The following is a 70,270-nucleotide window of genomic DNA, read 5'->3' as shown; positions in this document are numbered from 1 at the left end:
CAAAGCTAAAATATTCAGTTTCATTCGTGAGAGAGTTTGGAATAAACTCAAAGGCTGGAAATCCATTTTTTTTCCTCGGCCGAGAAAGAAATCTTGATTAAAGTTGTGGTGCAGGTGATTCCCAACTACGTTATGAGTTGTTTTAGGCTCCCAAAATGCCTAATCTCGCAGATCACCAACTTCCCACCAATTTCTATTGGGGAAGCACAACCGAGAAGAAGAAAATTCATTGGGGCTCTTGGGACAAGCTCTTTGCGCAAAAATCTTTGGGTAGTCTCTGCTTTTGCAACCTGGAGTGGTTCAACAAGGCGTTATTCACTAAATGTGGTTGGCGTATCCTTCGATGGCCCAACGTTTTAGCTTCTTCGATTAAGGTAGAGAGCTATTTCTCGAGCTCTATTTTCCTACATGCATTCGGAAATCAAGCTTCCTCGAGTCTATGGAATCAACTGTTGTGGGGCCAGAAAATCATATTACAGGGCTCTCGATGGCGTGTCGGAGCAGGATCTATTATTGACGCTCGTCGAGACTGATGGCTTGCTCGACCTCCGGCCTTCCGCGTCCACAACCAGGCTCGTATTTTTTATGGCACCACGTGGGCTAATCTGAAACTCCCCAGCGGAGAATGAAAGATGGAGCTTCTCCATGCTTACGTTGATGATGACGAGGTCCTTGACGTTCTAAAAATGTTGTGCTTCTCTATTCACTTTCGGGACAATTTATGTTAACATTATACTTCAGTTGGCAAATATACAATTATAGAGTTGAATTTGGTACAACTCAAAATATGGGTTCGTCCAACCACCACCACACCGCTCGATGGTGGGATCTATTTGGCGCCTTTATTTCCCACCCAAAATAAAATATTTTCTCTGAAAACTTTGTCATAAGGGATTTCAATGGCCAAAAATCTTGCCCCTAAGGGCATGGAGATCGATCCCCAGTGCCAATGATGCGCTAAGGATAAAGAGAGAATTTTTCATGCCATTTTGGGGTGCCCCTTTAGCAAGGCAGTGTGGAAACTAACTGCCTAGTGGAATATGATAAAGTCCACCAATCACGGAGATCTCATCAACTTTCTTTCCGACATTAAAGAAGCTCTCATAAACACCGAGTTTGAAAACTTCATCGGAATTGTATGGAATTGTTGGAATCTTCGCAACGACTTCCTCTTCAACGCCATGAACCGATTTTTTATAAAAATTTTCAATCGGGCACTTAACTTCATCGCGGAGTTCTGCTACATCAACCCTCGAGCCCATCATCTTCACACGCCAAGGACGGTCGAGCACTGCTGGTCCCTGTCAGCGTAGAATCACATTGCCTTGAATGTCGATGATGTGATGAATAGTTACGGGCTTTGTTGTGGTTTTGGAGCGGTCCTTAGGCCTCATGAAGGCTTGGTTGTGAGTTCCTTCATCGATTCTTAACCTCATCTTCTAAGGCCCATTCTCGCGGAGGCCTTGGCTATTCCCAGAGGCTTGATGCACTATAGAGATTTGGGATTGAACAAGATTCAAATCCAGTCCGACTGCGAAACCCTCATCAAGCTTCTCCACGATCACTGCCACCATTGAACCGAGCTAGGCCTCATAATGAATGATATCCATTTCCTCTCTCTGGATTTTATTTATTTTGAAATATTTTTTATCATCGTTCTTGAAACGTTGTAGCGCACAAACTCGCTAAAATGCCTTTAAGGTTTCATAGTTTTGTTTACTGGAACTCTATCGTACCTCCTGACCCATGGGAGGAAATTTTGGAATCTAAGTCCTTCTGACATTTTCCCTTAAAAAAATAAGAACTCATTACATATGTTAAGTGGAATAACCCAATTCTTGACACTCATTTGTGTATTACTAGCGTAAGCGGCCGGGCACAAGCGTGAATGAAAAAAACATGTATATGGGAAAGAATTTCACATGGAACAAGGACTAAGGAGGTGAGCTCCGTATATATGTTCAAACGGATAACTATTATTAAATGCTATGGAGTTTAGAGAGTTCCACTTGTCATTCTCTCACATGTTGCTTGCGCAAATAAGTGCGACGTTAGGGTCGGACTCGGGCGTAGAGACTCTTGTGGCTCTTTGTAGGCACACTTAGGCACTTCAGCACGTAAACACATTTCATGCGTGATTCAAATCATCAAAAGCGTGTAAGCCGTTTTTAATCTTTTGACAAGATTTGCAGAAAAACCTATAAGAAGAAGAATAAAATAAAGACATTGGTGTCTAAAGTTGATGACTTAAGTGTAGAAAAAGAAAAAGTTTCCTCTCTTAGGTTTATTGAGTTCTTGATTTTAATATTGCAAAAATAAATTATCAGTAACATCATAGGGTAGGGAGAAAACATAAAAGGGATAGTTCCAAAACTCTGGCCATTTAAAAACGTATAGACCAACTTCTCATAAGAGAGATAAATTTTGGTACAAAAATACCCCTTTTTAGAGGTTAGGTTCACTTTAGCTCTATATATTTATTTATTCTTCATGTTGATTTCGTACTTCATTTTTGTTAATGTTTAGAGTTTAGGGCTTTACATTAAATATATATTTTATGCAAAATTAAGTGGTATGTGAAGTTAAAAATTTGTTTTTGATGTGTTTTTTTTTCAAATATGGAAATTTTTTGTCTTTGAAGATTTATTGACACGTTTGTTAAAATTTATTAACATGTTTTTCAATAAATTTCTAGATGTCAATAAACTTTCAAAAATCTGCAAACGTATTCAAATGATTTATTGACATGTTTGCAAATAAATTTTTGTATGTTAATAAATCTTCAAAGTATCTTGGATTTTTCTTTGAAAATATTGACGTGTTTGTCAATAAATTTATGGATGTCAATAAATATGTTTGTTTTTGTAATTTTTTATTAATTAAAATCTGTAGAAAAAATAATAATTTCATATGTGAAATTTAACTACTAAACATCCCGAATTTATTTTTTAAAAACATCGGTTTTGATTCAATGAAGAGCGAGGTTAATGGGCAGAGAGAAAAGAAAATTAAAGTTAAAAACGTTATTCCACAATATGAATAATAGTTTTAGAATTAAATGAAATTAAGATTTTGGTCCAGTTTTTTTTAAATGGTTATAGTTTTTGGTCTAGAGAAAACTGGGAATAATATATAAATATCTTGATAACTAAGTACTTTCATATTCCACGTCGTTTATGGCAATAACAAACGAAACGTCGTTCATTCAATTCCAGTTTTTCTACGTTTCAAAAAAAAAAAAAAAATTCCAGTTTTTCCATTTAAAATTATCTACGCTGTATATAGACTTTGATCACCTGAACAATATGAAGCTAGCTAGCTTAGCTATTTTCGCTAGAGCCGTACTACTTTTTTTGCATCTCTTTCTTTTCCATTCAAGACTAGAAGACACTTTATTGCCAGTGAGTTAGTATATTTTTCAACTGAAAATGGGCAAACGCGTCCAAATCCAAAGAGTTGATATATATTTCAACGAAAATAAAGCACGAATATATTATTTAATATCTATATATTCGGTATATAACATACCGTAATGTTTACGTGAAAGCTGGATTCACAAAATATTCTACTTTGCCAGTAAACGTATCTCACCGGATCCCAAAACAAAAATGCATGCAGAGAGATTGACAACAGAAGATTTATTGAATTTCATTTTTAATTAAAAAGGTAAACAAACAAACAATATTGTCAAACTAACTAGCTGTTATTTTGTTATATTTTGGTGATATCGAATTATTGATCAAGCTGGTTCCAAGAATGTTATATTTTGGTGATATCGAATTATTGATCAAGCTGGTTCCAAGAATGAGCATAAATAAATTTTGGTACCATATTATCTTCATAAACTTATTTATAACATCATTTGATGAATTCAGAAATCTATACATACCCTAAAAGAGTGAATGTTAAAGGATATAAAACGTTTCGTTATCCCTCCCCTGCTTGTCACGTTTCGTCATCTCTCCCTGCTTGCCACGTTGCCTTTTCTTTTTGCTTATCACGTGACCTTTTTGCTTGGAGCCTTTTCTTTTCCGGTAGTGCAGCAAAATATTCAAAATGAAAGTATGAAATATGTTTTTAGCCTACGTTTCACAATTTTTAGAAAAATAACCAACAAGTTTTTGTAGCAATAATTAAGATCTGATTTGCCCTTATTTATTAACAAATTCGTCATTTTCCCTCTCCTACTTTTTTTACTACATTTTTTTACATAAAAATTTCATGAAAAAACCATATCTATCTCATATGAACTCGAAATTGAGTGATTCCAAATCCTACAGATTCGTGACGCTGAGATCTTCAAAAATAGATCCATTGTGTTTGTAGAAAAATCACGATATTACCTTAAATATGAAAATAACTGAAATTTTTTGAAATTATCAAAAAAATAGATGGAAACGTAAATATGATGCATTAAACATATTTTTTCATCAGTCTATTTTTGAAGATCTCGACGCCACAAATTTGTAGGATCTGAAATCACTCAATTTCGAGTTTGTATGAGAAATATATGAATTTTTGAAGTTTTGATGCAAAAAAAAATTATTTGAAAAAAAATAGGAGAGAGAAAGTGACGAATTTGTTAATAAATAAGGGTAAATCAGACCTTAATTATTGTCACATAACCCATTTGGCTATATCTCTAAAAATTGTCAAACGTAGGTTAGATCCAAAATCACATGTTTAAAGTGGACTAATTAGTTACAAATCTATTTTCTTAATCACTAGCAATCTATAATAAAAAAAATCTCTCTCTAAGCATTATATCCATCATTAATAATTTTTTAAATTGTTTTTCTATAATTATGTTTCTCTCTCTCATGATTCAATCTTACTACCACTCCCAAATATTTATTTTTCTTTCTATCTCTAAAAAAAACATAAATAATTTTTTTATAACGATATCATTAATATATAAAGTTAGATAATCATAGATATATATATATTTATATATATATATATATATATATATATATATTCAGTTAATACATGTGTTTCTATTTTTCTCATTTTTTTATTATTATTTAAATATAAATACCTATTACTTATGTAAATATTTAAGCATGTTTCATTAATACTGTCTATTTCTAATATCTTATTTATTGGATACTTATTTTCTCTTAGTGTATTCATTACTTAGTAACTCATTTCAATTATCTTTTTTAAGTATTTCTTCATGAGAACTATAGAAAACTAGCCAAATTGAAACATTACAATTTTAATTTAGCCAATTGTTCATAAGTTTTGGTCAAATAACCATTTGTTGATGTGACATAAATTTTAACATGTAAAAAAGTCGATTTTGTCCTTGTCTAAAAAATTCCCATTTTAATTTATTAATTGTCAAAAATTAAAAAAAAAATAATCCAAAAAAATATGTAACTGCCTCCCTACAACCAATTTTAATTTCTAAAAAAATAATATTGAAGAAGTAAAATCGATAAACACAAAAAAAAAAAAATACCCAGATCTTCTCGCACGACGCTCGACGGAGGCGAAGAGCTTCGTCGCCATCGGAGCCAAGATACGGAGGAATTTCACAGCAGTAAAAAAAACTTTTCATCCGTCACAATTGGTATATTCTTGAAGCTCTCGTCGTCACATCTTTATAGGACTTGGAATCACTCAATTTCGAGTTCGTATGAGGAAGATATGAATTTTTGAAGAAAAAAAACGAAAAAATTGAGAGAGAGGGAGAGATGGATCTGATGAGAATGAGAGAGAAAAAAAGGGAACATGATTAAACAAGATGAATGAGAGAGAGAATGGAGGATCCTACCAATTAGAGATTTGAAATGGATATTTTTTTATTTCAAAAAATAAAATCTAATTAATTAAATAAATAAGCGTAATAGAAGGTATGAAAAAAAATAGGACACGTCACCGATTGACTATTTGTTTAACATTTTTTAAATCATAGCTAGATTGAAATTCTAAAAATTTGAAGTAATCTAATCGTTGATAAAACTCTTAGTTCATAGACAAGAGAAAACTCATGTTTTTCTTTTTCATAAATGTTATACTTTAAAATGCATGAAAATATAATTTTACAGCATTTTGCTCTCTTTAAGTTGTAATATATAATATAGTTATAATTATATTTTTCCATATTATCTTTCATTATAGTAATTTTGCTCTATGTTTTTTTTTCTATAGTTTGGCAAAACTTTTATCTTTATTTGGAGTTTTTTTTTCGTTCTCTCTTAATAAATAATGGTCACTTGATGGACCTAAGACTTTATTTTACAGTTTTAAAAAAGTTTGAGTCATAGTATATACAACATAAATTAGTTACTCTGAGGCAGAGTATAAAACGTAAATTGGCTTAGTAGTTGGCGTTGTTATATCAAATATGTACAATCATGAATATATTTGAAAAAAAAAATCAGATAAGACATAATATAACCTATAATACTTATATATACAAGATAATCCTATCACGTTACTTTTGATTAAATATCAATACATATAATTTAATATAATCACATTGGTTTCAATAAATTTATTTTGAAAAAAATATTATTATCTCAATGTCAATTATAATTTAGTTTTTAGAATGTGATATACAATGGTAAGTCTAGACATATACGTCAATGGCATAATACTATTAGACAACTTCTCTCATCTGGAGTCATTAGTATTGACTATGTGAGGTCTAAAGAGAATATTACGGATCCGTTAACCAAAAGATTAAACAGGGACCAAATATAGAAGACATCTAAAGGAATGAAGCTAAAGACCAGCAAATAAAGCCAATGCAAAGGAAACTCAACCATGCTACTCGAGATCCCAAGATCTTGAATCAAAGGGACAACCTAATTGTCAAGGGTGAATGAGGTCACTGTGGGGGAAGAACTCCGGTCTTATTCTTATGATATAACGGTGACACTCGTACGAGGTTAAACTTTGAGCTTTTAATAATTCTGGGAAATTGGAACTAAGAGATTCTGAATGAGAAATGCGGGATTACTATTAGGTAAAAGAATTACATATGTAAGAGAGAAGTTGGACCGCTTCGAAAGATAATTAATTGAACATAACTATGAGAACATAACTTGTGTCAGTGGGGAATATATTTATCGTTTATACATAATGACTAACAAGTCAATGACATCGTGTCTACTGAGTAGTCTGTAAAGATGACATATATTTTCGAGGAAAGGTTCAAACGCTCTGTCTACCTATCATATATTGGTATTGACCGTAACATCTATCACCACATCGTGTCGTGTTTGTTGGTGATTATTGCACCTTGATAACCATATTAAGTGCGAAAATAATTAATTACACTAAAAGACCTAATTAATATTATGGTTATCTAATAAGATCTAGATTTGCTTATTAATTATTCCTGAAATCAATGTCAAGCAACCAATAAGAGCAAGGTTCAAAGATTCAGTAATACTTACATGATTCGGATCAGCTACTGAATCTTTAAGCTTTAACTCCTCCGTCTTCAGTCTTAAAAGACTATCTTCAAGCTTTAGCGCATCGACGCTTGAACTCGTCAGTGATGACACTGTAATCTTCCGAGACGTAATCTCCGAGATGAATAAGAAAGATGAGTGGGCACAATCTTTATATCACTACGATCTACAACGAGGTGTTTAGTGTTGGAATAGATCTAGGATTAAAAAAAGATTTATCGCTTCTTGCAAGCGGCGGAATATAAAAAATTTCTTTAAAAACTCGTAAAACGATTTTACAACCTAGACAAAGTGCATGAACATATAATTTAAAATTTTAAAACAACATTTAGTTTTTACTCGGTACCAACCTTGAATGGAGCTTGAACGTTAAGAAGCCTTAGGAAGGTTGAAACGCTCGTCTCCCCACGCAGCTCGCCTCTCCCGCTAGTCTCTTTGAACATGTGATTAACCACGAAAGTTTCTACCACTAGAGTCTTTGAGTATGGTTAGGATTTAGTGTGTGGGCACTTTTAAACACTATGACTCAAGAACAAGTCTTTGAGCCAAAGAGCTAAAACAAAACACTAGGTCTAATGAGGACCTAGGTGCCAAAACAAAAAAGGACAAGAAGGGATAGAGAGAGAGAGGGTGGGCGGCTAACAAGGTTAGAGAGAGAAGCTCTCAATCTCTAAAATTATGTGTTGTGAATTGTGAATGAGGTGGTGTATTTATAGGAGGAGGATTACCTTCAAAAGGTAGTTTCCTCTTTTCTATTGAATATCACATATTCATGAGCAAATCATATATCATCTTTTCCCTTGCTTTACACGTCCAACATGCCTCATTAAGGCATTGGATTTGTTTCTTCATTTGTTTTCTTCTCTCCCTTGGCCGCCCAAATGGTTTCCTTCTAGAGAAAATTTGTTTCTTCTTTTTCTTTTGGAAAGTATCTTCATACATCAATGCACAAAATAATCTCTTTTATCTCTCTTGTTTGGACGGTTTCTATGGCTTCTAGAACATGCTTCTAGATGTTTCTTTATTTGTTAATGACAACATAAGAAAAGCCCATTAAGAATTTTCACATAAAATTCCATGAAATGAAATTCAATCCTCAAGGCTCAATATTGCATCATGGCCGTGTGACTTAGAACTCATTGTCATCATATGACAATGTAAAAAAAACTTATTTATTGACATTCATACCATCCCATGTCCAAAAGGATAAAAGTACAATTTCGACAATTTTCGTAAAACTTGTCTAGTTCAACATTTGAACTTGTTTTGACTTAGCTTCCATGTTTAGCTAATCCTACTCTAAAGACTTGTGGTAGTGACATCATGGATACAAATGAACAAAGCTTGAGCTAGCATACTTCGACTCAAAAGTTCATAAACTTTTTCCAAGTTCTAGCTTAATGTCAACTGATTCCACTAAAGAGCTGACACTGAAATCTCTCGGTTCAAATGAATAGATTTTCTACTCAAGAATTCTACTTAATTGTAATGAGTGGATCCATTGAATATTATCTATGTTTACCCTTCATGAATATCATCAACTAGATGGAATTTATAAAATTACCATTTTACCCTTCTAATTGTTATTTCCTCAACTCATTTGTCGCTTGTAAATAAGTTAGAAACAATGTAATGACGAGGAGCTAGCAAGTCACATTGATTCATCCAAAAGAGTCATGACTCAATTTGGACACTGGCCAGTTCATTTATTCACATTCCAAGGAACAAAGCATGAGGTTGTATACATTGCATTTCAGCAATCTTGTACATGAATTTCATATCTATGAGATCTTCAGAAAGTTACTCATGACATCTTCATAACTTAGTACTTCATACTTCACCAATAGGTTTTGTCTATATCACATAGTGAGTCTAGAACTCTGACTTTCTCAAATGAGAATACGTAAGCTATGAAATGACATGTCTCATTTCAGGATTAAGGTAAGCATGATGCAATTCATACATAGTGACTCCGAGACACAAGAGGTTCAATGGTTTGTTCTTATTCTGTCTCTAGAAGTGCACCGGTCAATTCAGTACCTTCAGAAGATACCTAGGAAGAACTATAGAGTCTCCAACTCTCAATGCCTTATAACCAGACATCATAGATTCTCCTAACAATCATACTGAGATCAATAGCCCTTTGATCCTTAGATTGTGAATATACTGTTTTAAGCAAACCATAAAGAGTTTGTTCATGCAAATCTATATTTGACTCTTCATTTGTTGTTAGGTTTGTTTAAGGACTAAAGACTATAGTTTATCATAAAGCTTCAAATAGACAACGAAGAATGAATGAACGTTTCAACTTTTATTAATGATTCAGCAGTTACAAGCAAGAGTTTTCGTGAGACTTTATTACATCAAATGTACATAAGTAAAGACTACTACTCTTCTTGTGGGCACTATTGACAACATTTAGATCGCACCATGTTTATGGGATTGGAATCACGGAGTTCCAAGAGGGGGAGAGGGGCGTCGGCCAAGAGAGAGAGAGAGAGAGGGAGAGCTCTTGGTCGAATTTTTTGAAGCACAAAAAAGTGTATATATTGTCTTCTCATGAACCCCTATTTATAGTAGTGGAAATGATATATTCTTGCTAGTTTCTAAAATATATTATTTTCTTTTATTGTGTTCACACTAGTGAATCAAAGCTTAGCCATTGGATCTCATCTCATGAATCATACTTGCTCTCTTAGCCATCAGATCAATATCTATTAGATTTTATTTTCTGTTCAAATAGAAAATATTTATTAATGAGAGAATAAAGGGAATATCTTATTTCCTTTTATATATTATTCTCCCATAATATTCATGAGAGAGAATAAATGACAATATATTATTTCTTTGTAAATATTATTCTCTCATAATATTCATGAGAGAGAATAAAAGACAATATCTTATTTCATTTTAAATATTTTTCTCTATCCTTCATTTAAACAACTAAAGAGAAAAATATTGGTAAGTACTAATTATGGCATAAACGAAATTGGCACAAATCTTGTGCCCGAATCCTTAAAAATTCGTCCACCTCATTATGTGCAAGGCTCAATTGCTTAAAGCTCAATTAATTATTTATTTACTTGGTCCAACAATAAACAAATAAGTAATTGATTAAATATGTACTTGATCAAACAATAAATAATTAATACTACCATAAATAATTATTTAATTATGCAAATACCCATATTTCAGAATTGATGCTGTCAATCACAATTACAGCTAGTGAGATTACAATAATGAAAACATTATTATTCGAAAGTTCTTATCCGCCTTTATCAGTGCCGAATCGGGGACTATGGACCTAGTATTAGAAGCTTAACAAATTCGATGAAAAGACGAAAAAGTCTTTTCTCATTTCTACATCGATTTGTCTAATCTTGGTCAGACTCCACCTTGCAAGCCAAGACTGAATCCTCCTTCGTAATAGAATTATATTCACTCATCATGACGAGTGTCCACTGATAGATTCAGCTCGTGATCAAGATCTTCTAGGTTCATCCCGTGTCGAGAAAAGTCAATTATTCCGTTATATTTTGCTTGACACCTACAAGCCCTAAGCATTGTTGCTTCTCCAGCAAAAGATTCTTCCGAATGTACAAACTTCGGAAGTGCGCACAATCAATCGGTTCTGGAATCAACCCTTAGGTGAGATAACATTTAGCTTCTTTCAGGAAGGTTGGATTCCATATCTGTAAAATCACTTCCCACTCGAACCATGTTCCGCAACTCCCAAGACATAAGTTGTGATTAGCATGACAGTAGCCAGGCATGAACCAATCATCGACCAGTTTTAGTTCACCGCCCAAGCGCAGATTTCGTGCATGTGACTCAGTACGATACAGAGACTATGGGTTGATGAATGTTTGATAAATCTTAATATATAAGAAATAACGCTTTCGATTCGAATAACTTATAAATGTCAAAAATTTATTTTATTAATATTTCAGCGAGAATTTACAAAAGCATCTTCTCGTGGGCAAGAATTCCTAACAATGTCGTGTCATGTCTTTTTGTTGTCATTACTCAATCTCATTGATGTGGGGGTTGTTGGAAATTTTTGGTAATAAAGAGTATTTACTACCTTGTAAGTGGCTAATTTGTGGCCAAAGTTTGAGTGAGCTCCACTCATTGAAATTGATTAATTCTAGCGTATTTCTATTCCTCGTTGCGACAGGTACAAGATTGAATATTTATTTGCCAAAATCAAAGCTATATTGAATGAAAAATTTGATGCTCTAAGTGTATTGGAAAATACCAATCATTATGAAAGAATCGTGAAAGTGTTGTGGTTGAGTGTGCTCTTACAAGAGTCTCATATGAAAGATATATGTGGACATTGTGTGAGAGGAGCAAGGGCTTTGGGAAGCCTAAGTCCACCACATGCGCGCGCGCCACCGCCGCCGTCCGTCCGTCCGGTTGGGCTGGGCTTGAGCATTCCATCTAATTTTTTCCTTCTGGATTTATTTTATTTTAAATGAAATAAAATAAATTTTTTTTATTAATTTGGTATTAAATGACATGGTTAAAGGTGTAACTGTGCATTAATCTGAAGCTTTCATGGCTGGTTTTGAATGTCCATAACCGTGCATTTACCGGGGACGTTTTATAACCGAGCATTAATGGGAAACGGTTGTAACCTTGCTTGGCCCGTCCTATAAAAGGCAGACTTGAGTTCTCATTCAGAACACACCAACACAATCCGAAATCAAGTCTTCTTGCTCTCTTCTCTACCTCAAAAAATTGTAATGTCTTTCTTTTATAGTTCGGTGGTAGTATTCATACCACGGTTATAGTTCGCCGAAACCGAGCGAGTGGTGCTAAGCTCGTTTAGTTGTCGTTGTATCATGAGAATCTTTCACTCACGTAATCCATCACCCGTAGAGGGCAATAAAAAACTTCAAGAAAACCGTTCGATGGGCCTCGACGCTTTCTCTTTCTGATTCTCTTTCTTGTGTTCATACTAATTAAAATTAAAAATATTGGCTACATAAGCCACCTAAACTATAGGAATTGTAAATTAGCCAACCTTTAGTAAATACTTTGTAAATAGCCAACTTGCATACGTGGCAGTCTATTAACTACCTTTTTTACATGTTTGACTGGATTAAATAAATCTTTTATTAATCTGTTAATAAGTTAATTTGGTTATTTACAAGAAATTAACGAAAGGTTGGCTATATCACAATTCACTATAACCGTGTGGCTATATAACTTAATAACCCATTAAAATTTATCCCGTTTTAATTTTATCGTTTTGTTATTTTGTTTACATATTGTTTTATTAGTTTATCTCATTCAATTAATATTTTTTTCGCAAATTGTCTTTATATTTCCGTTAATATTTTATTAGTATTGCTAACACAAATTTTGGGTTGAATCGAGATATCTTTGGGCTGATTATGTATCTCAATTTATTTTGTTTTATTATTTTGTTTTTTTAATGCCATTATTTCTATATATAAATACTTGGAAAAAAGATTACGTAAACTCATTCCATTGGGACAAAGTTAGAAAAGGAAAAGAAATACACTGAGACTAGTCCTCTAATTGTTCTTTTTTTTTTACCAAATAATGCAAAAAAATTTGTTACTTTTGAAATAATATAAGAAACAATGTCATTCTTATATATCATTTTCTTTACATTAAATACTGCATTTAAAATAACAGCAATATTTTGGAGAAGAATATTCTGCTTTGAGCTTAAAACAATAATCAATGTGAAAGCCTACTATCTGAGAGTCTTCTAGTCTTGACCAACATAATAGACATTTATCCGGATTATCCATTCTAAATAATAAAACCGACCTATTTATGGGTCGGTTTAAAAGGCCCAAAGCTCCCACGTAGCCAATCATATACCACGTGTCATTCCACCGGTAGTTTTTCGCCATAAAAGTCAACAAAAGTCCCATCCACTTTATGGCTTATATGTGCCGAGTTTCTTGGGGCATCATTATTTTGTGCCACGTCCCAATTCACGTGGATTAAAAATCTTGTTTAGGGTGTGTAATCACACTTAGTCCCAGAACTAATTTTGCCGTTGATAGTTATATTATGATAATAATAAAAATGATCATGATTATGAATGTGAGAGAGTATGCATTTAAAATAATTTGTAAAGAGAGAGTTGGCTTTGTTGTGATCTAGACTTTTGCGATAGAGACCACCTTTTATTAGCTAATAAAATGAAGCTTCAAAAAAAAAAAAAAAAGCTAATAAATTGAATAATGAAAAATAACATTTTTATTATCAACGGAAACTCTCTTTTGAAATGAAGATTTTCAAAGGCTAGTTGGTAAGAATACTAAACAAAAGTCCACAAAACAACAACAATGAGATTTGATAGTCTTTGTAAGCTTATAATTAGACCCACTAAGTTATAGAAAATTACTTTGTTTTGCTTGGCTGTCTTTTGTACTATTATCACAATGACACACCAACAAATATTTCAGCTCCGAGAGACTAATTTTATATAACAACGAAACCAGTTTCACATCAACAAACCGATTTGCCGGTGAGAAACAATTAAAAAAACTGCGAATTATATTTCAAAATGGGTCGCTATAGAAAATCAAATTAATTAAGTAGGCAAAAAAAAAAAAATCAGAGCTATATATAGAGAGAGTTGAAGAATATGGCACAAAAGTTTGGCACCGTGGTTTCGGGGACCTGGAAAACAAAAGAAAAATCTACCAGAGAGCTTTGGTAATCCGTACTCACAATTATTCAAAGGTACGATTTATATTTACTACAAAGCACAGTACACATTCAAAGTATGCCTTGATTCCTTGAAATACCCCATTTATGATCCAGATAGTTACACTACTGTTTTCCTGAGTTTGTAATCATAAAAAATTTCAAGTATTACGTCTAACTTATTAGAGCAAAAATAGAATTGTGTTCTCTTGTGTGTGTTTGCTTGTAATCATACTTTATATATTTATTGTTTTGCATGCAGGTTTGGATTAGGAGTGAAGTTCCTTTCAAAATAGTTGGGTTTGTTAGTTTTCCTTTTCAATGGACATACAATCGATCAAAGCTTTATCTGAAATGGTATGCTCTCTGGTTACTGTATTTACACGAAGCTTTAGATCTCAATGCATGGGGTTTATTTTTTTTTTTTCCCCTAGTTGAATCACACATGTGAAAGCTATAAACCCGAATATCGAATTATTCTGGCGCAGGGAATTTTCGAGGACCCGGGTTTGATAAACCAGTGGCAAATGAACTGTGTGAATGAGCAAGAGCTAGGCATGTTCCCATTGCTGGGAGAGAATTTGCAACACCCTTATCACTACTCTCACTCAAGCTTTAAGCCAAGCGCTTGGAACTCGAGCAATCAGGCTGTCCTCGATCCAGCTCAGCAAGCGCCGGGCTCGTTTGCGGGCCCACACTACACGGGCCAAGTCGGGCTCGTGAAGCCCAAAGAAGAGGCGAGCCACGAGTACGGTGTGAGAGGAAGCCAAAAGCGGACGATGAGCAACAAGCTGTCTCACGCGAAAGATCACATCATGGCCGAGAGGAAGCGCAGAGAGAAGCTGAGTCAGAGGTTCATCGCCTTATCTGCTATTGTCCCTGGCCTTAAGAAGGTACTAAATTTATATTACAACTCTTTTTTACCTACTAAATTCATATCCATTTTTATTCAAATTACTCTTTCAGCTTTTAACCCCTCTTTAGCTTTTTTTTTCATCAATAGGTTGAGCCAATGTTTTTTTTTTATAAATAAATTAGACAATCGTTAGGTGTGTAATTTCAATAATTTATAGTATAATGATTATAAATGATTAATGTTGGTACATTATTATTCAAATTAGTATATGAGCTATTACTCTAATTTTTTTAGTTTGTTTCTTGAGTCAAGGCCTAAAAACTTATCATGTTTTCATTGTTTAATTTTTTTTTTCTCTCTATAAATAAATTAGACGACCGTTACGTGTGTAATTTATATATTGGCTTAAAAAATGAAATTATAGTGATCCCAAAAATTCAGCGATGAAAAACCCGAGTCATTTATGTTTGGAACGCAGATGGACAAAGCTTCGGTTCTCAGCGATGCCATAAAGTACATGAAGCAACTCCAAGAGAAAGTGAGGACTCTAGAGGAACATGCTGCGGCAAAGAAGAGCAACGAATCAGTCCTGATCGTGAAGAAATCCCGGCTCTACTTCTCTTCCTCCGGAGAGATCAATGAAAGCGACGCGTTCGAAGAGGCTTTGCCCGAGATCGAAGCCAGGCTGTGCGACGAAAACGTGCTCATAAGGATTCACTGCGAGAAGAGAAAAGGGGTTCTTGAGAAGACAATCTCCGAGCTCGAGAGGCTTCACTTGACAGTCCTCAATACTAGTTGCTTCACTTTTGGTGTCTCTGCTCTAGATTTGACCATCATAGCTCAGGTACTAATTCGTAATAGTTTATTTTGTGGATAACTACTTTATCGTGTAGCTTAATGGTTCTTGTTGTTGGGCAGATGAACTTGGAATTCTCTTTCACAATGAAGGATCTTGTCGAGAATCTCCGCTCGGTTTTTGCTTCATTTGTCTGAAACGAAAGGATAGTACAAAGTTTTCGATCTTTATAGTACTTATTTTAGAGTGCTTTCTTTCTTATAGTTTCATGGCCTTTAGTTCTTCACTAGGATACACCAATGACTTCAAGCTTGTTTTCTGTGAGTTTTTTTACCATATTTTTTGCCTGGTCTATTAGTTTGTTGACCATGTTTTTAATTCACAGCTTTTCTGAGCTTTTTTTAGGGCGTGTTGTTGCAAACGAATACAACTAACCCTTTGATATTTGGTGTTTTTTAATATTATTATTTGGGGTAGAGAATTACAAGGCCATTGTTTTCATAAGTTTCTTTGTCCAATGTTTAGAGAAAATTTGAACTCTCTCTGTATCATCCACTTTCTTCTTATTTGAAGTTACACCACTTGTTATGTAATAAATTCAACTTGTTATGCGTTTGTGTTTCTTTCCCTAATGAAAGTCAATTGTCTTTGGAATATGCATTAACTGGTAGGTGATATAACAGATGGTTATGAATAATAAGTATGTATATATATATATATATATATATATATATGTTAAGTAGTTGGTTTTTTAAGATTCTAAGATCTTATTTTTGGTTGGTTATATTATCCTTACATTGTTTAAATGTTGCCATGATTTTATGAATTAATTTTACATGTGAAATCATCAATTCTTTTTTTTTCCAAGTGGGGACGAGTATAATTGAGCTGATAATTGAGATTGAGAAGCTTTAAAAGAAGGATACTCAACAAATCAATTATAATGTGTATTTGTGTATATATCTCTATTTTCCGTGGAGAGAGACACTAAAAAAAAGGGAAGTTTTGTCCTTATCAGAGAGCTTATCTTAACAATGGATCCTCCATGTTTATATTAATGGATGAAGATTGTCCTAATTTACACGTCATATCACAAATCCGATATTATGATCTTGTCGGTGACTCTTTCAATCTCTCTTCTTACTAATTTATTGATTGTGTATTTTTATAAGGAATCAAAACGTTGTCTTTATAAATGCTTACTAATCAACAGGGGAGTTAAAATGATGAAAAAAAAAACCCATTGGTCTCCCATGATTTTTTTTTCTTCACGAATTTGGTGAAAAAAAAAATGTGTTCAGCCTATAATAGCAAAATCATTGTTTACAAATGTCATTTACTTATTAGTTTGTAGCTAATTATGAACAATGAATGATGTGTCAAATTATGATAGATTGTTAAAAAAAATTACAAGGATTAGTATCTTGCCATGTACTTTATGTGGCAATATGAATTTGGTCATAGTTTGTACAATCACATACCATGTTGTTAATCAATTTTAGACTTATAGTGTAGAGAAAAGCAGCGGACATCGACTCTATCCAATGTTGTCTTAATCTCTATGCGAGAGCCTCGGGCCAATATATAAACTTCCATAAGTCAGCCATGTGATATAGTTCTAATGTCACTCCTCTCCGGAGCGAATTGAGAACTATTCTAAGAACGGCTATCACGGACACACACACCAAATATCTTGGGCTTCCGCATATGATCGGTCGAGCTGAATGAGAGGTTTTCCAGTCGGTTGAGGTCCACATTGACACTCCCTTGAAGTTGGAAGGGTTCGCCGATTCTGTGCATATGTTGCTCATAGAATTCCGCAAGGCTAAGGTGGCAAATCAGCCGTCCACAATGAGACGAGTGCCTTACATGAGTGTGTTATTGTCGAGAGAATACTTCTCTATTTATAGTCATTTCAAATGTCGTTAGGCATCCTTTGACCCATGAATAATGAAGGCAATATTGACACCTGATCCGACTCTCATCTCTCTTGTATCACATGCCCAAAGTTCAGTCTAAGTGAATGGAAGTCAATCAATGCGATTAAAGCATGTATTTAAGCCTTTTTTTAAGCAAGAATAATCATTTTAATTAATTATGCGAAAAATTCGCTAAAATAACATTTTCGATACATGAAGGACATTCGAGAATCCAACAGACGTTGGTACTACTAGAAAAGGCTTGACGAGCTAGGATGTGAGCCGCCTTATTCCCATCGACAGGATAAAACGGAACCTACAAGCCCCTAAATCTGAGAGCAAGCCAAATCCACAACAATCGTCTCAAACAGACCGGAGGAGCCATATCACCAACCGCCTAGACTACTAGGAACAATCACTCTCCACTATGTCAACCGTAAGGTCGTGAGTTTTGGAAAACAACAGACCTTCTCGTATGGCTAAGCACTCTGCGAAAAAAAAAGAGAGTAGGATATTGTCATGGTGCTAGTGAAAGCGCCAACCACCTCTCCTAAAGAGCTCATGATTACCCCTCCAAACCCCGTCGCCATAGCCTCATTGAAAATCGCACGTACACATTTAATAGCTGAAATTATATATCACTAACTATATATCATATACGTAATACATATATTTATAGATACGTATTTATAAGAAATTATATATACGTAGATATCCATATACATATATATTAATAATTGACTGTATATATTATATAGGTAATATATATTTATAGGTACGTATTATATATTTATTTACATGTTTTTAAAAAATAAATATACTTGTCAATAAATTATTAATTATATATTAAATTAGGCAATATATATACATACATTATTAGACGTAGTCGCTCTCCCAAAAAAAAACCCTAGCTCCCGTCTCTCCCAAAAATTAAAGCTTGGGTTTTTAATCTTCGGTGTCGCCTCCTCCTCTGTGATAAGAAGACTTCGATGGTTTCGATCAATGGAGGATTCACGATCTAGGAGAAGGTAATTTTTATTTAGTATTTTCTTTTTTCATTTTTTTACTTTATGTTTTGATTATGTTTCAATAATCCAGACTTATAAGATCTGGCTTTTGTACCGCCCAATCTTTAATCGGAGTGGTTTTGAATTTTTCATCATATCTGCAAAATCTCGGGCAAAATCTCTAAAACCGCGATTTGCAACAAACGACTGGCGTTTTCGCTCGTGATTCGAGTAGTAATCTGATAATGACTGATTATCTGCATAGACGGATAATCCACAAGTTATTTTATTGTATTTATGATTGTTTGCGGTCCACATTTCATCTTCTTCGTGTAGAAATTTTTTTAATTTTCTTTGCGCTAATTTTGTAATCTAAGCTTTTGGCTTTTATCAATATATTCTTTTGAGGAGCCCTTTATCAAAAATAAAATAAAAATATATATATATATATATATACACACACACACATACATTATAAATTATATGTTATAATTTTTTTTCTCACCATAAAAGTTCCCTTTCAAAATAATTAAGGTTGTTTTTCACATATTTAACTTTTATTTCAAATTTTATTTTTGTCTATTTTATAAGACCTCTTTTATAAAGTATTATAAGAATATATTCGACTTATTTTTTTTATTAGACATTATGCTATCTTATCATATTAAATACAATAATGTAACATTCACATGAATTTATTTAAAAAATTATATTTTACAACCAAACATTGTAATCCTACATTCATGTGAATCTGGTTACCTTAATGAGATTTCCAAAAATGTGATTACATTCTCTTGCCTCCAACTAAACACACCTTAATAATAAGATTCTCATGAATGTGATTACATCCGATTACCTCTAACCGAACATACCCTTATTTTAACAAAAGAAAATTATACTTTAAATTCAAATTCATCTAAACTTATAAAAGAGCTACTTTAATGCCTTTCATTTGAAAAATAATTAAAAATTGTAGATTAAACAAAATCATTGCTTCATTGTTGTGCACTTTAAAATAAAAAGATTTAGCCCCTGAGTTAGACTCTTAGCTTTGTCATTGGACACGACTGGTTTTTTTTTTTTGGTAGTTGTCTTTTTTTTTTTTTTTTTTTATATATAAGGGTATTGACACTAATATTAGTAGTTAGCTGCCACTTACTAAAACTCAACCCAAAATCAAAATTGACGGATCTCACTCTGGTTCGTTCTCTCTCGCAGCCTTGGCCTTCTGCAAGTAAAGTGTATTATTTTCTCACAAAATGTCATCGCCAATTTGCTTCTACAAGCTAGGGTTTCTTCAAAGCCTCACGACCGCGAAGGCCACAAATGGTTTCCTCGGCAAGATTCAGAGGCTTATAAAAAATTTCCCAATATAACATATCTCTCTATTTCTGAGCGAAATTGAATGTTTTTTTTATCTTTCAATTCAACTCCAATGGTGCCTCTTACCCGTCTATCGAAGCACACTCTAGCCGTCGTCGGTATTCTCGGCGGCTTCGCTCATTCTCTTCTTCACCGGCGGCTAAGAGTCCTAATAGCAACCTCCCGCGCCAAGATCCGTCAGAGAGGAACGTCCAATGGGTTTTTCTCAGCGTATCAGACGGTGAAAAAGGAATGGATGGTGATCAAGTCTGATTGCTTTGTGTGTTGTTTAACTTGTCCCTCAAAAGCAGGTGTTGGGTTTTGCAAGGAAGGTTCACGGCTAAGATTTGTGCCAGCCTGAATTTATGGTCTACTATGTGTAGGTGGATACCGAGACATTGTAACGACGCTACTAATTGTGTGGCATGTCGAAGTTTATCTTTTTCTTTGTGTGAGCGATGGTTGGCTTGCTATCATGTGTGGCTCTCTGGTAGTATTTCCTTGGACCGTAAGTTGCTTATTTTTGGTTTAATGAAGGTAACTAGAAGTTACATAAGAAAAAGTTTGTTTAGATCTTGTTATTTATAAATAAATAAAAAATATCACGCATATTCTCTGATCATAGTTTGATTGAAAAAGGGTCGTCGTTGCTATTTTTCTTAGCATAAAATTTAACACTGACTCAAAAAAGGGCGTTGTTGTTATTTTTTTCAAAAATTCATGATTGATTCGTCAAATTCTCCAATTTTGAATTTCGTGATCGTTTTGTCACGAAATTTTAGGGTATTACTGATTTTTCACATTCATTTAGTAATTTTTTTTTAACAAATTGTTTTCGCAATTACTCGAACCCTTCTGCTCATTTGGGGGCGGGGGTGCTTACCAATTGAACTAACCCCTATTGTCACATTTGTTTAGTAATAGATTTGTTCAATTTTGCTTTTGGGTTAATTTTTGGTAAGTGACTAATATTGGTGTCAATATCCCTTCTCTATTTGATGTTTGTTGTCAATTAATATCCGTTTTTTAAGCATTAAATTATCAAAAAAATTTGGTAAAAAGCCAACTAAAACGTTTAGAATTGGTATATAGCCAACATTTCATAAATCTTATGTAAATAAGTATAAAGATGAAGTTGCCTAATAAATAGAAGTACGTCTGTAAATATATGAAAATTGTTATTTATTTAAAATTTACAAAAAGTTGACTATTTAGCAATGTCAAACTATAAATGTGACTATTTACTTTATGGACCCCCAAATTATATGTATATATATGAAAAAAAAAACATAAAAATTTAGCTATTTTTTTTACGGGAATGATTTTTGACACAACTCACGAGTTGGAACGATCCACTCAGAAGTTGACACAACTCACGAGTTGGAACGATCCACTCAGAAGTTGACACGTGTCCACCAACATCCACGTGTCAACTTCTGAGTGGAACGTTCCAACTCGTAAGTTATGCCAAATAGCATTTCTCATTTTTTTTTCATGGAATTTAACTTTGGCAAACTCTTGTTGCCCCACGATTATACCCTATACCCGTGTGTGAAAGCAATGCGAACCACTATAGAAAAATCCGATTATTAGAAAACACACAAACGAGGAATACCACGTCATCAGTACCTTCCAACAAACTGAGCCAATCACATTTCCTCACAACATCATTTTCTCTCTTCTCATTGGTTGCTTGCCAGGTCATCACCTTCCAAGAATCTCCACCATCAGTCCAGAACCTTCCTCTTCCTTCTAAATTCTATTCCTTCTTCTGTTTCCTTATTTTTAGCCCTCCTATTTTCTCTGATTCTCTCTATCTAGTACCGTGCAAAGCTTCAATCGATCAATTCAATGGCGGTTTCTTCCATCCATCTCTGGACATTTGTTATCCTTTTATTGGCCTATCAGTCTCCGCTACCTTCTTGCGCTCTGATTCCGTATCCTAAAGCAATCTCTGTAAGCAATCCAATTCCAGTTATTTGAGCTTCAATCGATATTACACTCAAATTTTCTCTAGGTTTTACGAAACCTTTAAGTTTGTATTTGGTTTCGGTTTTCTCAGGATTTGAGGGATGCGACGGTGAAATCGCTGGGGCTTCAATCGGAGGACCTGAAGGTCTCGGGTTTCGACATCAGAGACGCGAGGGTTGGACATTCTGTGGCGTACGAATTCGACGTGGAGATCGACAAAAAGGTCCTTCCATTCAAGCTTTTGGAGGACATCAAGCGCTGGGACCACGCGGACTTGCCGATTTTTCACCTTGAAGATGCGGTCAGAGCCGGGGACGAGAATGGTATTGTGGAGAAGAGCAGGTTGGAGAGGCATTTGCCTCCAGTTCTCGCTCCGTTTCAGCTCGCCGGTCCGATGGAGCTCTGGATTCAGGACGCCAAAGATATGAGGGTTTCGCTTCCGGTGAGTAATTTCTTGTTGTAAAAGACATCACTCTGTTTCTGGTCATACGAATCGCATAGCATAGATGTTAATCAAATCAATGTTCTCATCTTGGTGCACAACGAATATATAATCAGATTCTCGAGAAAACCCTAGACTGTATTACTGGAACATAAATTAGTTTACCGGAAATTAAAGGGTCGATATGATATGATTTTCTATCTTAAAATATTACAAACCAGCATCAAGCTTTTTCCTTGGGTTGAAGAACATAAGACATGATTTCAATAATCTCTCGCAGCACGACGTGGACGCGGGAGTGCTGAAGAAGATGGTGGTAGGCGAAGGAGCGGTGGTGACGGTGAAAGGCGCTCGGTCGGTGAGCTTGCGCCACGCTCTCGACCTCCCTCTCCCTCTCAACCGAACCGGAGGCCACTCCTCGGCTTCCGCTCTCCTCGCCCTCGCCGACTGGCTCCGCCTCTCTTCCCGCCCCAAACCGCTCCTCTCTCTCCGCATCGTGGGCCCCACCTCGATCGCATCCTCGTCGCCCACGAACAGGCTCAAGCTCAAACGCCTCGCCCCGGGCCTCGTCGAGCTCTCCCCGCCTTCGAACCCCCCGCGGGTCGACGGTAAAGAGACGGCCTCGCTCTTGAGCCGGACCCGTTCCACAACCCTGTGGCCGATCGCCTCGCTCAACGGCTCGGAGCCCAACCTCGTGGGGTTTGAGAAACTGCTGGCCTCGGTGCTGGGTCCCAAGGCGGAGGAGGAGGGGTCGTTCAGGCTGCTGAAGGCGGACGTGTCGGCTCAGACTTTCGTGAAGATCGGATTCTCGGTGGAGAAGAGGCTCGGAGACGGGGCCGTGGACTGGTCGTCGTCGTGGAGGACTCGGCCCGAGAGCGCGAGGCTGCATTTCGAGGTGCTCGCCAGGGTCGAAGGCGACAAGGTCGTCCACGAGAGAGTCGTTCAGGTCAACCCTTTCGCCGTCGAGGACACCCTGGCGCCCGAGCTTCTCACTCCCAACGTCTCTATGTCGAGGGTTCCGATCGTTTATCCGCCGCCCGACCCGTTCTCCTTGTAAATTTTCACGGGTTTTTTCCGGGTACTTTTTGAGTTCTGGATGAATGAAATGTAAAGATAAAGAAAATGTGTTCTCTAGGGCGTTTTACTGATTATGTTTATTGATTATATATATATTTTAAAGTTCAATGTTAGGAGCTATACGATATGGGAGAGTGTTGATAGTATTAGAAGCTCATTTGTTCCTGGTTGTCGACCTTGGATTTTGGCTGTGCCATAACAGAACAAGAGGAAAGTTTTATTCTTCCGACTTCCTGATTTAAAATACAAATTATACTTGTTGTATTAGATATATAATATGTAGATTGGTAGATACACAACGACAGCACTTTCTGAAGCACCTTCACTTATTGATGAATGACACACCCTTTTGAATACTCCCAGCTAGCTCCTCCTTTGCTTTCTCCAATCCAGCCCTGAAACACGCATATGAGATGTTAATTCCAATGGCATTTGAATTTATAACATTACTTGAATTTTTTCTATTTCAATACCTTTCGTATTCGTTAAGAGGACCGAGTTGGAAGATCTCTTCGACTCCATTGCGACCAAGACGAACCTTGGTTGCGAAGAAAGGAAGTTCTGTCACCTGTAATGTCCGTAATTCGAGTTCAGTTTTTTTAATTCTTTTTTCTTTTAATTGTATTATTATCTACAATCAGATGTGTTTATTGTATAACCTGAGAAGCCACAAAAGCGCATTCGACAACCTCGGCATCACCTCTCAGCCCGCGGAGACACGCATCAGCAAATTTCACCGCTGCATAAGCCTATACAAAATGGAACTAGAAAGTTTCAGTCACTTTAAATGGCTTTTACGTGCAAACAAATGGCTTGTCCCTTTATTTTTATTTTTACCATTGACAGTGTTGCAGAGCCAGTTCCAGCTTTTGCCTACAAGTGAAAACGGGTTCTGTTAGTGATCGAACTGAAAAATATGAAAATATCAGTTGTGTCATTTGATTAGCGAGATTACCTCGACAACTTCAGTTCCTCCGTTTTGGATGCGGTTCGTCAAATACTCCGCTTCTTCTCGCGTGAAAGATGACGGAGGCTTGACCTGCACTCGCGCGCACACACACAAATCGCGATTTTATCTCAAACAAAACTATCATCACACCAAACTCGTAACTTTCAGGGAGACAAAAACCAGCTAACTTAGAACCAAGGATTTGTTGATGATAAGCCAATTGTTCCATTTACAAAAATACCGGCTGTCAATCAAAATGCCAACATAAATTGAGAAGGTCATGATGTCGTTTTGAAAATTTCCAAATTTCCGAAATTCCACTTTTTTATATAATATAAAAACTATCTACAATTTCATATTCCTGGTGAACTTTTTTTCCCAAATTACCGCAATTTTGAACGATTTGCATTTCGTGAAAAAAAAAAAAACTTAAAAATTGAATTAATTCACCATTACTAAATATGAAAAAAGATAATGTTAAAATAAACAAGTAAATCATTAGTAGGAAAAGGGTGGGTACCTGTGAGAGGAGTGGCAAGATTGTAACTCCAGCATGACCACCAACGACAGGCACATTCACTTCTCTCGGATCACGTCCAACCACTTCCGCCTGAAATCCAACCACAAGACACACACACACGTGAGCGCACGTTCTCACAAAAGGTGGGTCCCACCTACACGAGATTGTGCTTACGACGAAAGTGTTGGCCCTGACGACGTCGAGCATGGTGACGCCCAAGAGGCGGTTGGGGTCGTAGGTGCCGGCTTTCTTGAAGACCTCGGCTGCGATGGGGACGGTGGAGTTCACGGGGTTGCTGATCAGGTTCACCACCGCCCTCGGGCAACACTTTGCGATTCCCTCGCAAAGCGTCTTCACGATTCCCGCATTGATTTTGAAGAGGTCGTCTCGAGTCATCCCCGGCTTCCTAGGCACCCCCGCCGGAATTATCACTAGGTCCATCCCCGTCAGAGCGCCCTCCAGCTGTCCCTGCCCTAGAAACCCCCTCACCTGTACACGCATACATACATTCATGAAAATTGTACATCAATCTCTCAAATTATCACATCAACTGCCTAGTAACCTAAGACTATCTTTGGTTAGAAGGAAAAAAGAATCTATAATATTGTTTTAGGAGGGAAAATCATTACAGTTCACTAACGGCTCACAATTCCCCTCCTTATTTTGTCTTATATAAGAGGGAAAATAACATATTTATACCCTGTGTTTTAGTGAAATGTCGAGTTTAACCCTCGGTTTTCAAAAATGTCGAGTTCATACCCTCTGTTTAACTAAAATGACGAAATTATACCCTCTGTTTAACTAAAATGACGAAATTATACCCTGAAATAGACAACAGTGTCACGAATATTCTTTTTATTGACTTTTCATTGACGTTGACTATAATATTTATATATAAACACCAATTATCTTTATTCCTTCGCGCCATATATTTAATTTATTTAAAAACTAAAAAATAAACAACAGTCTATTAATCGTGAAGAACACAGAAAGAGACAAAGGGGTAAACATCGATAGTTGATAGTCATCAAAATCGCATATTCGAACAGAGAATCCAGGATTTAGAGTTACAATTCGAACACGGAATGAAGTCATTTCTTAGGAGGTATGAGTTTTATTATTTAATTTCAATTTAAGGCTATTTTTATTTTAAAATTGAGAATTTGGAAGTTAGGGCACTGATTTAGATTTGATTTGATTTTTCTTATATAAGAGTTAATATCAATGAAAGAGAGATTTGTGACGCTGTTATTCATTTCAGGGTATAATTTCGTCATTTTAGTTAAACAGAGGATATAATTTCGTCATTTTAGTTAAACAGAGGGTATGAACTCGACATTTTTGAAAACCGATGATTAAACTCGACATTTCACTAAAACGTATAAATGTGTTATTTTCCCTATATAAGAAGAGAACTAGACGTTACGTTAGCCGTGGGTGGTTTATTCATAAAATTTTAACAAGTATTCACTTTCCCTCCCTCTCATTCCACCAAAAACTTGAGAGGATAAAAAAAATTTATGTCCCAACGGATCTCGAATTACTTCAAAGTTACTCTTTGTTTCTAATTAAACAACTATACATATCAAATCAGCTAGCAATATAATAGGAAAAATAAAATTGGATCTTTTTTTTTTTTTTACGCGGAAGCTTTTGTAAATATGATGTTTCTTTTCTATTTATAAGCTGTTATTGTTCTTAAATTATTTTATTTTATCTGCCCCTCCTGACTAAAAATCCAGGCTCCACTACTAATACTACATCTATTATAAAATTAAGGATAATAAAACAAATTTAAGTGAAGATCATAGAAATATGAGTTTTAAAAGGTAAGAAAAAGATTACGTACCACAGCACCAGTGTCCATGTGGCTGATGTCAGCAGTGACACCTGGAGCGTTAACGACGTCATAGAGATGAAGCAGAGAAACCAAAGGATTCATTTTCATCAGCATTGCCAGAGGCTGTCCGATCCCACCAGCTGCCCCGAGAATCGCCACTTTGAACCCTGCACAACCTCCTTTCGCTCTGCAATTCCCTCTCTCAATCATCATCCCATTTTCTCTACTCTCTTCTTCCATCTTCCCAAAATGTAAAATCAATTCAAACATGCACATAAGCTTGGCACCAGAAACAAAGCTGTAAATACGAGAGCAAATTAGCAACAAATACGTAAACGAACCTGGGAATTTTGAGGGTTGAGATGAGCCGAGATCTTTGCGATTCGTTGCTTAGTTTGTTCCATTGTGCTTTTGTGTGTAATGTAAAGGACGTATTAGATTCAGGAACTATATATGGTGTATTAATAGAGTTCACTCTTTTTCTCTATTGCTACTTATTTTGGAGGGAATTGAAAAATAAAGAGATAAAATGAGCAAGGAGATAGAGAGGCTAGAGGTAGTTGGCTTGGTACACCTTTTTTTTAGTATTGTTTTCTACGAGCATTTTATTTAGTTTTTTTGTGGAGACTAAAAAACTCTTATCCTATCTCTTTTTCTTCCTCAGCTGTGGCTCTCGCAATTTTTGGCTATGTGCCATAACATGCCAATATTTAAAAAAAAAAAAAATTATATCATACATTATGCGAGCAAAAAAAAATTATACAATATGCTTGAGAAAGTGACACGTGGCCTGCAGCCAAAAGAGAAGACACGTTGCTCTCCGTTGTATTGGGATTAGTCACATCAACGGCTCAAGGACGAGCTTAAGACAAGTTTAAGATAAAGAGTTTTTTTTTGGGGGGGGGGGGGGGGGGGGGGGGGGGGGGGGGGGGTCAAATTCATTGTTGTATATTAAGCTACAATTTGATCTCCAACCTCATCAACAAATCCGATGTTCTTCTTCCTTTTACTATTTTTCGCTTTTTGTGGTTTGATTTTGAATTGTATGTTTGCGTGTATTTCAAGCAAGTTCAAATACTGCATAATTTGTGTTCGACTTATTTATAACATTCATCAATTCAGATGAAAGCGGTCATAAATTATAAAATGTATCAAATTCTATTAATAAAATACTAATAATATACACGAAATATCGAACTCAACAAAAATTAGTGACAATCAAATAACATGGACGGATTCGGTGGCATAACTAAAGTTGATGGCAAGAAGCCCGAGAGAGGTTACAAAAACAGGATTCTCTTTTCTACGTTTGAGAAGTTCTTGATGAAAGTTTTCTCTACTCTCTCCCAGAGGTCAATGATCTACAAATGAATTTTTTAACTTTAATCTTGTTTTAAAAAAATCAAAAAATCAAGTGCCAAACCTCATCTTAATTTCCTAGATAAGAATTGTCCTAGGGCTGTACAAAACCGAACCGAAAATCGGATAAAACCGATATCCAAACGAACCGAAACCGAAATTTGGAGCCACGTCAGCTAACCAAAATTCGGATTCGGATAACCGATCCGATTTATAAAACTGGACTGGATATCGGATTTGATTTTGAGAAAATCTGGATATCGGTTATTTAACCGATTTTTTTTAATTAAAAATAAATATATATTAAAAAAAAAATTGACCTAATTTTGAGACAGACCTAGCATTTTTATTTTTTTCCCAAATCAGATTTTGCAGAAGTGGAAGCACTAAATGATTCTAAGCAAATTGTTTCGGGTAAGATAATTAATTTGATATTTTATTTGACATATTCATTTGTTGTTTGTTTATTAAAACAAATTTATTTTAAATTTATGTCATTATTATTAACAGATGATGGTCAAATTATCACACAAGAACAAACTTCTCATATATCAACTCTTATCGCTACTACAACTTGATTATGTGATCTATAAATGTAACATACAAATTCAATTGTTGTATGGTTTATTATGATCATTAGGGTTGTAATTTTAATTTTTATATTATGATATTTACATGTGCAGGTAGTTGGAGATGAGTGTCATTTTGAATTTTATTTTTTTACTCGGTTTTAGATTATGTATTGTCATTTTGGAGCTTTATAAGAATCGTTTGTACTCGTTTTTTGAATTTTTACAAACTGGATTTGGAACTGGATCTGAAATTTTACAAACTGGATAACAGAATTTTAAAAATTGGATACTGGATTGGATACTGGATTTAAGAAACCAGATAACCGAATTTCAGTTTTAGACTAAATTGGACCGGATACTGGATTGAGTTTTAAAAACCGAAAATTCGGATTCGGATACAAAAAATGTCAAAAACCAAACCGATCCAGTTTCACCCCTAAATTGACCTCAAGTTATATGCCTCTCCGGGTTCGGAAGGAATCTCACCACCTTCTTCGTTTGGGCTTTGCTCAGAGACGCTACAAAGTTAGGCCGTCAAAGATAATTTGGACTGGGCTAATTTGAACAAGTGTATCTTGAACCCAATGTGACAACCCGACCCATTCCAAAGATACCTGACCTTATTGGTCGTGTGATTTCTATTATACTAATCTCGTTCCAAAGATATTCGAATTGGCTTGTAGTTAATGTACAAAGCAAACTACTCTACGGCACTTCCAGCTAAAATATTCCCTTCTTATATTGAAGATTTGTCTTATCAGTTTCAAGTGTCAACACATGAAAAAAAAAAAAAACACTAGTTTAGTCAATAACGAGTTAGTAAAAATTAGACACGCATCAAGATCACATTAATTTCCTTCTCTAATAAAGGGAGTAAGATACCAATAATAAAAAGAAAAAAAAAACATGAAGAAAAACATAGCAGCAGAATATGAACACGTAGAATAAATGCTTTTTAGCGTCGTTTTTGTTTGCTGGAAAAAAGAAGTGTTTGTATCGGATTAATGATTGGACATATAAATAATCAAACAACGAAGATTTTAGTCTTTTTCTTCCCGATTTGATTTATGTCGAGACTTTGCATGTGTAGTTGTTGAGGTATGGGTCCCCAGCGTTAGGTTTTGCTTTGACTACTTTCCAACTTCACTTTTTTCTTTTCGACCATTAATTCATTTTAGCATCACAACATATAATCACAAATGAAATACGAATCTCTGACGGCAATTTTATGTTCCCTCCCGAGCGAAATTCATCTGTTTATGGAGAAAAAAAAATACTTTTTGGATAAGATATATCATAGGCTTAGTCCCCCTCAAATTTTGCTTTAACATTTTCTTTTTACTATTATTAAGTGTTTTCATTTTATTTATTTAACTTCACAAATTGCTAACTGGCTTCCCTTTTAAATCTATTTTCATATTGATCCCCTCTAAAAGTGGGGTCTAGCCTCATCAATGTCTGTATTTGCGTAAGTTTACTTGATTAATTTAATAGTAGAAATTTGTATTATAATAATAGGGAAAATATCAACAGTATCTCTCATGTTTAATCGAAATGCGAGATTTATCCCTTTTATTTTTAGAAATATCAGACATATCCCTCCAGTTTAATATAAATGACATATACATCTCCTAAAAAAATGTTATATTACAAATATCACCCTTTTTCGTTTATTTTTTACAAAAAAATAATTTGAACTCTCCAAAATACCCTTAATGAAATAATTTTTTATTTTCTATTCTATATACAAAAAGTTTAAATTAAAAAATTTCTTTATAAAAAGTTAAGGATTTTTTTTATAAAGAGAGATTTTGATTTTTTTTTAATAAAATAGTAAATAAATATTTATTCTGTTAAGGGTATTTTGGGGAGTTCAAATTATTTTTTTGTAAAAAATAAACGAAAAATGTGATATTTGTAATATAACATTTTTTTAGGGGAGGTATATGTCATTTATATTAAACTAAAGGGATATGTCTGATATTTCTAGAAAAAGAGGGGATAAATCTCGCATTTCGATTAAACACGAGGGATAGTATTGATATTTTCCCTTAAAAATATGAATTTTAAACAATTGATTATCTATGTTAATACACTAAAAAAAATTAAAATAAAAAATACATCATCGGTATCATTTACACTAAATTTGAAAATAAATTTCTAAGTTCGACATTTTTGTTTCTTTGTTCGTACGTTATTCTTTTCGCTTGATGCCATCATTTCCAACGTTTGTTGTCTCTACAAGTTTGAGGGGCTAAATTTGAGGACGTATGGAGTCGATGATGCTACCAAAGGCAAACTCCAAAAAAAAAAAAAAATTAGTTGAGAGTTGAGACCAATATGATTAAGATGTACCATGCCCATGGCAAAATTGAGGTTGTTATTGCTATTTCGACCACTTCAAGACCTCAATGTTGTTATCTCTCTTCTTGCCAAGTAGAAGCGATCGAGAATAATTTTGCGATGTTGTCGAGAGTTGGAGTGATGCTTATCATCTCTCATGATCCTTAAAAACTTAAGAATATATATTGCGTTCATGGATTGTGATATATAACGTAATTGTCGAGGGTTCGAGTGATGTTTGATAATTCATATACAGAGTACCCGTTTTAGTATATCATCACTTGTAATCATTAAAAGCTTAAGGATTATATTTTGCGCTCCCGCATTGTGATATAACGTAATGAATGTTTAATTAGGACATAGGGTTACTTGATACTTTTAATATTCCGCTTATGATCATTATAGATCAATTATGTTTACATATATACCCATAAATTATTTAAAAAAGGCCTCAACTTTCAAATCAAATAAAAAAAATAATAATTAAAAAAGAAAACCTATCGACCCTAACAAATTCGTACTAGTTTCCAATACTCCATACCCATATGTCATTCAACGCTAAAAAGTAGTTTCATACTAAGTACTCTTAATTATGTTATGAAAAAAATTAGTGAGAAAGTCACATCTGTTCTAAGTATGTCAATTATTGAAAATACTAGCAAACATCGTATCTTTTCATTAAAACTTATTGCAACTAATTGCAATTTATTTACATAATCAACAAATCACAACGTATAAATGAGCTACCCCTCTTCTAAAAAGATGAGTATGTTATATATCTAGATAAATATCGCCTTTTATTAAATCGGAAAATCTTATGCTTATTGAAAGACATGAATAAGGGACAATTAAGTTAGCAGCCCAATAGCTCATCATTCAAGTAGCTAAAATTTTATTTTATTAAGAGAATAATTTATCAAGTAAATTAAATTAACTGTTTTAGTTAATTTAATTTATTTTGACTTGATTGAAGTAAATTTAATTAACTATTTTAATTAATTTAATTTACTTTGATCTGATGGATTATTTTCTTAATAAAGTAAAATTTTGTTTAAAATCTTAAAAAAAAATATTGACTAATTGCAACAAATTTTTTCTATAAATAATTATACATCCTCTTCGATAATAATAATAAAAAAATAATAATATCTCATTCCATTCAATGGATATCTATATGTGCTTTGAATCTTGCAAAATAATATCACATCAAACAAATATCCAAATCCTTTTCGTTTGAAGGATTTTCGTTCTTGTTTGTCATATCTACACATCGACTAAAATTCTACTAATACTTAATTTCTTTGCTTCATTTTAGTATCCATTTTTATTTAATATTATATACATGCAATTTTTTTAAGAGATTTGTAAATAAGCAGTATTTTCAAACTATTAATTAATTTAGGCAAATAGCCAATACTAATTAAAATTTTCTAAAATAGCCTTTTTTTCCAATTCGCTTATCTCCCATGCTCTTTATTTCCTCTTGCTTCTTCAACTCTCAGACTCTCTCTCCGTCAAAACCTTCTCTCCGATCTTCTTTCTGTTTCTCCACTTCGATCGCCCAACCCTCCGTCGCCGCCAGAACTATCTCCCGAACGACAACAACATCTTACGTCGACGACAACGAATTTTGACTGTCATTTCAAAGAGAAGCAATAAGAGTAGTTATGGATCTCCGTTATTGTTATTCTTGAGCTACGGTGATCCAACGGAGCCGGCGTTGGTGGCGAGGATGATGGGACTCGACGGCAGAGCAACTCACCTCGGCGGCAGAAAAGCAGCAACTTCTGGTGGAGGAGTTGGATAGGTACGAAAGAGACTTGAAGGCCCTCAAGAGCATCATCCACGTCGTCGGATTGACCGACGACAGAGGAGAAGATCACGGACGGTCGGATTTCGCCAATCAGTCAAGTCCAGTGTCTGTTCTTCTTAGCAACTTTCTCACTTCTCCTTCTCCTTTCGCTTCTCCTCATCGTTCTCTGGCGATCAAGTAATTCTGTTTTAGATTTTAGAGTTTTTTGTTTCAACAATTAATCCGATTAACTCTCACAGTTAATCTAATTAACTGTCATAATTAATCCGATTAACTGTCATAATTAATCCGATTAATTGTCACAATTAATCCGATTAACTATCACATATAATCCCGATTAGATGACACAGTTAATCGAATTAGTAGTGACGAACCTCTTTCGAAAATGATTTCGAACATCGGCGAGTCTTGTGGTTGCACCGATCCGGCCATTCAAAGGACGCAAATCCAGTTTTGCGTATTAAATGTGATAGCTAATCAGATTAACTGTGAAGATTAATCTGATTTATTGTGACGATCTCCTCCAAAAACGATCTCGATCATCAGTGAGTCCCCCGGTTACACCGATCCTACCGTTTGAAGGTCGCAAGTCCAGTCTTGAAATGTCGGAAGAAGTTGAGATTTGAGAGTTTTGTCGTCGAATGTCAAGACCTCGTTTTCAACGTAAATGAGCGAAGCCATTACAACAAAAAAGACCTTTAGAAGCGACTTTAGTCGCTTTTAAAGGTTAGTCTCTTCTAAAAATTAGAAGCGACTAGTCGCATCTAAAGTTGCTTTTAAGTAAAAAAAAAAAAAAATATATATATATATATATATATATATATATATATCACACCAAAAATGGTTTCCGCGAAATGGCGGGAAGAAATTAGAAGCGACTGGTTGCTTCTAATGTTGTTGTTTTGTCTTTTTTTTTTTTTTTAAATACATTTTATGATACAATTAACTAATGAATTAATTAATTTATTACAATCACAAATTTAAATTTACCATTTTAAATTAATTAATAAGTTAATTAACCAACAAATTAACCTAACATATTTAACAAGTTAATTAATCTAATATTAACATTTGATTTAGTTACTTAACTAACTGCCTAACAAACTTTTTTACTAAACTAACTACTAGCCAAACTTAATTACCACGAATAACCATTAATTAAATTAAACACAAATCTAATTATTTAATTAAATTAACAAATTAATTACTTATTAACAAAGTTATTAATCTAATAACTAATTAACCATTTTATTAACACATAAAATAATTACCAATCAATCAACTAACTTATTAGCGATAAATAACTACCAAATACCTTCATCGACAAGGCTGAGGCGACGACGGGCGAGGGCGGAGTTGCGAGGCCAACGATGGAGATGCGGAGCTCGACACGGCTGAGCGGGACTGCAAAACGACGGGATTGTCGAGGCTTTGATCGGGTTGCGGTGGGTATTCGATCGAGCTGCGATCGAGTTGTGAACAGTCAGAGAGAGAGAGAGAGAGAGAGGGAGAGTTATACAGGGCAACAAGACGGCGATGTTGAGACGCGAGCTGAGGTAACGAGGGGCTGAGGCAAGTCCGGTTGGAACGTGCGGCGCGGAGGTGGTCGGAGGGCTGATGTGGCAGTGGAAAACAAAAAAATATAAAATTGAAAACAAAAATAAAAAGAGAGGTTGTGGTGGTGGTGGTGTTGGTGGTGGTGGGAGGGTAGTAATGGTTTGAGGGTGGTGGTAGCGGAGGTGGTGGTGGCCAAAATTCATAAAAAAAAGAGGGGAGAGATTAGAGAACTCACCGGAGGAGGGCGACGGTAGAAAAGAGAGGTGTGAGTCTCAGATGTGAGTTGTGTTGGCAGTGGTGGTTGTGAGTGGTGGCGGCAGAGCTTTAAAAAAAGAAAAAGAGAGAGAGAGGGAGAGAGAGAGAGAGAGAGAGAGAGAGATGGAGGGACGGAGATGTGGCGGTAGGGCGGAGAAATAGAGAGAGAGAGAGAGAGAGAGAGAGAGAGATACCAGTGGTGGTTATGGTTTGAGAGAACACAGAGAGAGATGGACGGAGCTTTCAAAGTGCGAAAATGGAGATTTTGGCGAAATGTGATCTTCTCGGCGAAGAAGACGAAGTCTCGAGTTTATAGTTAGACCTAGACATTTAGAAGCGACATTAAAAGCGACTAGTCGCTTATAATTTTTAGGTCACTCAAAAGAAGGCGTCAAACTGTTTGGGAGCATGGAAGCGAATTGTCGCTTCTAATTGGCGGGAAAATTTTAGAGGAGAAAAATGTCATTCTAATATCAAAATTTTGACTTTTTTCAATCCAAAAAAACTTTAATTTTCGTTGACTAGGTTGGAAGTGACTAGTCGCTTCTAAAACTAAGCGTCGCTTCTAGATCTATTTTGGTAATAGTGGACTTCGCCGGAGAATGAAGCAATGTTTGAGATGATCTAGTTAACGGCAGCCTTCGAATCGAAAGCTAGGGTTGGAATTTTTGTTAGGAATATTGCCCACTAGAAGATGATCATTATTAAACAAGATAAGAAGTTACTTTATCAGTATAATATGATTAGTGGGTTGAGGTATGATAAAATTCAAAATCAATAACAACTATCATCAGTAGTCTCCGTATCAGTCATCGACATTGTTTTGGATAGCTGTGTCGTTTAAGGACCGTTACGATGTACTGGTCGAGGTCACTAATAATGGTCACAGTGACGCTTGATCTAAATCCTGAAGTAATCACGGAGTTCTAGGTCATGTTACCGGGTTCTTTGATTCATCACGTTAAAGGCTAATGAAACGCTGACTAAATAGGTGTTTTGGGAAGTCGGGACATGATCGTAGAAGAAAGTGATTTAAGATACGGAATCCAGCCTTCCTGAAAGAAGGTAAATATTCTCTCACCTAAGGGTTGATTCCAGAACTGATAGATTGTTAGCACTTCCGAAGTTGGCTTACATTCGGAAGAATATTTCGCTAGGGAAGCAACTGTGCTTAAGGTATATATGTAGCGAAAAAGGTATAAAGGAAAAAATTGACATATCTCGATACTGGTTGAACCTGGAGGATAATGGTCACGTACTGACTAAATCAGTGGACACTCGTCATGATGAGTAAATATAATTATAGTATTATGGGAGAGTTCAGTCTTGGCTTACACGGTGGAGTACTGACCAAGATTAGACAAAACCATACGTAAAAGAGAAAGGACTTTTTCGTCTTTTGATCGAGTTTGTTAAGCTTCAAATACTAGTTCCATAGTCCCTGATTCGTCTTCGATAAAGGCTGATAAGAACGTTCATATAATAATGGTTTCATTGTTATAATCTCACTTGTTGTAATTGTGATTGATAGCATTAATTCTGAAAAACGGGTATTTACGAAATTAAATAACTATTTATAGTAGAATTGTTTATTTATTGTTGGATCAAGTAAATAATCAATTAATAAGTTATTTATTTATTGCTGGATCAAGTAAATAAATAATTTTAGATTTTTGGGCCGGGTCTTGCACTGAAGAAAAAATTCGTCACCTCCCTACTAGGAGGTGGGCGATATTTTATACTGGTTTTATACCAGTTTATTATCTTTATTTGTTCCTAAAATAAATTAGAGAAAATATAGAAAATTAGTTAGTGTCCTATATTCTCTCCTTATATTTAGGAGAATATTTAGGAGAATATCTAGGAGAAATATTTTCCTATATACTCATAACAAATGAAATAAAATCCTAGATAATAATCTGATGGATGAGAGAAAAAGTAGGATTCATGAGATGAGATCAAATGACTGAGAATAAATCCACTAGTGTGAATACAATACAAGGAAATAATATATTATAGAATATCTCCCTTTAATTGCTATAAATAAGGGGCTGATGAGAAACAAAATTTAACCAAAACAGTATTAAAAAAAGTTTGGCCTCCTCTCTTTGGTTTGGCTGAGACTTTGCTTCTTTCTCTTCTCCTCGGAATTGCTTCAATTCCATTCTTAGAAATAAGAGAAAAAGATCTGAAACACCTCGTTTAAAATCTAAGAGATATCAAGAATCGTTGTCCACTCATTAGTCTTATCTACCTCGAAGATTACGTTTCGGAAGACTATAGTGTCATCAACACGACGAGAAAGAATCCGAGAGTTTCACAGCCATCCCGAAGGTCTGATCGTGATGAGTCTTATATAGACTGAAGATGGATTGTGAAAGCTTGAAGGTTCGGTCGTGAGCCCAAATTTGTAAGTCTTCTGAACTTGTCATTAAATTTATCAGTTGCTTGACATATTGCGTTTGCTCTCATTAAATAACGCAAATGTAGATCTTGTTTAATTAATAACCATGTTTTAATTAGCTTATGATAGCGTAATTAATATTTTCCGCATTTAAATGATTGTTTGAGGTGCAATAATCACCAACAATTTTGTCATTTAAAACTTTGACGAAAACTCGGATTCTGGCGGCGTGGATGACATTTAATAAGAGTTATTGTTGTTTTTAATATGGTTAATAAGATTTAGTGATGTTCTTGTTACCTTACTATTTTTCTTGTTACAGTTAATATTATTTATACTGACAGTTAATAATATTAATCCTTAAGGGTATAATTGAAATTTGAAATGTTATTATAGCAAATTGGCTACTTTCCTAAATATGTTAATAGTTGGACTATATTATAAAATAGGGGCTGTTTGGGCTAGATACCTAACCCGCCATTTTTTTAATTACTGATGAAAAATTCAATATTTTATGTAGTAGTGGTTCACACCGAGAGTAGGCCTTTGCTATAGACAAACAATACTGGTGCCTATGGCTCTTGATTGGATTGAGTCTTAAAATTTTAAATCCAGCAAAATATAACTCAAGATCAATTAATTTTTTTATTAATAAAAAAAAAATTCCTAATTTTCAACTTAATATTATTATTGAAGGACTTCAAAATATTAATTTGGACCGGCCTGTAATCACACTTACGATGATTAGTATTAAATTCCAAAGGTATAAGGATAAAGAAGCATAATTACATTATAATAGTTCAATGTTTTCACGGGGAGACAAACATGCACACGAGTCATCTTAATTATGCTTAGTCTATATCTAAATGGAGAACCCATAATAATATTATATATACTATGCTCTCTAACCATTATGGATATGCAAATCAAATACTATATTGAAAATAGTGGTTTTTCTTTTCCACTATTTCTTTTGTTTTTTCTGATGCTGACTCGCATAGTACGAATATATTTTATTATTATATGTTAAGTTGAAAAAAAAAAAACTATGGGCAGTAGGAAATTTCGTTATGGGTTCTGTAATGGACCCACACAATGTCTGAGTGTGGAAACTGGAAACTAAGTGTGAACCCTCGGTTGCAGACTCGCAGCCTAAAATTAAGACTTTCTTGAACTTCTTGGGTGATGACGTGGCAAAAGGGATAACACGTGGCAGTCAGAAGGGGAGAGTGAGAGTGAGTGGGCATAGTTTGGTCAGTCTTGACGGCCAATCTAGAACCTCAGATTTATTTAAAATATATTATATTTTCACTCACACGGAGCCAAGAAGTCAAATATAGCTGTTTTACGAATATGACTTAATGGAAGCACGCAATCAATGAGATCGTTCGTAGTTTTTAACTTCAAGGCCTTGTGTCGTTTTGCAGAACCATTTACTCTTCCTCTAGAGTTGGAAATTAAATGCATTCTATTTTTGAAATAGGGAATAGATCTTATCATAGAAACATAAGTATTTTTTACTCATTCAAGCAAAACTTTAAATTGGTTATGAACTCAATAACACAGCTTAGCATGCATATTTTGGCCAAATTTTGATAGTAATAACGTACCGACTTTAGGTTAGCGTGCAAAACATATTTATCCTTCTCGAGTCCATTCTAAGTCCTTTTTTTATTTTTTAATTGTAGTACATTCTAAGTCTAACTAACAAAAAATTTCCAGCAACCAACCACACCAAAGACTAACTCTACTCCAGTTATTTTTAACAAATTTTTTAAGTACTGATATATGACAATAAAATATAAATAGCGTCAGGACTATCGGTGTTCTAGCGATATTTTGAATGCTACATTATCGTCTCTGAGTAACTTTAAAGCTATACCGACTTTAGGTTAACGTGGCTTAATTTGTCTCTACCAGGATAAAGAAAGAAAAAAACGTGACAAAAAAAAATAATCTTCTCTCATGTGAACTCATAAAAATAATAATTCGTAATCCAAAAAAACAATTCTCAAAAGCCACCAAAATAAGTTCTCTCTCACATTTCGTGTACCCAAAAACAAGCTTTGCCCTCATCGTTAGGCTGTCATGTCGTTGGTTCCAAAAGCTCGCCGGAAGAAATATCTTCACAAACCGACACCGACGATCATCGTCGTTGTCGTTTTATCCCTTCTCTGTCGTATCTCAGTCTCACAACTCAACGACGAGATTCAAGCTCTCATGAAGATCAAAGCCTCTCTTACGGAGTCAAACGATCAACAAAACAAAGTCTTCTCTTCGTGGAGAAACGACGATGATTCTCCGATCTGCAAAAACTTCACCGGAATTCTCTGCGACTCCAATGGCTTCGTCTCCGAGATCGATCTCTCGGCGCGAGATATCTCCGGCTCTGTTCCTTTCGACGCGATATGCTCTCTCAAATCGCTGAAGAAGCTCTCTCTTGGCGGTAATTCGCTGAGTGGAATAATCTCCGACGAAGATCTCAGAGGCTGTACGGAATTACAGTCTCTGGATTTGGGATTGAATTCTTTCTCTGGGCAAGTACCGGACTTGTCTCCTCTGAAGACCTTGAAGCTTTTGAACCTCAACGCCAGTGGATTCTCCGGAAAGTTCCCATGGAAATCGATCGGAAACCTCACCGGCTTGGAGCTCTTGAGCCTCGGAGACAATCCTTTTGAGCGGACCTCTTTTCCTCGGGAGATTCTCAGGCTCGAGAGGCTGTACTTCCTCTACCTGAGCAACTCGAGCCTCGCCGGAGAAATCCCGAAGGAGATCGGAAACCTCTCGCGGCTCGAGAATCTCGAGCTCGCGGATAATGATATCGCGGGAGAAATTCCCCGGAGCATCACGGCGCTGAAGAATCTCCGGCAGTTAGAGCTCTACAACAATTCCTTGTCCGGCAAGTTACCACCAGGTTTTGGGAACTTGACGGCTCTGGTGAACTTCGACGCGTCGATGAATTTACTCTCCGGCGATCTCTCCGAGCTGAAATCTCTGACTCTGCTCGAGTCTCTCCAGCTCTTCGAGAACGGATTCTCCGGAGAGATTCCACAGGAGATGGGGGATCTCAAGTCGCTGAGAGAGATTTCTCTGTACCGGAACAAGCTGGTCGGAGAGATTCCGAAGAGGCTCGGGTCGTGGTACGGGCTCGAATTCATCGACATGTCGGAGAATTCTCTCACCGGAGAAATTCCACCAGGGATGTGCAAGAACGGAAAGATGACCGACCTTCTCATGCTGCAGAACAAACTCTCCGGCGAGATTCCGGCGAGCTACGGCGATTGCCAGTCTCTGGAGAGGCTCTTGGTGAACAACAATTCGCTCTCTGGCCCCGTCCCGGCCAAGATCTGGAGCCTCCCCTACCTCGTGAGGCTCGATCTCTCGATCAACGCCTTCGAAGGCCGAGTCTCACGGGAGATCGGAAAAGCCGAGAGCCTCGCTCAGCTCGTCTTGAGCCACAACAAATTCTCCGAAGACTTTCCTGAGGAAATCTCTGGCTGTTCGTCGCTGGTTTCGATCGAAGCCAGCTTCAACGCCTTCACCGGGAAAATTCCCAAAGAGATTGGGAAATTAAAGAAACTAAACGATCTCTACCTCGACCATAATCGATTCTCCGGGGAAATTCCGAGCTCCTTATCTTCTTGCGACTCGGTTGTCCAGGTGAATTTGGCGGGAAATCTCCTCACCGGCGAAATCCCCGACAGCCTCGGGCTTCTCGGCAATCTGAACTCGCTAAACCTGTCTGGAAACCGACTCTCCGGCGAAATCCCCCGAAGTCTGGCCTCTCTCAGACTAAGCCTCCTCGACTTGACGCTCAACCCGGGGCTCTGCGGCGGCGCGATGGCCGGAGAAAATCTCTCCGGTCTCCCTCGATGTCGCTCGGGAAAAGTCAGTAGCCGTGGGTTGGGAGCGATCGTGTCGGGGCTCGCGGCGCTAGCCCTAGTCCTCCTCGCGGCGCTGGCCTGTTTCTTGGCGGGAAAGCTAAGAAGTGAGAGCATTAGTCCGTCGATCACGAAATCGGAGTCTTGGAACATGAAGCCCTACCACGTGGTGAGCTTCACCGAGAAAGACGTCATCGAGTCGATCAAGCCGGAGAATCTCGTCGGAAAAGGCGGATCGGGAAGCGTGTACAGAGCAACGCTGAGGGACGGGAAAGAGATCGCCGTGAAGCACATCTGGTCCGAGGACCGAGAAAGTTGCCGGAGCACGGCGGCGATGCTGGGGAAACCTAAACCTAGGGTTTCGTCGCCGGAGTACGATGCTGAGGTGGCAGCGCTGAGCTCGGTGAGGCACGTGAACGTGGTGAAGCTCTTCTGCAGCGTCGCAGGGGAGGAGGGGAATAATCTGCTGGTGTACGAGTACATGCCAAACGGCTCTCTGTGGGACCGGCTTCACACGCGCGGGAAGTCCGACGAGGTGATGACGTGGCGGGTGAGGTATGACGTGGCGCTCGGGGCGGCGAGGGGGTTGGAGTATCTTCACCACTGCTGCGATAGGCCGGTGATTCACCGTGACGTCAAGTCCAGCAATATTCTGTTGGACGCCCATTGGAAGCCAAGGATTGCTGATTTTGGGCTCGCCAAGATCGTCCATTCCGGTGGGGATTGGACACGTGTCGTCTCTGGGACGCTCGGCTACATTGCTCCAGGTACACACAAGAGACTAATTCAAAGATTTTTTTATTTTTTTTTTAGTTTTGTTAGTTTGTTGGCTACTCATCAGTTCACATAGCTTTCGGACAAATTACATGATATTTAAATGTATTATTAATCATATACGATCGAAATGTACAAGTTACATAGCCCGTACATTTTTATAGGTGAAGAAATCTTACTATAATCATGCTTTCTTTCCTTACAACGGATTATTATCATATTCACTCTTTTTTTTTTTTAATGCATATCTCAAATAGTTTACATCTTTTCAGATCAAAATATACTACCACCCCTCTATCAAAATTGATCTTGTTTTGTTTTGTTGTTATTTGTAGAATATGCGTATACGTACAAGATAACCGAGAAGAGTGACGTGTACAGCTTCGGAGTGGTACTTATGGAATTAGTTACGGGAAAGAGGCCGATAGAGCCGGAGTTCGGGGAAAACAAGGACATAGTCCATTGGGTTTATAGCAAACTTGAGGACCAAGAAAAAGTATTCGATCTCGTGGACCCAAGCATCTCCGAAGCCTTAAAAGGAGACGCGATCAACGTTTTGAAGATCGCCGTCCATTGCACGTCGCGGGTCCCAGCTCTGAGGCCGTCGATGAGAACGGTGGTCCACATGCTTGAAGAGGCTGAGCCTTGTGAGCTCAAAGGCATTACTATTGTTGAGAGTCATATAAATAATGACAGCCAAGACAAGGGGATTAAGAGTTTTGATATGTCACAACAAGAGAAGCAATAGTATAGTTCTATTAGTATCATTTTGCAATTCTCTCTCTCTCTCTCTGGCCCCGAAAATAATAGTAAAAAAGTTCGATTTTTTTTTTTTGTCGCTCAGTTTAGAGAGTTGCTTTTGTTGGCTATTTAATGAATTAGCCAACACATATGTATTATAGGCAGAGCTGTATCATATGAACTATTTCTATTAAAAAAAAATGTCAATTTCAGTTATCTCTTGCCCTATGGGAAAAGAGAAGACAAACTTTTGATTTGCTTTTTCGCAAGATATCTTATCTTATCTCTCTATGTATATAATAAAAGTTCATTTTAAAATTGATTTTGTTAATTTTTTGTTTCGTTGGTAGGATTTAAATTGATTTAGTTGGCAACTTGGCAGTTGGCACACCACATTGTAATTTTTAATTGGTTTTTCTTAAATACAAAATAAATAAAACCAACCATGCAATGCTTTAGTTCTATACAAATAGGGATTAAATAAAAAAGTATGCTATGAAAAACAAACAAAAAGAATAATAAATAGTAAAATAAACGAAAAATAAACAATTGTTTTTTTGTTTTGTTGTAAAAAAAATATTAAATCATTTTTCAGAAATTTAACGCTACGATTACGAAACGTAAGAGTTTTATTATTTGCTGAAAATGCGGTCACTTTATATTTCTCATCCCATTTTTCTCTCTTCTTTCTCAACAATCACTTCCTCTTTACTCTCGTCATCACTTCCCAGCTTCAGAGTCTCAGGTACTTTCTGTTCCTCTATCTATCGCTACACAAAGGGAATCGCTCTGTAAGTTGAATTTTGGGGTGTTGCAATTAATTACTTCTGTAGGAATACATTAAAAATCAATAATTTATTGCAAATGCAGAGAGACACAAGGGTTTTACTGTGAGAGTGAGGTCACAGTATTCAGGTTACAAGGGAGAGAGCAATTCAATGGAACCAGGAAAGGAGATTTCGGATCTGAACAGAAATCTCTACCCAGTTGTTGAGCCGTACGGTTCAGGGCTTTTGAAGGTTTCTGATATTCACTCAATCTACTGGGAACAATCAGGCAATCCAAATGGCCACGTGAGTAAATATTATCTTTGGTCTTCTATTTTGTTTTGGATTGTGATGTGATTATAAATGTTACTTTTGCACAGCCAGTTGTGTTTCTTCATGGGGGTCCAGGAGGAGGGACATCTCCGAGTAACCGGAGATTCTTCGACCCTGATTTTTACAGAATTGTTCTATTTGATCAGGTAATTTTTTATTTATTTATTTATAAACTTTGTGCTAAAGTATTATAATTTTATCAGCGGGGCTCGGGTAAAAGCATACCCCATGCTTGTTTAGAAGAAAACACGACATGGGATCTGATTGCCGATATCGAAAAGCTTCGGGAATATTTGGAGATCCCAGAGTGGCAGGTTTGGGACATCACTAATTTAGAGACCCAGAATCATAATTTTTATTTTATTTTATTTTTTGGAAGAAAATTGATTTCTTCGTGGTTGTATAGGTTTTCGGAGGATCTTGGGGAAGTACGCTATCCCTTGCATACAGCCAATCCCACCCAGATAAGGTTCTATTCACACCCAAAATCGGTCTATGATCGATCTCGTAGAATGATTTTTTCTCGCCTTTGATTGTATCGAGGTAATTTGTGACCGTGTCCGATATTGTGGTTGAAAAAGGTTACCGGGATGGTTCTCAGAGGGATTTTTCTTCTGAGAAAGAAAGAGATCGATTGGTTTTACGAGGGCGGCGCTGCAGCTATTTTCCCTGATGGTCAGTCAGTCTTCATTATTTTATGTGATTCTTTTTGTTACTTCTCTATAGTGAATATAAATATACTTTAAAATTCTGTCATATAAAGTGTAAAGTGATTTTTTCGTGTCTTGATCACAGCTTGGGAAGGGTTCAGAGACTTGATTCCGGAGGATGAGAGAGGGAGTTTCGTCGCCGCTTACAGAAAGAGGTTGAACTCTGACGACTTGGAGACACAAGTAAGACTCAGTTTCTTCTGGCATGAACCGTATTTTCAATTTTAAATTAATTTAATTGAGGTAAAAGGAAAAGAAATAAGACGATTGACGAAAAGAGATCTGCAAAGTTTGTATTACGGTATAGTGATACGACCTGGCGAATCCCATAAGTTGTTTTACTTATATAATGACGTTAAGCTACTCAAGAACGACAGTAAAATAAGAAAGACAGAATAATTCTTTTCATAGCCTCCAAAATGATTACAAGTTTAGTATCGTTACTTAAATACCCCTCCTAGATAATATCTTAACTAACTAATAAACTAACAATAATAAATAATTAGGAAAATAAAATAAAATAGAAGCCGTTCGTATGATTCTAGTTGTTTTTCAACTTACGGATTAATTTTATTCGCTGACGAATTCCTATTATTGTATCTCTTTTTCACATTCTTTAGTACGCCGCTGCTAGGGCATGGACCAAATGGGAAATGATGACGACCCATCTTATCCCAAATGACGAAAATGTCAAGAGAGGCGATGATGATAAGTTTTCATTGGTATGCCATGGCTATATACTTTCAAACATATATAAATGTATATGTGTATACATATAATGCGTTTTTTCTTTGTGCAGGCATTTGCGAGGATTGAAAACCATTATTTTGTGAATAAGGGGTTCCTTCCTTCAGATTCGTACCTTTTGGATAACATCGATAAGATACGACACATTAACACGACAATCGTACAGGTTTGATTAAAAATAAACAACTCAACAATGTTGAGGAATTTTTTTATAAAAGGCGAATCGAAATCGAATTCTTATGGATGGGATCGCTTTGCAGGGAAGATATGATGTTTGTTGTCCAATGATGTCGGCTTGGGATCTTCACAAAGCATGGCCAGAAGCTGATTTTAAGGTGATTAAAATAGTTAGTAAAACAATGAAATTTTGTAGAGATCTACGATTTTATCTTAATGAAGTGTCTCATGAAACAGATTGTGACAGACGCCGGACATTCTGCTAATGAACCCAGAATAGCCGCAGAACTTGTGGCTGGCAATGAAAAGTTGAAGAACTTAATAAAGAATGGACCATAAATAACAGAGGGCTAATTTGTAATAATCATACAAGGAATTAGTATTATATTTCCTCTGTGGTGGTTCCGGCCTAGAATCAGAAATTGGGCTTCAGCTTAAATAAATTGAAGATAGTCTTTTTAGACTACAATAAATATGCGTAAACAAAAAATAGAGGCTTTTGTCAATGATATTTAACTGTTGAGCTGTTTGTTATTATTTCACTTGTATATTATTTTAGTTTTGCTATAAATTTGAAGTTCCTAAAACTGATGTCATACATGCATACGTCGTACAATAATATAGAATCGTGTATACTTGAATGATTTACAACCATGAGAAAATGACAAGGAAAAATAAAATAGGCTCGTGAAGCCAATCTGTTTTCAATTGAGCATTGATAAATGATTATCTATTTTCGACACAGGCGGGTCTCACTTTTTTGAGGACCAATAAGAAGTTATCATGTCTCCGCTGATGGCGTTGATACCATTGACTAAAATTATACGAATGTCATACAATACAAAATCGTGTATACAAATGAATAACAGCCGTGAAAAAAAAAGGAAAAAAAAAATTAGACTTTAAGAAAGTACAATTCAATGATGTAATTGAACCACAATGACATGATGACGTAACAAGTTCAAGGCACTCTTTTTGTGCAACTCCTTGGGACGTGAATGGTATGAAAGTTTGGCTCCCTTGGAATTGTTGTCCTTCCTCTTGACACTGATCTTGGTCCGCTTTCGCTCCGTGGCCTTTCCTTTATAATGCCCAGCCTGGCTGTCTTTCTGCTCGATCCAATGCTGAAAAATAGTAGGATTGTTTGTTATTATGTCTCACCTGTAATTTAATCTTTTTATGTCGTAACTACAGTAAGTTTATTCTCACCCTTGAGGCTTCTCGAGACTTTCCGGAAACCTCGTTGTTCTTTCTGAGCTTTTGTATGAAATTTTCGGAGCTGTGCTAGTCTTTTCCTTCGGAGATACGTGTTCTTAGCAACTTTTCTAGGGAAAGACTTAAAAATAAATAAATAAAAAAATTAACGGCGCTCTTTTCTTACCGGTTTGACATCTATTTTATCCATTCTCGTCCCAGTTTGTCGTCGGACATTCTCATCAACGTTCTCCTGCTGAGAAACGAAAAACTAGTAATTTTAAAAAACTTCCCGCTAATATATTTTTTTTATCGAGAATATAATAATAATAATAATAATAATAATAAACTCACCTGGCTTGGCGTAGGAGTTTTTCTTGATGATTTTGGTTTAACCGATGTGGTTATTTCCCTTAACGGCGTTACGAGTTTTTTCTCGAGAGTTGCTTCCTTAAGAATACCTCTTTCCTGAAATGAAAGGCAAGAATTTCAAATATATCCCTAACTGAACAAAGTGGTACTGTTTTTTTAAATTTTTATTACATCAGTTCTTAGCCTGAAAGGCTTGGGATTTGTGGGCTTTGGTTTCCTGTACTTTGCCTCTTGAGCTCCACCAGAAGTAGCAGCAACAATACTACTCTTTTTCAATGGCTTTTTGGTTACTTGTTTAACCTGGCATTGTTGAAATTATGTTAACACCTTTAGCCAAAGAAAGAGAAAAAAAAAACCTGGAAAATTAAGCTACAATAAAACACTCACCACCTTCTTAAGATCACGGCTGGATAGAATCTTCTCGCCAGAATTACTGCTCGGTACTCTGCAATGGTTTCGTATCACAAATTAGTTTCCATAATTGCTTCGGAATCAAAGATTTGTGGGACGTTTCTCATACCTGTTTATATCAGAAGCCATAGTGTTTTCCTTTTCATCACTCTCATTTACGACTTCGATTTCATCCTCTGCGACGATGATGGAAGGTAAATCGTTTTCTTTATCATCACCATCTGTATCCCTGAGGCCGGCCATCTTCACCACGCCGGACTCCAACTTCTCTCCCGAGTCCTCTTTCGAGCTCGATAATATTGGAATGTCAGTATGAAGCTTTGGTTTCTCACTGATCTCCTTGGGATCACTGGATTGCTCTAAATCCCCTCTTTCCCGTTTCTTTCTCTCGACCTTCTTCAGCGAGTCAAAAACCCTGCTCTTGACCTCTCTTCCTTTGAATTGCTTCCTCGCAGTTCTATCCAATGGTAATAAGAACGTCGGATTCTTCTTCACACTCGCTAGCTCAAGCTTCGACATGGCAGCGCATAATTTTCCGACCGGTGTTTTTGTCTCCAATAGTCGCTTCTTTCCCGTAGCGATCTCGAGCTTTTTCATGGCAGCGCATAACTTCCCAACCGGGGTTTTCAGCTCGACCGAGGTCTTCACTTTAACCTTAACCTTCTTTGGAGAGCCAAAGACAAGGCCTTTTGCTGTGACCTTATTGTTATTAGTCTTTGGCACTGCAACACTCGGTTTCGGTTTGGGATTCCGAACACTTCTGAAGCCTTCAGTGTGATTCGAGATTCGCTTTCTATTATTCCTTGGAGTAGTGAAAGCTTTGCTCGCCACAGCATCGGGTTTCTTTAAGTTGGCTTTCGGGGTGGTTGTGAGCTTCGAGAGAGGTTTGGTTTTGTCCTTCGCGTAGATCAATTTTCGAGAAATCGAAGAAGCCACAGCTAGTCTAGAGATTCTAGACTTTGCCGGTTTTGCCGGAACTGTTTGTGGGCATTTCAACGTAGGACTACACAAAAACCACAAAATAAAAAAAAAATCATTTAAATAAACATTATTTTTATTTGAAACATCAACGACGCTAGGCAATTTTTTTTTTTTTTTTTTTTTAAATTATTATGTACCTGTTTTTGGTTAGCATTTTTCTAATCTTTATGTTGGGGCTTCTTGCTGCCATGACCTGAAAAAATAAAACGTAATGAATTATAGTTTTTTTTTTCCCTGAACATATTTGAACTCATAAACTCTAAAAACAGAAAATGATGAACCAACCCGAAGAACAAAATTCTTGTTTATTTCCTCCCAGTTCAGCTCTTCTTCGTGTTTCTGGTCACATCCTTGAAAAAAAGAAGGAAAAAAACACAAAAATAAGGTATTGGCCTGAGTCTAAGAAAAATAGGTGCCAAATATAATGTCTCGATTTAGAAATGTAGGAAGAAAAAAAGAAACACAAACATTATCTTACAAAATTCTCGGGCAAAACCTGCCTAATTAATCAGAATTTAATGGAAGAATCTATATACGAGAAAAAATCCCTAAGAATATCAGGGCAAAAACATCGAACCCTAGTCTGAAACAAAGAGAAACACAAAATGCAGAAATCTGAACAAAGCTCTAGCAGTTTGAACTCTGATGTGCGACTAAGGGGAGAGAGAGAGAGAGAGAGAGAGAGAGAGAGAGAGAGAGAGAGAGAGAGAGAGAGAGAGAGAGACGAACCTACTCGTGAACAGAACCAGTATCGATCATCGGGATGGTAGTGATCAGGTACGGTGAGGTCTACAAACTTCGGTGCCTCCATATCCTCGTAAAACTCATCCTCCGTTTCTGTACCTTCAAAAGGTGGTTCCGATGCAATTATTTGGTCAAAATTCTTCATTGTTCAGAAGAAGAAGAAGAAGAGAGATAGAGCTTGAAGAAGAAGAGGAGCGTTGTTAGGGTTTGGATCTGAAGAGTTTCTATTTTTGTTTGAATTCGAAGTTGGCGTAAGGATTTGGCTTTGATTTTTTGTGTCCGGGAAAAGTAGCCGTTAGAAAAGAGGTTTTTTCCTTTTTGTTTTTTGGACAGGGATGTAATAATATTGAATGTTTGGGGTGGTTTTGGTAAGTTAAGTGTTACTGAATATTTGTAACGGGAAGATCGGGTTCTGAACTTCCGGTCCCACTTTTCCCACACGAATGAACGCCGAAAGGCCAGGCCCAGATTTAATTATTCTGGCCCAGCATGACGCGTCCAAAATCCTTTCGTATAGCAAAAGTCTTTTCAAACTTAATACATAATGTAATTGTGATTTTTCTTTAGCATTAAAAATGATAAATTTCATCTCCCTTTGAACTATAGCAGCTGTAACAGTCTCTATTCTATTTTTTTTTTCTTACAACCGTTTCCCTCGAACTTTTTTATTTATTTCAAAACAACTCACCCGTCAAATATTTAACAGAATTTAAGGGTAAAATCGTATTTTCATTTTTTTTATCATTATTAATATTAAAAATAAATATTTAAATCATATTTTTCAATTTTTTCAAATAATTTTTAATATTAAAAATAAATATTTAACATAATTTGCTCTCTCTTTATTTTTTTAAAGCACAATAATTTTTTAAAGATAATTAAAAAAAATGGAGCCACTAAATTAAATCGAAGTGTTAGGACATTTGATTTTTTTTTTATATACAACTTTTTTTTTTTTTTTTTGTATGTTCAAAAGAGAGAGGATGTTTTAAATTTATATTAATCAATATATCTATATATTAATAATAGTATTTGGATATAAAAAAAATGTATTAATAACATATATTAAGGTTATATTGGTAAATTCTATTTCAAACTCATTTATATGCTGATACGTGTCTAACTCAGTTAAAAAAATAGACGAAAGGAGCAAAGTTAAAACATTTGTAAATTTTGAGGGGGAACGGTAGTAAGAAAAAAAAAATAGATTGGAAGTTGTTACAGGCGTTATAGTTCAGGAGACAAAAATAAAATTTATCATTTTTTTTAATAAGAATTGACTCATTTACCGGTCTAAAATTTTTAGAAGAATTTGTTGCAACTAATCAATTCTCTAGGTTTTTTTTTAAGATTCTAGCTAAAGTTTCATTTTATTAAGAAAATAATCCACCAGGCTCGCAGTAAATTAATTAACTAACGATTAAATTTTAGTTAATTAATTTATTGCGGGCTTGGTGTGCTATTTTTTTTCTTCTATAAAATGAAATTTTTGTTATTTTTGAAAAGAGTGTTATTAAACTACTGATCTAATTGCCCCAAATTTTTATGGAATTTGAATTTGTCAAAGCTATAGAATTTTCAGTGACTTATAACCATTATTCATGCTCTTATCTTTTTCACAACTCATTCATTAATACCATGCTATAAAATTATGTATATCTCTGACTACCTTTGCTTTCAAATTCAACAAAATTCAAGTTAAATTAAGGGGTTTATAGCATCTATCTTCAAATCTTGATCGAGTATGTCATTATTTATCCATAGAGGCCGTATATTAAATAAAAAAAAATCAATTTTGCTTCTAAAATTTATAATTCGAACAAGCGCAGTGTACTTTTTTATTATTTTTTTATATATGAACCTATGCAGATCAAGAGAGACATTCCCCTACTCGACAGCCTATGGAGATTGACAGCGATATTCCCATGCTCAACACAATCCCGAGAGATACAATTTCGCGCAATAAAATGTGCTACCTGATTCGTAGACCGCTTAAAAAATACAATCAAACATTTCTTAATTCGCTCACTAAATCTCTACACTTAATAAGTAAGCCAAAAGAAGAAAGCATTTGATCTTCGCTTTGCACAACGTTCAGTACGATGATAGCGTCCGTTGACGAAATAGATAGAAGGAAAAGAGAAAAAAAAAAAACATAATGAAAAAGTGGTTTAGAAGACTGATCAACACAAGGGAAGTAATTAGTGTTGAGACGTAAGACTTTGTTTAATAGGAAAGAAGGAAATATGGGTGGATGGATTAAATAAGATGGAAAAGAAAGGAAAGGAAATTGGTGGCTTATAATTTTCTCAAATGTTGATTGGTATAATAAGAGGAAAGATTATTATCCATCCATTTGTTTGTTTAGTATAAATATAAAAGGAAGAGAATCATTAAATTTATATATTAAAATTACTTTTATACCCTTATATGATTAAAGCTTAATTTATATGAACTTATCTAGACCAAAACATATATATAAATAATACAAACACACACACACACACACACACACATATATATATTACAGAGACTATAATATTGCACATACATTTGAGGTTTAAAAAAAAATTAGATACCTGTGAGATTTTTTTAGCAGATGTGGTGTGTTGAGAGAGAGAGAGAGAGAGAGAGAGAGAGAGAGAGAGAGAGAGAGAGAGAGAGAGAGAGAGAGAGGGTAAAGAGTACGATTTTACCATCAATAATATGGTTATTATTGTAAATCTTCAAAAAAAAACTTGTTATCTCCTTCTTCAATCCGTCCAAGTTTGGAAGGATAACTTTTTTGGTGGGTCCCATTGATTCATATCTTTCATAGGATCCTTCTCATCCCTCCTCTCTTGTGTACCAAACACCAAAAATTATAAAGGGAAATGGCCGGATCTACTACTAAATTCAATGATTTGGACCAAAATATTGAGTTTATTGTTTTGGACACTTTTAGTAGTTGCTTAAGTGAGCAAATACATATTTGCCCTTCTTCTTCATTCTTCACGTTATCTTCTTCTTCTTCTCTCCTCACCCGCGCGACATTGGAGAGCAAACAGAGCAAGGAAAAAAAAATTTCAGACCACATCATCCAAGCTCTCTTCCAAGCCGGCCACCCAAAATCATCACCACCACCTTTCCTCGCCTTCCTTCTTCCTTTCCTATTCCCGCGCGCCACCACCGAGTCTCCTCCATCGCGCGACTCACAGCCACCGATCCTCCACCGCGCGCGTGCCGGCCGAGAGAAGGGAGAACGCCGCTGCCGCTTAGGCCCAGCTTGGACGCGCACCTCGACCACTCCGATCATTTTCTCCTTGCTTAGCTCTCTCGCGTGGATCGCTGCCAAGGAACGAGCCCAGGCGCGCGACCACCGAGTCTCCTCGAGCGCTCGACCGCCATGAAGTGTGCGCCGCCGCGAGCTAGGAGAAACGCCGGGAGGGAGAGATAGCTTGTGGAGGAGGCCGGATTTTAGGAACATAGAGAGGTGATGAGATTTCTTCAGATTGGAATCCATGTTGATTAGGGTTAGGTTTTGATTTGGGGGTTTTGGTTGTAAATGTGTTTTGATGATTTTAGTTGAAGATTTGAATTGCTTTAGGTGATGATTCTTTTTGACGGTTATGGGTTTGTTCTTGGTTTTGGGCGAGTGTTGTTTTGGATTGGGTCTTGGCCGTGAGCTTGGTTTGCTTGTGTGTTTTTGGCCATGAGCTAAGGTTGGCCGTGAGCTTGGTTTGCTTGTTTTTGGCCGTGTTTTACGTTTTGGCCGTGTGGTTCTTTTGGCTGGGAATTCTGAAATGTGTTGTTGTTGTTTAGTGTCTTGTGATAGAAAATCTGAGCCTCGGGAGTTCTTTGTGTTTTAGTTGATGAATCGCTCAGTTTGGTTTGATGATTGATTTGGAAAATGGATTTGGGAGTTATATTTTTGTATGGGACGTATGAGATTTCAACTATTGTCATTTATGTTTAGGAATTAAAGACGTAAAAAAGACATAAATTACTGAAATTGTAACATATAATTAGTCATTAAACTATAATAACTGAAATTAGTTCCAAAAACACATACAACTATAATAATTCATCCATTCCTCTCGGACAAAGGAACTGGACTGTTGCATGTAGTCCGATTGTGACCAACTTCTCCACATCGCGAACACTTCCTAAGAATAGGCTCTTCCCCTTGAGAATGTATCCGTCTCCTCTTCGGTCTACCGACGACACGTGATCTGTATGTCGGAGGCTGGTCTCTCATTTATACAAAAAATATGTTCATTCTCATACATGAATAAGAAAATTCAAAAATCAGAATAACTTTAGATTGATATGTATAATTGTAATAAAAACTGTCATAAATTGTAGACTTATATGTCTACAGTTAACAACAATTGTAGATATCGACGTCTAGAGTTGTAGTAACTGTAGACTTATAATATCTACAATGAGACTATTTGTATATATGTATATCTACAATTACACCAATTGTAGATATACATGTCTACAATTCTTGTAATTGTAGACATATAGGTCTACACTTTCAACAGTTGTAGACTAATAAGTCTACAACAGCTGAAGGTGTAGACCTATATGTCTACAATTACAAGAATTGTAGACATGTATATCTACAATTACAATAACGACGTATGACGGGGACAGTCTACAATTTCAGAGATTGTAGACATGTATATCTACAATTCAAGAACGCGAAAAAAAACTCAAATGTCCAAAAACATGAAGAACAACACACAAACAAACCCAGCAACAAACAACACAGAGATGGCGGGTAATGGCACCAACAAACCCAGAACGACACAGACTCGAGAAGGATTCTCCGATTGGTTGAAATCGCTGAAGCTCTTGGTTCGAGATCGGTCGCCGGATCACCGCCGGATCGCCGGATCACCGCCGGATCGCCGCCATGAACAACGTCGTGATTTAGAAACAAAGCCATGTGCTGAATCTCAACAAGGTTCATCCTCATGTGCTCACGCGCTCGAGCTCGTCGGTGGTGAGCGAGGACGACCAACATAAAAAGGTAAGCTTTTTTTGTATGTCAAAATGAACGAGAGAGAAAAACAGAGGAGAGAGAGAGAGAGAGAGAGAGAGAGAGAGAGAGAGAGAGAGAGAGAGAGAGAGAGAGAGAGCTGTGAGAGGTGAGAGCTTTTTTGGCTTTATGAGCAAGTTTTGGATTAAAATGAACAAAATTAAAAATTAAAGGGCAAAAAGGGTAACAAAGATTTATCTCTCCTCAGATTGGTAGTATAATTGTCCAAAAACATGTACCACAACATTTTGGTCCAAACTTTCCAAATCACTACTAGTTGTGGCCATTTCCCAAATTATAAATCTATCCACTCGTGGTACCTAGGATAGCCCAGTGGTAATTCCATACCACCTCCTGTGTGGAGGTCGTGGGTTCAGTCCCCACTGCAGCAAAGCTGCCTTTAAAAAAAAAAATCTATCCACTCAAATCCTCTTATATTATTTCATCCTTCCTAAACCACTCTTACCAAACAAAGTGTAAGAGACGCAAGTTTTCTTTTTGTTTTGGGGCTTTGAGAAAGCGTATAATGAAGAGTAAATGCAATAATTATACTGAGTCAGTGAATAATAATTTATTATAAAATAAAAATTAACAAATATATAATATAAATTGGCCTGACTTTCCAAATGGTTTGTGAATAATCGGCTTATGAATGGTAACCAAGGATTTGTCTTTTTATAGATGACTTTATACCATCTCCTACCCACCCTTAATTTGGGGTGGGATTGCTCCAACCCACCTCAAATTTTACCCCAAATTTGGGGTTGATAAATAGTATATCACAAAATTTGGGGTGAAACTATTCATCCACCCCAAATTTGGGGTGAAACTATTTGTAATTACAAATCCACCCACAAAAAAAATTAATTTGTAATTTAGACCCTAATTTAAATAATTTATACAAAAAATAGATATTATCAATTAAAAAAGAGAGTAAATAATATGACATTGATAATAATACATAACATTAATTAAACACAGACACTACAAGAAAAAAAGCTTTCAACGACATGTAAATAATGTCATGGATGAGATTTCATGACATTTTTTAACATGTCGTTGAATGGGGGTGCTGGGAAAAGTTTTTAGCTTTTAATGACATTTAAAAAATGTCGTTACTAGAGTTTTAAATATATTTTCAATGACATTTTTTAAATGTCATGTTATTGGTTTATTTACTTGCATCAAAATAATTCATGACATCTTTAAAATGTCAGCCTTTTTTTTTCTTCCTCTTTATAGAATTATTCATGTCTTTTTTACCTTTTCATGACATTCTTGATATGAACCTTCAAGTGGATTATGAATCGATAATTTTGTAAATCAAATATCATTATTTTGTTTTAAAATATATTAGTCAACGAAATTACAATAAAAAATAGGAAATTGAATTGAAGAATGGTACATCGTATTTCTATAAATAACAAATTAATCTTTACATTTGTAAAAAAAAAAAAAAATTACAATTTAGCTTTTGAATCCCATTGCGTCACTGTAATAGCCAGTAAGGCACTTCGTCGAATAAGTCGCGTGCAGACTTTGAACGAACAGAGATTGAAGCTCTCACCAAGTTGCCTAGGAACCAACTAACATCAGCTTATAGAAATATGATAATTGATCATAAAGAGATGAATCCGTTTGCTTGTTTGTCCCACTATCTTCACTTTTGCATTCTGGTAAAGAACCACACAAAAAACATTCAACTAACGTAGATAAGAATTGATTTTTTTTACAACTAGTAGAACGTAAGATTACCTTACAGAAGAAAACGAGGTCGAGATAGTAATGCGTAAAGTGAGAAATTGCATAGAAGAAGAAAGTCTTGATCAAGCAAGGAAGTTAGAGACAAGAGAAGGTATAATTGTGGAGGAAGACAAAAAAACCGCAATTTTGGTCTTCTCTGGAGAGAATGAAATTAGATACATCACACAACTTCACCCAAGACCCAACCAATTACAATTCTACGGTTTATTTTTGCATATATTTATATCAGTGTGAAACTATTAATACAATAAAGGCTTATAAATAAACTGCCTTGTAAAAAATCGTGGGAAACAAAAACTTTACGAGGGAAAGTGAAATTAAAAAAGGGAAAGTGGTTACTGAATATTAAAAAAGGGAGAGTGGTTATGATTTTAAAACTAGATGGAAATATTTTATTTTTTAGTTGATAATACGTGAAAATATTAAGAGGGAAATATATGCCAACGAACTTGATGAATGCAACAAATAATAGGCGGGTTCTAAAAAAAAACAAATGATAGGCCAATTAGAATAAAAATAATAATAATGCAAATTTGAAGAGACTTGAAATATACTTAAAATAATAAATGAAAATCAAATATCGTTTTATGAAATAAAAACAGTATATTGATTATCTTTAAGGAATGTGAGTTTTTCTTCTAATATGTTATAAATATATACAAATTACATACATAACTTCTAAATATAAAAAAAAATGTCGACAAAAATATATTCTGACATTATTTAAAAAGTCGTGGTATTCTTGATTTTACGACATTTATGGATTGTCATTAAATACATAATTCACAACATTTAACTTGTAAATGTCACTAAATATACCAAATATTCTTTAGTTACACAAATTTATGACATTTTTCGATTACATGTCATTGAAAACATGATACACCGACATTACCTAATAAATGTCATTAAATATGTGTAGGTAAAAGTCATTTTTCTTGTAGTGAGAACTTTTTTGGTGGGTCCCATTGATTCATATCTTTCATAGGATCCTTCTCATCCCTTCTCTCTTGTGTACCAAACACCAAAAATTATAAATCTATCCACTCGTGGTACCTAGGATAGCCCAGTGGTAATTCCATACCACCTCCTGTGTGGAGGTCGTGGGTTCAGTCCCCACTGCAGCAAAGCTGCCTTAAAAAAATAATCTATCCACTCAAATCCTCTTATATTATTTCATCCTTCCTAAACCACTCTTACCAAACAAAGTGTAAGAGACGCAAGTTTTCTTTTTGTTTTGGGGCTTTGAGAAAGCGTATAATGAAGAGTAAATGCAATAATTATACTGAGTCAGTGAATAATAATTTATTATAAAATAAAAATTAACAAATATATAATATAAATTGGCCTGGCTTTCCAAATGGTTTGTGAATAATCGGCTTATGAATGGTAACCAAGGATTTGTCTTTTTATAGATGACTTTATACCATCTCCTACCCACCCTTAATTTGTTGTGGGATTGCTCCAACCCACCTCAAATTTTACCCCAAATTTGGGGTTGATAAATAGTATATCACAAAATTTGGGGTGAAACTATTCATCCACCCCAAATTTGGGGTGAAACTATTTGTAATTACAAATCCACCCACAAAAAAAAATTAATTTGTAATTTAGACCCTAATTTAAATAATTTATACAAAAATAGATATTATCAATTAAAAAAGAGAGCAAATAATATGACATTGATAATAATACATAACATTAATTAAACACAGAAGAACCAGATATTGAAATGGAGTCAAATGAGGGTGTAAGATTTCAACAATTTCTTGATCGACATAGAAAAATCAAAGATAAAGATGCTCACATAGCCGTTCGTAATGCGTTAATTGATCATTTATGGAATGAATATACTAATGGAAACGCGTAACGAGTATCAATGTTTTTACTATGTGCTTTATTTTTTCATGTGTGTTTTTTTATTTTATTATAAATATTTAATTTTACCTATGAAATGCAATGTTTATGTAATATCTTTGTTCTATTAATGTTATCCAGAATAATATTTGTTTTTATTAGTTAATTTTTATATTTTAATATTATAATATTAACATAATATTTAATATAATTATAAATTAATTTAATATTGTTGACATAGAAAAATAAATTAATGTTTGATAAGATTAATATTGGCATAAAATATTAATAGAGGAGTTAATATGAATTAATATAAAGTAATATTGAAAAGTATAAAAAGAGAATATTCTTTTTGGGGTATGATTTGGTGTTGTGGGTTGGAGTGTAAACACTGTAGCTGTACCAAATTTGGTATGAAATTATACCAAATTTGATTTTTGGGTTGGAGATGGTCTTATAGAAAAAAGAGTTAGATATATGGCTTGTTTGGATAATTTATGTAAAATTTAGCATAATTTTTTAATAATTAAGAAAATAGTACAACCACTATAATACTCATGCGAAATACTATGAGAGAGCAAGATATGAGTAATTATAATTTTAATCGAAGATAGTCATTGAACTATCTCATACAATTTTTTTATTTATAACATGCAACGAATATACATGTATAGGCTTTCCAACTCTAGAAATTCACTTCGAAGACGTTTATCCCGAAACCATCCGAGAAATGAGACGGAATTGAAATCCCCATTTAACACCATTTAGTACCATTTTTTTAAGTTTGTATTTTTTTAATTGAAAATATGAGACTTTTTTTTTTATTGCATTCATGTTTGAAGTAAAAGGAAAAAAAATATGTGAAATATGAGAATTTCGGAACTGCGAAATATTGTACCAGGAATTTTCGATACCGTGAAAAATGGTTCCGGGATTTCTCGGTACCATTTTTATGGTTTGGGGAGTTCCAATTTCTGTAAAATATGATACGGGATCAGAGGATCTCATTTCTCGGATTCCACATGACCAACTTTATCCAAACGCAACTTCGGTGATTTGTGTTTTAAAGGGACGGAGAAGCTGCATAGAGATGAACTCGAGTTGGTCCGGAATTTGATATAGGCGGATATCGATTATACAGTTGCTTGGCCCGGGGCCGTTTTGGTTTTAACAAAAATACATGTGATTTATGTTTAGAACGTTCAATTTAATTAATTGTGTCCTATATAGTTGTGTCAGCATAAAAAGTACTAAAAATAAAATAAAACCAGAACATTCATACAACCTTTTGGGAAAAGATAAATAATTAAAATTTCTAGCAAAAATAAAAAAAATAAAACAACTTTCATAGTGTTGACCTGTAAAATTAGTACAACAATATCTCACGAAAATACACAGACTCCGAGTACAAGGGCTCCGAGTACAGAGATGATTTAGGCAAGACTTTCTCTTTATACAGACGAATCTAATACAAGAGAGCAGTGTTTTCTAGAGGTTTTAAGTGAAAGAAAGTGCGTGAAAAAGTTCCTCCTTAGTTCTGTGCCGCAGCCTCTATTTATACTCGTCTGGTGTGGCCTCGTGGTCGTGTCTCTGGCGGTTATTCTGGGGAACGTGGGGTGATCAATCCCACGTTCTGGACGGTTTTGGGTAACTGCCTCTTATCTCTCGCTGAGGTGGACGGTTAATACTCTTCGTATGGTTCCTGAACTGTCAGGGTGTGCGTTTTAGAGTTTGAAACATGTTTTCTTTTGGTTTTGACTAGTCTTTGACCCACGTTCTTCTCTTCTCTCCGAAGTTCTGATCGGTGGGTTTCGTTCTTAACTTATGAACGGTTCGTTCCTTTTCAATGGATGGCCATTGGGTTTACTTAACCTGAGCTCGGTGCTGGATTCCTCTTGCTGCTCGAGAGTCCGACTATTCTACTCGGTGTCCGACTAATTTATCCCGTAACAGCTGCCCTCCAGTTTCTTAGTATTATTAGCAAAAATGGTAAGGAACTATTTCGGTTTTACTCATGACCGTGTTCATCTTTGCTTATTTGTCTCGGGACGATCCGAGTAGAATTCTACATTCTTCTCTTTTTTGCAGGACATCGTACGACGTCGTTTGTCTTTTGGCATTGCTGAACCGTGGTGTTCTTTGCTTCGACGGTCAGATGTGTTTGGCTTCTTGGACAAGCTTAATCCTCGCCGTTCGTGTGGTCTTTATATAAGGCCTTTTCTCAACTTTTGGCTTCATTTTGCTTTTTCTTCTAAATTTTAGTCTCGGAGCGTTCTCGGCTTGATCTGCTTATTCAGACTGTGCTCTTAGCTCTCTCGCTTTTTGCTCGGATCTTCCGATCTTCAATTTCGCGGGTAAGTCTTTTTTATCATTGATCTGATACATTTTTTTTTGAGATCGTTATTCGGTGATCTGTATTTTCCTTTATTTCTCGTATTCGGACCCTTCGGACTTTAGGGATCTTAGTTTCTCACCTTCCTTAGGGCTATGGGAGGACTTGTGCGTCCTGATCTGAGTTTTGACTCCCGCGTTTTTCGACGGTCGGAGCCTGATCCCGATAGTGTTATCTTGTCGGATGGGTCCACGTTTCCTTTCCTCAGGAGTCGCGTTTGGTACCATGTTCCAGAGATAGGATGGGACCGCCCTGTAATGGCTTTTGATGAATCATGCGTGTATCCCAGTCCTGAGTCCGAGGGGGTTGATAACGAGAAAAAGGTTTTTGACTCGTCTTCCCTGTCGTGTAGGGATACTATGGTTTTGGAGATATCGTCTTCGTCCGCTTCTTCGAGGGAGAGCGGGTCGGAATCTCGTGATTCGACGAGCCTTTCTCTTTCGCGAGATCGAGGAGATGGCTCTTCTCAAGGCATTCCGGGTCCGAGTGGGAGGACATTTGGGGTCGATCTCCCAGAGGAAGAGGACGAGGCCTTGGTTTTTGAACGGAAATAGGGCCAGTTTTCGGCCAAAGTTTGGACTTCTCGGGTTACCGAGAAATATATACAAGAGCTGAGGGAGGAATTTGAGATAGCTGAAGGAATTATTATCTCGGCACCTTTGGAACATGAGAGGGCCGATCAGCCTCCTGCCGGGAAGATAGCGTTTAATAAGGCTATTTTGAACGTGATCGGAAGGTTGCCAATGCATCCTCTCATTTCCCAGTTCGTTTCTGACCTGGGTTGTTCCCCTACCCAGCTCGTCCCCAACGTGTATAAGATTTTTGTTGGGATGGCCGTGCTATGGGTGAAAGTCTATGATCGCCCTGTTACTTTGCAAGACTTTTCGCAGTATTACTCGTTTAAGTCGGCTCCAGGGCAACATGGTTACTATTATGCTCGGGCCAATGATGATCAGTCTAAGGTGGTTACTCGCCTTCCGACCAGCCAGAAAAATTGGAAAGACTATTTCTTTTGGGTTGAAGGGAACGCTTCTTATGAAAGGTGCCCCATAAGGGCTTCGTTCTCGGAACTGGGTGTGACTCTGGTTCAGAATTCTTATTTGATAAACTGGGCCAGGTGTTTGTTCTGGTTTCCTCATATGTTTTATGTTTGGTTCCAGGTTCCCTTCCACAATATCCCGAGGACGAGCGACCACTCCACTCAGAGATCTTTGATATTTCAGAGGCTGATCGGTCGACATTTGTGTTGTCGGACCCATATCTGCTCGACCAATATTATTATTACCCCTATTCGAGTGAGTATTCTATTTGTCCCTTATCAACTTGCATATGTTCCAGTCTTTTCTCGTTTTCATTTTTTTTGTTTCTTAACAGAGATTGCCCAGATGGCGAAAAAGAAAACCGCTCCCGAGCTGATCCCTCCCAATCCGAAACGTGTTAAGGCTTCCAAGGCCTCGGCTGCCAGCAAGCGGGCGGCCTTGTCTGCTTCGAAGGTTTCGGAGCCTCCGAGCTCTTCTCCGGTGAAAAGCCTGGCCGAACCTTCTTCTGCCTCCGACCCTCTGGCTCCGGTTGTTACCTTCCTTCATGAGCGTTTTCCTGCCGAGAAGGTCCAGGAGGTTCTCGGGTCTGAGCCTTTAGAGAGGCTTAACCAGGCTACCGACTCGGTGGTTTCGGTACGTTTTTACTCATCTAGTCGGCATCTTTTCCCTTTCTTGACAACTTGTTGTGGCTGACCTTTTGATCATCACAGAGCTTCGTCAGCATGACCGGTCTTGTCGGGCTGCTAGGCTCCGAGCTCACCTCTTTGAGACAACGGAATGATCGATTTCTCAAGGAAAGAGATGCGGCCAGGGACGAGACAGCAAAGGTTCGGTCAGAGCTTGCTCGGAAGTTCCGAGCAGATCTTGAGGCTGCTCGCTTAGCGGCGGTGGAAGAGTACAAAGCTTCCGAGGACTATCGCGACATGCACGATGATCTCTATACCGCTGGAATGACCGAGGCCGTTCGGCTCCTTGGTCCGAAGAATCCTACTCTGGATGCGACGGACCTCGTTCTCGATTCGGAGTCAAGAGCTAGCGATGATTTGGGTGGAGGAGGCGACCGGGAGTAGAACTTATATTTTATTTTTTTTGCTTTTTAATTTTTGTTAACCCGCTCGGGTTTTGAACAATTGATCCGTGGTCGGATTTATAATCCGTGTGTTGATTTATCTAAGTTTCTGACTTTGGCGAAAAAGAGTAAAAAGTATTTCTGAATTTTGGCAAAATAAAGTATAACTAAGTAGATTTTCTCTAAGTTTTTAAAGCAACTGAAACAAGTGATTATCCTGCCGCCTAGTTTATTTTGCCAAGAATAATAAAAATTATGCGATTAAACACCGAGTATTGGAGCAAAAGATAATTAACTTATGAAATTTGAGAGTACGTGCGACCAAGCCGCTTTTTGAAATGTAAAAACAACACTTGCGACCAAGCCGCTTTTTGAATGTTTAAAAGATAAAAAATTTAAACGTAAAATCGGCGAAGGTGCTCAGCATTCCAGGGGTTTTTCTCCATATCGCCACTCAACTGTTGTAGTCGGTAGGCCCCGTTTCCGAAGTCTTCTCGGATGAAGTAGGGTCCTTCCCAGTTTGCGTTGAAGGCTCCTTCCTGGTGGATTTTGGTGTGGAGAAAAACTCTTCTGAGGACTTTGTCGCTGACTTTGAATGATCTTGGTCGGACTTTCCTGTTGAAATACCGAGTAACCTTTTGCTGGTTAGCTAGATTTCTTAATCTGGCTTTTTCTCTTTTTTCTTCTAACAGGTCTAGGTTAATTTTTAGAATGTCGTTGTTTACCTCTGTTGAGTAGTTTTCTCTCCTTACTGTTGGTATCAAGACGTCGGTCGGTATGGCAGCGTCGGAACCGTATGCGAGGGAGAAAGGCGTTTCGCCAGTTGAGGAGTGCTCGGTGGTTCTGTACGACCAGAGAACTTCTTGGAGCATATCCACCCACTCTGACTTTTGTTCGCCTAACTTTGTTTTTAAGCCGTGTTTTATTGTCTTGTTGACTGCTTCCACCAAGCCGTTGGACTGTGGTCTGACTGGAGTAGAAAAAACCTTGTTAATGCCATATTTTTCGCAAAATTTTTTGAAAGAATCGCAGTCGAACTGAGTTCCGTGGTCGGATACTATTTTGACTGGTATTCCAAACCGAGTAATAATATTCTTCCATACAAATTTCTCAATTGCATGGGCTGTTATTTTATTTAAGGGCTCGGCTTCAACCCATTTTGAAAAGTAGTCGATGGCTACAATCGCGTACCTGCATCCGCCTCGGCCTGTTGGCAAAGCTCCGATTAGGTCTATTCCCCATTCTGCGAATGGGATCGGGCATGAGAGGGAGATGAGTGGATTAGGTGGAAGCCTCGGGATATTTGAAAACTTTTGACACTTGACGCATTTTTGCGTCATGCGCCGAGCATCGGCTTTTAATGTTGGCCAGTAGAGTCCTTGCCGGATGATCTTTTGTGCCAATGCTTCGCATCCGATGTGACTTCCGCATATCCTTTCATGGATCTCTTTGAGAGTGTACTCGGCTTCGTCTTCATCTAGACATTTGAGTAGAGCCTGAGAAAATTCTCTTTTGTAGAGATTCTGACCTTCGAGGAAATATCGAGCAGCTCTGAATTTCAAGCTTCTAGCCTCATTTTTCTCTTTGGGCAGAGTTCCGTGCTGCAAGTATTCCCTGATCGGAGTTTGCCATGACTTTCGTTGATCGACCTGAAGCACATGGGGAGCTTGCTCAATGCTAGGTTGCCCAATTTTGATCACTGGGATTGATTCCGAGCCGGATCCTTGAGTAGCATGCTTCGCTAATGCATCGGCCTCTTCGTTCATGGCTCTGGGGACTTGGGTGATTTCGCAAAGTTCGAATTTGCTTGCTAGGTTTCTAGCTTTCTCGGCATATAGCGACATCTTTTCGCCTTTTGCCTGAAATTCACATTTCATTTGATTAACAATTAACTGAAAATCCGAATATACTTTGAGCTTTTTGATTTCTAAATCTTTAGCTATTTGTAGCCCATGTATCATGGCTTCGTACTCAGCTTCATTGTTTGAAACATTAAAATCGAATTTTAAAGCGAATTTTACCTTGTCTCCTTCTGGACTGCATAGCGCAATTCCGACCCCGGACCCCTTTTCGTTGACTGCTCCGTCTACATACATGTCCCAAATTGGGAATTCAACTGGTCTGTATGTGAATTCTGCAATGAAGTCAGCAACTGCCTGCCCTTTGATTGCTGGTCGGGGGCTGAAGCGTATATCATACTGTGTCAGCTCAATCGAACATTTCATAAGCCTTCCGGATGTTGTCAATGGTGCCCACAAGAAGAGTTGTAGTCTTTATTTTGTACATTTGATGTAATAAAGTCTCATGAAGACTCTTGCTTGTAATTGCCTATCTAACATTAATAAAGTTGAAACGTTCATTCATTCTTTCTTTGTTTGAAGCTTTATGATAAAACCTTAGTCTTTTAGTCCATAAACAAACTTAACAACTTACGAAGAGACAAATGTAGATTTGCATGAACAAACTCTTCGTAGTTTGCTTAAAACGTTATATTCGCAATCTAAGGGTCAAAGGACTATTGACCTCAGTATGATTGTTAGAAGAATCTATGATGTCTGGTTATGAGGCATTGAGAGTTGGAGACTCTATAGTTCTTCTAGGTATCTTCCGAAGATACTGAATTGACCAGTGCACTTCTAGAGACAATATAAGAACAAACCATTTAACCTCTTATGTCTCGAAGTCACTATGTATGAATTGCATCATGCTTACCTTAATCCTGAAATGAGACATGCCATTTCACACCTTAGTATTCTCATTTGAGAAAGTCAAAGTTCGGACTCACTATGTGATTCCGAACAAGGCCTATTGGTGAAGTACTAAGTTGTGAGTCTGTCATGAGTAACTTTGTGAAGTTCTCATAGATATGGAATTCATGTACAAGATTGCTGAAATGCAATGTATGTCACCTCATGCTTTGTTCCTTGGAGTGTGAATAAATGAACTGGCCAGTGTCCAAATTGAGTCCTGACTCTTTTGGATGAAACAATGTGACTTGTTAGCTCCTCGTCAATACATTGTTTCTAACTTATTCACAAGCGACAAAGGAGTTGAGGAAATAACAGCTAGAAGGGTAAAATGGTAATTTAGTAAATCCCGACTAGCTGATGACATTCATGAAGGGTAAACATAGATAATATTCAGTGGATCCGCTCATCGTAATTAAGTCGAATTCTTGAGTAGAAAATAAATTCATTTGAACCGAGAGATTTTCAGTGTCAGCTCTTTAGTGGAGTCAGTTGGCATTAAGCTAAACTTGGAAAAAGTTTGTGAACTTTTGAGTCCAAGTGTTTAGCTCAAGCTTTGTTCATTTGGGTCCATGAGGTCACTGTCACGAATCACATCGATAGGAATAGTTAAACTGGAAGCTAAGTCAAAACAAGAACGAAAATAGTTAAAAGGGTATTTTTGTCTTTTGAGACAAAGGATGAAATGAATGTCAATAAATTTTTTTGACAAGTTCATTTGATGACTTAATGTCACTCGGCCATAACTTGTTTATTGGGCCTTGTGAATTAATTTCATTTCATAAGAATTTTATTGAAAATTCTTAATGGGCCTTTTTCATGTTGTCATGAACAAGTGGAAAAGCTTCTAGAAGGCCTTTCTAGCATCACTATAGGCGCCCAAATACCCAAGAGACAAGAGAGAATATTTTGTGCATAAATGTATGAAGATACTTGCCAAAAGAAAAAGAGGAAACAAATTTCCTCTAAGATACATTTCATGTTGTCATGAACAAGTGGAAAAGCTTCTAGAAGGCCTTTCTAGCATCACTATAGGCGCCCAAATACCCAAGAGACAAGAGAGAATATTTTGTGCATAAATGTATGAAGATACTTGCCAAAAGAAAAAGAGGAAACAAATTTCCTCTAAGGGAAATAAGAGGTAGGCGCCCAACACAAGAAACAAGCAAGGAATGGAACAAAAAAGGAAACAAATCCAAGGGCTTCTAGAAGCCTATTTGGCCGAGTGACTCTAAGGGAAGGAGAGCAATATTTGCTCATGAATATGTGATATTCAATGAAAGAGGAAACTACCTTATTGAAGGTAAAACCTCCCCTATAAATAGAGGCCTCATTCCCTTCATTCCATTCATTCCACATAAGTTAGAGATTGAGAGCTTCTCTCTCTAGAACTTGTGGTTGCCGCCCCTCTTCTCTCTCTCTCTCTAAGTTTATTTTCGATTTTTCTTGTCTTGGCACCTAGGTCCTCACTCGACCTAGTGTTTAGCTCTGCGACTTCGAGACTCGTTCTTAAGTCGTAGTGTTTAAAAGTGCCCACTCATTGATTCCTTCTTTTCGAGTGATTTAGTGATAGAAACTTTCGTGGTTGCTCGAGGTGCCGAGGAAAGAAAGAGAGACGTGCTGCGAGGGGAGACGAGCGTTGCAAACTTTCCACAAGCTTCTTCAAAGTTCAAGCTTCAAGAAAGGTTAGTAAACTTCTAGCTCATATTGGTTTTTAATTACATGTACTTGCACTTGTCTAGGTTAGTAAAAACTGTTTTACTTGTAAAAGAAAATTTTTAAAATTCCGCCGCTTACCGAAGCGTTAATTATTTTCTCAAACCCTAGATCGATTCCAACAAATGGTATCAGAGCTATGGTCAAAGATTAGCATGTACATGTTTTTAAAATTATGAGCTTGAAAATCGTATTCGAAAGTTTACTAATTTTGTGACAAGTTAGAATTGTTATCTTAGATTTTTTTTTAACTTATTGCTCATGTCTTTAAATTAAAAAGCATGTTGATTTTCTATGAGTTTGGGATGTTTTTAAAACACATTAGAATCAGTTCTAAAAGTTTTTAATTTTTTATATTGAAAAACGTGTTTTAAAGGTTTGAGAAATTTCGGTAAATTTTGTGACTAGTTACTTTGTCTTTCTAGTTTCTTTTATTTACCGTATTCGTTTTATGCTTGTTGTTATTTCTTTTATTCTATGTTATTACCCTGCTAATAAAACACAAATAAAAGCTTTAAACAACATCTTAAAACGTTCCGTTACACTTGATTCTTTTTCGCACCTAAATAGGACCAAGCTTTAATTTATTTATTTTTCTTCGAGCTGGAGTAAACCCGCATTAAAAGTGGCATAACTCTCTTCTCAGAAATCGAAATTTAATGATTCTTGAATAAAATTAAAGCTCTGTCTGTCCTCTGTCCAATGCCACCGGTTTCGGCTCAAAAGGACATTGGAGCCGCCAGATATGGCGATTTAACTCCGAGGTGCGCGGCTGTCTGAAACTCCAGTTTTTTAGAAATCCGGATTTTCAAACCCCACTACCATGAGTTATAGAACTCTAATGAGAAAATTTTCTTGAGCAAAAATGTTTTTCATATGATTATAAACATGATGTGTAAGATTAAAATGTTTTGATTTTTGAAAGTTTAATTGAAATTGAATTTTTACAAAACTAGTTTGATTTTTGAAAAACCGTTTTCACTTTCAAACTTGAAAATATTTTGTCATCCAAATCAAATAAATTTTCAAAATGTTTTCAAAACTATATCTATATCACATATGTTCAAAATCTATATGCTCTTGAAAATTTGAGTGGGAGGTCTCCTTGTAGACAAGCCGAAAAATAAAAAGATGTGTAATCTCAAACTTTCAAGTGTTCGAGTGAGTTGAAGTTCACACTTCCCTCACGCACTTTCCCGAAATAGAAAATAGGAAAAGATCGAGTATGTACCTTGTGCCTTTATGCACTAATACTGCTCTGAACATGTCGATCTAGGATTCTCTTCTAGTAGTCCGCTCTGTCGCTCTCTAACTAGGAAATCTGTTTCCGAAATTATAAGAGTCGATGAACCAACTCCAAAAACTAAGTGGGAGGGTTATATTCGTTGTTTGTAACCCGCGATCCCCAACACTAGTGAAAGATGCAATAACGTGGGACTAAGAGCCGCTCTTGCGACCCTCACTTAAATGTGAGTACTCCAAGGCGTTATTGCTTCGATCATTGCTCAATGAGCTACGTCCGAGAGTGATGCAATGATGAAAAGGCCTCCCCTTGGGGGATTGTTTTTCAAAGCTGATCTTTTGGACTAAGTGGTTGGTTGCACACTTAGGCTCAATCCCTAGTATCCTCCCTTGAGGCTCTGCGAAAGGATGTGAGTGATCAAACCAATTTAAAAGGTGGCTAGTCAAAATAGATGTATTGACATCTTGGCTTAGCATTAATGATGTGTCATTTACTTATAAATGGAGATTTTTTGCGGCCTTCTCTTGAGGGAGTAAATTATCGTTTGGTTTATAACACCTTTGGATTTTACAAAAGTCTTAATAAAACTTAAATCCTAAACCAAAGACTAATCATAAACTTGTTTCAACTTTTATAGGCAATATGTCTCTCAACCCTCTCTCTATCTTTCTTTCCTCGATCAAACTCGAAAACGAAAACTACGTCGATTCGAAACGTAACCTCGACATAATACCTACCGTTAACAAGCACAAATGGGTACTCACCACCCCGTGTCCTCCTCTGACGAATGATGATTCAACTCAAGAGGACAATGACGCCTTAGCGGCCTGGCTTCGATCCGATGAGATTGTGAGGTGCTATATCTTGGCATCTATGAACAATATGCTGAAAGAGCAACATCGTGACATCGAGACTGCCGCCGACATGCTCACCAATCTCCATGAGATGTTTGGAGGGCAAAAGCGTCAAGCAAGGCAAAAAGCAGTCCGACAATTTGTGAACTGTCGCATGAAGGCTAGGACTCCTGTTGGAGACTTTATGATATTGATCATTAGTCATCTGAGTAAAATGGAAATCCTAGGATCTGAGATTGATGGGAAGAATGTCATAGATGTGATCTTAGAAACTCTCCCCGCATCTCTTGATACCTCCAAGCTGAACTACTCCATTACAAAGCTAAAGTACACTGTTACCGAGCTTATGAAGGAGCTTCACACTGCTGTAGGTCTCAATAAGAGAAAGAGGAATCAAGGAGAGGCACATGCTACTGAGCAAAAAGCCTCCGCCTCTGGAACTAAGAAGAGACCTCACAAGGCCGATAAAAAGAACTGTCCCGCCTATCTCAAAGCAAAGGAACATAGTATTGTACTAGTTACTGAAGCATGCTTAGTAGCTGATAATGTATCACCGTGGATTCTTGACTCCGCTGCTACTAACCATATTTGTTGTTCCTTGAATGGTTTCAAGAAAACCAAAAGCTTAGAGGAAGGCGAGTTCTGTTTCAAATGGGGTGATGGGAGCCTGGTGTCTGCGAAGGCTGTGGGATCCGTGACGCTGTCTTTTGAAGACCGCACTTTAAACTTGAATAATGTTTATTTTGTTCCTACCTTTGGGAAGAACTTAATATCCGTTGCTCGTCTTCTAGAGCAAGATTATTGTTTAAAGTTCATTAAGAATGGAATTCGTATTTCGTTTCCTGATAATTCTTTTGTCACTGATGCATGTATGAAGAATGCTCTTTTCTACATCTATCCCACTCAACCTTCTCTTTTAGACACCGAAATAGATAACGATCTAATTAGGGAGCCAAAGAGGATCAAACTTTCTGAATCCTCCGATCTAACAAAATCAACATACCTCTGGCACTTAAGACTTGGTCATATCAGTCTAGATAGGATTAAGAGACTTGTGAGGGATGGTCCACTCCAAGCCTCTGCAATAGGTTCACTACCTACTTGTGAATCCTCTATAGAAGGAAAAATGACTAAGCGACCTTTCTCCGATAAGGGTCAAAGAGCCACTGAGTTGTTGGAACTAATACATTCTGATGTATGTGGTCCGCTCAACCAACAGGCACGTGGAGGATACGAATACTTCGTTACCTTCACTGATGATTACTCAAGATATGGGTTTGTCTATTTGCTCAAACACAAATCCGAGACTTTTAACGTATTTAAGGTCTTTAGGGCTTTAGTGGAAAAGCAAACTGGCAAAGTGATCAAAACCCTTCGATCTGATCGAGGTGGTGAGTATATGTCTGGAGAGTTCGATGACTTTCTTAAAGAAGAAGGTATCGCTTCTCAGCTTACCGCACCTGGCACACCTCAACAAAACGGAGTGTCAGAGAGAAGAAACCGAACTCTTATGGAGATGGTTAGATCAATGATGAGTTACTCATCACTCCCGCTTTCCTTTT

The 70,270-nt window shown here is 36.4% G+C and overlaps 7 protein-coding genes across 8 annotated transcripts; 4 read left to right on the top strand and 3 right to left on the bottom strand.

Moving 5' to 3' along the window:
- Positions 1–13,867: 13,867 nt before the first annotated feature.
- LOC149389735 (transcription factor bHLH25-like) lies at positions 13,868–16,393 on the top strand. Its single transcript, XM_089623535.1, has 5 exons — positions 13,868–14,162; positions 14,389–14,483; positions 14,615–15,019; positions 15,461–15,826; positions 15,901–16,393. Exons 2-5 carry the CDS (start codon positions 14,448–14,450, stop codon positions 15,973–15,975), a joined length of 882 nt encoding a protein of 293 aa, XP_089479661.1. The 5' UTR covers positions 13,868–14,162; positions 14,389–14,447; the 3' UTR covers positions 15,976–16,393.
- Positions 16,394–21,734: 5,341 nt separating this feature from the next.
- On the top strand, positions 21,735–23,683 carry TIN1 (tunicamycin induced protein). The gene is made up of 3 exons (XM_089621512.1): positions 21,735–22,022; positions 22,129–22,479; positions 22,760–23,683. The coding sequence occupies exons 1-3, from the start codon at positions 21,918–21,920 to the stop codon at positions 23,534–23,536; spliced, it is 1,233 nt and encodes a 410-aa protein (XP_089477638.1). The 5' UTR covers positions 21,735–21,917; the 3' UTR covers positions 23,537–23,683.
- Positions 23,684–23,747: 64 nt separating this feature from the next.
- Positions 23,748–27,478, bottom strand: LOC149389733 (malate dehydrogenase, glyoxysomal). Its single transcript, XM_089621513.1, has 9 exons — positions 27,207–27,478; positions 26,875–27,105; positions 25,200–25,514; positions 25,026–25,115; positions 24,512–24,595; positions 24,394–24,429; positions 24,216–24,305; positions 24,030–24,124; positions 23,748–23,951 (listed from the first exon to the last, which is right to left on the bottom strand). Exons 1-9 carry the CDS (start codon positions 27,267–27,269, stop codon positions 23,879–23,881), a joined length of 1,077 nt encoding a protein of 358 aa, XP_089477639.1. The 5' UTR covers positions 27,270–27,478; the 3' UTR covers positions 23,748–23,878.
- An 11,557-nt stretch (positions 27,479–39,035) lies between these two features.
- On the top strand, positions 39,036–42,590 carry LOC149389732 (uncharacterized). Its single transcript, XM_089624259.1, has 2 exons — positions 39,036–41,816; positions 42,159–42,590. The coding sequence occupies exons 1-2, from the start codon at positions 39,257–39,259 to the stop codon at positions 42,569–42,571; spliced, it is 2,973 nt and encodes a 990-aa protein (XP_089480385.1). The 5' UTR covers positions 39,036–39,256; the 3' UTR covers positions 42,572–42,590.
- Positions 42,591–43,153: 563 nt separating this feature from the next.
- On the top strand, positions 43,154–45,835 carry PIP (proline iminopeptidase). The gene is made up of 11 exons (XM_089624263.1): positions 43,154–43,309; positions 43,435–43,637; positions 43,712–43,810; positions 43,868–43,978; positions 44,071–44,133; positions 44,246–44,339; positions 44,460–44,557; positions 44,995–45,096; positions 45,174–45,287; positions 45,382–45,456; positions 45,536–45,835. The coding sequence occupies exons 1-11, from the start codon at positions 43,210–43,212 to the stop codon at positions 45,635–45,637; spliced, it is 1,161 nt and encodes a 386-aa protein (XP_089480389.1). The 5' UTR covers positions 43,154–43,209; the 3' UTR covers positions 45,638–45,835.
- A 372-nt stretch (positions 45,836–46,207) lies between these two features.
- On the bottom strand, positions 46,208–49,322 carry LOC149389730 (neurofilament heavy protein). 2 transcript variants are annotated; one of them, XM_089624260.1, is made up of 10 exons: positions 48,986–49,322; positions 48,542–48,606; positions 48,394–48,449; positions 47,385–48,278; positions 47,252–47,309; positions 47,036–47,164; positions 46,847–46,960; positions 46,680–46,748; positions 46,508–46,593; positions 46,208–46,422 (listed from the first exon to the last, which is right to left on the bottom strand). In XM_089624260.1, exons 1-10 carry the CDS (start codon positions 49,143–49,145, stop codon positions 46,260–46,262), a joined length of 1,794 nt encoding a protein of 597 aa, XP_089480386.1. In that variant the 5' UTR covers positions 49,146–49,322; the 3' UTR covers positions 46,208–46,259. The 2 variants fall into 2 exon arrangements, with proteins under 2 accessions (XP_089480386.1, XP_089480387.1); XM_089624261.1 differs by having other exon boundaries at positions 47,255–47,309.
- Positions 49,323–62,338: 13,016 nt separating this feature from the next.
- LOC149389729 (uncharacterized) lies at positions 62,339–63,992 on the bottom strand. The gene is made up of 3 exons (XM_089622708.1): positions 63,572–63,992; positions 62,998–63,214; positions 62,339–62,372 (listed from the first exon to the last, which is right to left on the bottom strand). The coding sequence occupies exons 1-3, from the start codon at positions 63,990–63,992 to the stop codon at positions 62,339–62,341; spliced, it is 672 nt and encodes a 223-aa protein (XP_089478834.1).
- Positions 63,993–70,270: the final 6,278 nt, after the last annotated feature.

This window comes from Urtica dioica, chromosome 8 (genome assembly GCF_054948205.1).
Source record: "Urtica dioica subsp. dioica isolate 48M chromosome 8, U.dioica_male_clone48M_v1_H2, whole genome shotgun sequence".
Lineage (NCBI taxonomy): Eukaryota > Viridiplantae > Streptophyta > Magnoliopsida > Rosales > Urticaceae > Urtica > Urtica dioica.
The sequence above is the reverse complement of the archived record's forward strand: the minus strand, read 5'-3'. Positions and strand labels throughout refer to the sequence as shown.

Bases quoted from the DNA above. Each gene is read 5' to 3' on its own strand.
- LOC149389735 (XM_089623535.1), top strand. From the start codon at position 14,448: ATGGACATACAATCGATCAAAGCTTTATCTGAAATG. The intron at 14,484-14,614 runs GTATGCTCTCTG...ATTCTGGCGCAG, and splicing joins TCAAAGCTTTATCTGAAATG to GGAATTTTCGAGGACCCGGG. The intron at 15,020-15,460 runs GTACTAAATTTA...TTTGGAACGCAG, and splicing joins TTGTCCCTGGCCTTAAGAAG to ATGGACAAAGCTTCGGTTCT.
- TIN1 (XM_089621512.1), top strand. From the start codon at position 21,918: ATGGCGGTTTCTTCCATCCATCTCTGGACATTTGTTATCCTTTTATTG. The intron at 22,023-22,128 runs GTAAGCAATCCA...CGGTTTTCTCAG, and splicing joins CGTATCCTAAAGCAATCTCT to GATTTGAGGGATGCGACGGT. The intron at 22,480-22,759 runs GTGAGTAATTTC...AATCTCTCGCAG, and splicing joins ATATGAGGGTTTCGCTTCCG to CACGACGTGGACGCGGGAGT.
- LOC149389733 (XM_089621513.1), bottom strand. From the start codon at position 27,269: ATGGAACAAACTAAGCAACGAATCGCAAAGATCTCGGCTCATCTCAAC. The intron at 27,106-27,206 runs GTTCGTTTACGT...CATTTTGGGAAG, and splicing joins TCAACCCTCAAAATTCCCAG to ATGGAAGAAGAGAGTAGAGA. The intron at 24,125-24,215 runs GTTATACAATAA...CGGACATTACAG, and splicing joins GCGCTTTTGTGGCTTCTCAG to GTGACAGAACTTCCTTTCTT.
- LOC149389732 (XM_089624259.1), top strand. From the start codon at position 39,257: ATGTCGTTGGTTCCAAAAGCTCGCCGGAAGAAATATCTTCACAAACCG. The intron at 41,817-42,158 runs GTACACACAAGA...TGTTATTTGTAG, and splicing joins GCTCGGCTACATTGCTCCAG to AATATGCGTATACGTACAAG.
- PIP (XM_089624263.1), top strand. From the start codon at position 43,210: ATGCGGTCACTTTATATTTCTCATCCCATTTTTCTCTCTTCTTTCTCA. The intron at 43,979-44,070 runs GTTTGGGACATC...GTGGTTGTATAG, and splicing joins TGGAGATCCCAGAGTGGCAG to GTTTTCGGAGGATCTTGGGG. The intron at 45,097-45,173 runs GTATGCCATGGC...TTCTTTGTGCAG, and splicing joins ATGATGATAAGTTTTCATTG to GCATTTGCGAGGATTGAAAA.
- LOC149389730 (XM_089624260.1), bottom strand. From the start codon at position 49,145: ATGAAGAATTTTGACCAAATAATTGCATCGGAACCACCTTTTGAAGGT. The intron at 48,450-48,541 runs GTTGGTTCATCA...TTATTTTTTCAG, and splicing joins ACAAGAATTTTGTTCTTCGG to GTCATGGCAGCAAGAAGCCC. The intron at 47,310-47,384 runs GTATGAGAAACG...AAACCATTGCAG, and splicing joins ATGGCTTCTGATATAAACAG to AGTACCGAGCAGTAATTCTG.
- LOC149389729 (XM_089622708.1), bottom strand. From the start codon at position 63,992: ATGTCGCTATATGCCGAGAAAGCTAGAAACCTAGCAAGCAAATTCGAA. The intron at 63,215-63,571 runs GTCACATCGGAT...TTGGAATACCAG, and splicing joins CCATGAAAGGATATGCGGAA to TCAAAATAGTATCCGACCAC. The intron at 62,373-62,997 runs GTACAGAACCAC...AAAATAAACTAG, and splicing joins CTCCAAGAAGTTCTCTGGTC to GCGGCAGGATAATCACTTGT.